Here is a 72,089-nt window from a genome sequence, read left to right on the forward strand (position 1 = left end):
GGAATCTCAAACACAGCACACCAGTTTTGCTGTCTCTGTCCAGATATTTAAGAAGTGGAGCAAGGGATTCATTCAACCAGCCTTGCTGTTCAGATTATGGGCAGGGATTCACTCGGTCATCTGACCGACTGGCATACATGCCAATTTAAAAAAGGGGAGAGGATGTTCTCCGGCTCAGACAGTGGGAATGGATTCAGTTGGTCATCTCAATTGAAGGTACATCAGCAAGTTCACACTGGGGCAAGGCCATTCACCTGTTCTGTGTGTGAGAAGGGATTCAGTCGATCTTCCCACTTGTGGACTTACAGTCATTTCACACTGGGCAGAGGCTGGTCATCTGCTGAATTTGTGGGGAAGGATTCACTCGATCATCTGACCTAATGGCTCATCAGCAAATTCACACCGGGGAGCGGCCGTTCACTTGCTCAGACTATGGGAAGGGATTCACTTTCTCATCTAAGCTGAAGATACATCAGCGAGTTCACACTGTGGAGAGGTCATTCACCTGCTCAGACTGTGGGAAGGGATTCATTCAGTCATCTGGACTATTGGTACACCTGTGAGTTCACACAGGGGAGAGGCCATTCACCTGCTCAGACTGTGGGAAGGGATTCACTCAGTCATTTGATCTCCAGGTACATCACCGTGTTCATACAGGGGAGAAACCGTTCACCTGTTCTGATTGTGGGAAGGGATTCCATGGACCACCTGACCTTGATAGACACCAGCGATTTCACACTGGGGAGAAGCCGATCACTTGCCCAGTCTGTGGGAAAGGTTTCACTTTATTATCTGACCTACGGAGACACCAATCAGTTCACACTGGGGAGAGGCCCTTCACCTGCTCAGTCTGTGGGAAGACATTCAGTCAGTCATCCGACCTACAGAGTCACAAACGAGTTCACACTGGGGAGAGGCCGTTCACCTGCTCAGTCTGTGGTAAGACATTCAGTCGGTCATCCGACCCACAAATTCACAAACGAGTTCACACTGGGGAGACGCCGTTCACCTGCTCAGACTGTGGGAAGACATTCACTCAGTCATGCCACCTACAGAGACAGCAGCGAGTTCACACCGGGGAGAAGCCATTCACCTGCTCAGACTGTGGGAAGAGATTCACTCAATCATCCCACTACAGAGTCACCAGAGTGTTCACACTGGCGAGAGGCCGTTCGCCTGTAGTAAATGTGGGAAATGTGGTAAATGTGGTAAATGTTTCACTCAGTTATCTAACCTTGTGACACACTGCCGGGTTCACACTGGGAGAAACTTTCAATAAACTGCATGCTGGATATTTGTCCATCACCATTGCTGAATGCAATTTTGAGAGTGACTGTCAGTGCTGAACTCTGCAATTATTGCTGCTGCTCACCACACCCAGTACTGCACCCTGGTCACTGGGCATGGGAGGAGTTTCTTCTGCTCCACATTCACCTTTAATGGGACTGGAGTTTAATATTCTGGATCTGAAGTTTGTCATCAGTACTTAGTGAATTTATAACACACCTAGTGTACAGTAGAGAGTTAACTCAGGCCAACTGATCCTGCCAATGATTCAGTTCCATGACGGTCCTTTTGAATCTTCCCCTGTTACCCTCTCGATCTCTCTGTGGTGATGAGTTCCAAACAGTCACCTCTCTGTGGGTGAAGACGTTTCCCTTGAATTTCCTGCAGACTGAAGAAGTCGAGCTGACTGCAGTTCTGTCTGAGATCTTCTTCACCCTTCAAATCTCTGGGCTGATGGAGAATGGCATTGGTAGTTAATTTCCTTATTCATGGCTGATTTTCACATTATGGGTCATTTTCCTGCTCCTAAAAGGTTCTTAGAAAACACCAGTGTCGTCTAAAGACTGAAAGCAGAATGGGAAACCATCAGTTGGATGTGCAACGTAGCAGAGTTAGAAACCAGAGGCAGGTCTGCACAGGGCAGAGTTTGGGGCTCTGGACAATGGTCGGGGTAAGAACATATGACGAGGAGAAGGGAATCAGCAGTGGGACGTGGCTGCAACAGAGTGGAAACATTTGGAAGCTGATTGACAGAGAAAATCTTTTGTTTGTCTGACTGATGACACAAGCAATACATGTGGTGAGGTGCTCCACTGGTTCCGGAACGTGTATGTTGGGAATAATTTTATCGACTGAAGGAGCTGTTCCTGCTTGTTTATCCTGTAATATTTTATCCAGGTGGTTATTATGGATTGCCCTATCTGAAATAATGTTTTGATTATCGTATAATTTGTAAAATTTTGACGCTAAAACTGTATCAGGCTTGAATTTATGGTGTCTTTATGAAGTGATGGAGACTCTTAAAGCAAGATTTTGTTGAATGTTATTTGCTAAGATTGAGTGAAACTGCTGCAGGATCCTGGAATGTCTTGGATTGTGTCTGGTTTCTCTTGGCATTTTCTGCACTTACTACCCTGGTTGTATTTTATGTATTGTTGATTTTTTTTTAATGTCAACCAGTTTTTCCTGTAATTCCCTCGGATTCTGGGTAGTTGTCCCTAACTCTGAGTCGGGCCCTCGATGTTTCTTTGTCAACACCTTGTCTGCTCAGATCACTGGGATGGCTTCCATCAGGGACATACTGATTACACTGGTTAGCGTTTTTCCCCAGAGTGATAATTCATTTTTCTGAGATGCCCTCTCATTTATGTTTGCTGCTCTGTACTTCATATCATAATTACATCTAATATCATAATGGCCAAAAAGAATAACAGCAGAATTAGGTCCTCTGTCTGATCGAGTCTGCTCGGCCATTCAATTATGTCTGATCTTTTTTTGTCTTCTCCTCAACCCCAGTTCCCAGCCATCTCCCCGTAATCATTGATGCCATGTCAAGGATCTAACAATCTCTGCCTTAAATATAACCAATAACGTGGCTTCTGCAGCTGCATGAGGCAACAAATTCCACCGAATTACCACCCTCTGGCTAAAGAAATTTCTCTGCATCACTGTTTTGAATGGACTCCCCTCTATCCTGATGCTGTGCCCTCTTTCTCACTGGAAGACCATAATCTGTGGATTGGTGAGAATATCTCCTCGCTGACGATCATCACTGGCACTCCTCAGGGGTGTGCGTTTAGCCCACTGCACTGTTCTCCGTATGCACATGACTGTGTGGCTAGGCATAGCTCAAACAACATCTACAAATTTTCTGACGATACAAGCATTGTTGGTAGAATCTCAGGTGGTGATGCGAGGGCGTACAGGAGTGAGATATGCCAACTGGTGGAGTGGTGTCACAGTCAAAACCTAGCACTCAACATCAGTAAGACGCAAGAGCTGATTGTGAACTTGAGGAAGGGTAAGACGAAGAAACACATACCAATCCTCACAGAGAGATCAGAAGTGGAGAGAGTTAGTATTAATCTTTCCCTCGAATGATAACCTCTACACGCGAAACTCATGCTGATTTGCTCATCATTCACTGTTATTGTTGCAAAATATTTCCCTACACTCCATCTGGAAAATTGGCTGCAATTTCTAATTGTGGAAAACACTCCCTCGTATTCCAGATATCACTCCAGAAATGATTTGCTTTCTAAATGGGCTATCCACATTGAGTGCAGCGCTACTCTCGACAGTGGCAGGAAGAGAACCATCCATCATGTGGGAATCTGATCCAAGTTCTCAGCACGGGAATGAATGAGAAAGATTCAAATGTGTTGGCAATTCAACATAACACAAACACATAACACTGGTTCGGGGAGGTTTTATTACTGTCCTGGTCAAAGCCCGACTAAAATATTTTAGCAGCCTGTGGTGCTGTAGGCCTTTGATCTTGTCTCCATCTGTTTGCATTCGGAGCTGTTGGTCCTGCTTTTTGAGACAGTGATTATAACTTTCTATACATTTGCTGATATTTTATTAACATTCCTGAAGCTGAAATGGTCTGAATTGGTAAAGTGTCACAGCTTCTGCGTTATTTTGAGGTGCACCACCGTTGTGAAGTGATGTGTTATTACAGCGTGTTTCTCGTTCGTATAAAATCCACCCCTATTAGGAGCAGAAAACCAGACGTGATACTTGTTTGTGTTTATTTTTGGGGTGAATTAGAAATTCTGATCAGAGTTGATTTGCTTCCTTTCACATTTTGTCCGACAAGGGAATCTCTGAAAACACGAAGGGTGAGAATTATTTGTGAATGATTAATTTATTCGTGCGTCTCCATCCATTTAAAATTTTGAAACAGATATTTGAAACATAACTAATTCAGCAGATGCTGGAAACCAAATATGGGTGAGGGTGAGAGTGAGTGAGTGAGAGAGAGAGAGAGAGAGAAAACACACGCTGGAGGAAGTCAGCCGGGCGGGCAGCATTTATGGAAATGGATAAACGGTTGACGTATCCGTTGAGAACTTTTTCAGGTCTGGAGATTAACGAGGGAGACGCCAGAAAAAAATGGCGTAAGGAGGGGAAAGGTGATAGAGGAAACCAGGTGAAAGATGAAGGGCTGGAGCGGAAGGAATCTGATCAGAGCGGACAGTGGAGTACAGGAAAAACAGAAGCAGTTAGGAAGTGATAGGCAGGTAAAAATAGGCATGAACCCAGCGAGGTGAACAGAAGAAGATGGGAGAGGGAGGGATATTTTTTGATCATTCATAACACCAGGTTGGAGACTACCTAGACGGAAAATATGTTGTGGCTGCCCCGTCTTGAGGCAAGCCTCAGCACGGCACAAGAGGAAGCAATGGACTGAAAATGTCGGATTGGAAATGGGAATCAGAATTAAAATGTTGGGACGCTGGGAAACACCGCTTTTCACGCTGCCGCGATGGTGCTCGAGGAAATGAGGTTCCGTTTATCACTGGTCTCACCAATGTAGAGAAGGCCGCACCAAGGGCACCAGACACAACAGATGACCACAGCAGATCCACAGGTGAAATGTTGCTTACCTGGAGGGAACGCGTTTGGGCCTGGACTAATGGTTGGAGAGGAGATGAATGTGTGGGTGTAGCACTTGGGGGGGCTTGCAGGGATAAGCGCCGTGAGGGTGTTAGGGGTGGAGGGCTGAAAGAAACGAGATTATGGAGGGAGTGATCCCTGTGGGAAGCGGCGAAATGAGTTGGGAGGTAGTGATATCTTTGTTGGTAGCATCGCTTTAAAAGTGGGATCAGCCTGTAGGCGCTCACCAGGTCTTCCACCACCTTAACAGTGATGGAGTTGCTCTTATCTACCACGCCATGACGTTCCGCACCCAAAAATCATAATTTGTAAATTCAGCCATTTCCAAAGAGATCGCAGAAAAAAAATATCTTTACCTCCCCATCACCGCCACACAACCGCTCTCCACTTCCCACAGGGATCACTTCCTTCATTATTCCGTTTTCATTCCGAACCTCACTATTCATCTCCCTCCCGGTGCTTATCCCAGCAAGAGGCCACAGCACTACAGCTGCCCATCCACGTCCTACATCAGCACCAGTCTTTGTCTCCAAACAGCCCTTCCAGGTGAGGTAACAATCTACCTATGAATCCACTGGGGTAGTCTGTGTGTCCAGTGTTCCCGAGGCAGCCTTCTCTACATTGGCGAGACCCATCATTCATCGGGGACCTTTTCGTCGAGCAGCTCAGCTCCAGCGACCAAAAACTGACCTTCCCCCAGGCAAAACCTCCGATTCCGATTCCTATTCCTGTTCCGCAGCTTTCTCTTCTTCCACGATGAGACAATCCCCAGGATGGAGCAGCAACAACTTCCAGTCTATGTTGTCTGGGTAGCCTCAATCCTGATGGCATGAATATCGATTCTCCTTCCCGTGGAAACAATGATCACCCTTCCCCTTTTTATTCTATTCCTCAATCTGGCATTTTACCTCTTCTCACCTGCCTATCACTTCCTCATCGGTTCTCTCAAGCTTCCCTTTCTCCTATGGTCCATTCTCCAGTCCAGTCAGGTTCCTTCCTCTCCATCCTTTTAGTTTCCCCGTCCACCAGGCTTGACCTATCACCGTCCAGCTTCCCTTCTCCTCCTCCGTTACCTTTTTATTCTGGCGTCTCACCACTTCGTTTCCGGTCCTGGAGAAAGGTCTCGGCCCGGCACTTTGGCTGTTTATTCACTTCCATGGATGCCGCCCGACCTGTGGAGTTCCTCTGGCAGTTGGTTTGTGTCGCTTTTAGTACTTCTGTTGTGAGTGCGAGTCAAATGTGATATTTCCATGTTTTTGAGCCATTGATGCCTCACTGCCTTTCAATAATGAAGTTGAGTTAAAAACTCAAGATTTTTTAGTCTACAAATTTATTTGTCAGTTTCATTGCTCCGATTTGTGACTATCCCATTGACGGGTTGTATGTTATTAGTATGTTTATTAGGTTGTGGTGCGTTATAACATTGAAACTTTCAATGTGTTTGAACAGCAGCATTGTTTGTTATTCAGTGTCTTCTATACTTGCTTTGTTGTTTGGTACGTTTCTGGGGCTAACATTTGTATTATGTTTGTGGTTGTAGTCTACACTATGTGGTGTATCCGAGAGGTTACCGAGTGTTTAAACCTCCTTAACGAACTGAACAAAGCTGTAGAGGCAATGGATGAGGTTGGTCAGGATCCTCAGGGAAGGGTGAGGGACATGAAGGGTTGTAACTACAATTGTGTCCGTCCATCCAGGGCGAACTTCGAGCAACACCGATGATCAATGGGCAACATTTCGACTGCCTTCCTGAAAACAGAAGTGAAGGACGCTGGTTTCATAGACCATCAGTGTCGAATCCTTTTCAAAGTATAGAGAATGTAGCATCTCCTTCAGCTGTTCACTGAGCTCAGTCTGACTGACGAGGTGAGGAGCTCAGATGTTGCAGCATGCAGCACAGTTCCTTGAAAAATGAAGGTATATGCAAACAACGTGGGACGTCCACTGCAGGAACCATCCTGTTCCAGACAGCCATCACCCCATACCATTCCCATACAGGATGAAATCTGCCGAGACGCCCAGCAGTAAAACCAAGGATTTTCTGAGGTTTTCGGGGTCGCTGTAATTTTGACTACTACTTGGAGCCCGGAGTCTGCTGTGGGCTCTGCTGACCACTAAATGGTTCGTGATGGTGAAGGCATTGAGCAGGACAACAACAAGGAATGGGGTCACAGTTGAAAAGACAGAACGAAGAACACACTTTAATGTCCAAAATAGTGACAGAAGTAATTCTCAACTCTGCATGCAAAGGCATGTTAAAGGGAAGATATACATATATATATATTGGACCATGAAGAACTTTAAGCAACTCAGTGAAGGCGCAAAGGTCAGAATCACATCCGCCGTTCTCCCGGTACAATACTTAGAGAGTAGATCCTGGAAGCAAAAGGCCTCAAATCGATCAAAGGTGAAGGCGACGGTGAACCAAAGAGAGCAATCTGTGGTGGCCTGCATTAAGAAGACGTGGGTTCTACACACGCGGATGTAAAACAGGAAGGGGAAGTCATCCGGAAAAGCCTTCGGAATTTTCATCAATATAACGTCCAGGAAAACGACCGCTAGGTCAGCCGCTGACATGGCCAGCAGATAGCGGATGACTGTTTTAGAGAGTCCGCACTTTCCCCGTGATAGTATGACAATCGTCGGCGCGTTCACTGTGAAAAGCAGAAGTACGGAAATTATATATCAAACTGAGAGCCTGTATGTGCCAATGTCTGTTTTATCGCCACAATATATCAGCCTCTATCATGATGTTTGGCAGCGCTTTCTTTGCACCTCCTTTTCCTTGTATAGAAAACCTATAACCAACCTCCCGCCGTATTTTCCCACTCCTTTTTGTTATTTCCATACTGGGAAAAAGACACAGGCGGTTGAGACTGTCTATGCCGCTTACGATCGCGCATAAGTCGATCAACTCACCTCTCACCCTCCAGAGAGCTGAGCCCAGGCTCGCTCCAGAGCTTTCCAATCCAGAACGAATCCATTTCTGGTTCGCAGCAGCAACGTATCCAACCAAAAGAGATCCACATCTCTTTTTATCCGCCACTGTGTCAACGAATGAACAATTTTAAGAATTAAACCTTTCTTTCAAATACCCATGCAGTGCCCATGAAAAGTATTCGCCTCCTTGAATGATAAACCAAAAAATGTCAAAGTGAAAACAAATCTCTAAAACGTGATCTAAATTAATTACAGATATAGAACCTGAGCGTGACTGGGGTAGAAGAAAGAATGTGTGGGAAGACGAGATTGGGGTGAAAGATGAAAGGGGGAAAGATAGAGATAGGTAGAGAGAGTGATAGAGGGGAAGAGGGAGACGGAGAGAAGGAAACGGTAGAAAGCGAGTGTGGGGAGAGGGAGATTTGGGGTTAGAAAGATTGGAGATAGAAAGAACCATGGAGTGAGGTACAAGAGAGCAATGTGGAGAGAGATTGACTGGAGGGACAGTGGATAATAATGGCAGGAGAGGGACAGTATAGAGATAGAGGCAGGGTGTTGAGAGAGATTTCGAATGACTGAAAAGATCGGAAGCTGGGGGAGACCGAGACGGATGGGGTAGGGAAAGAGACCGGGCTTGGGCAGAGAGACGTGGGACAGAAAGACTGCGCGGACGTGGTAAATCTTCGATGAGGATGTGTAGGGAAGAGTGAGTCAAAACCGTGAAAAATGTACCGTGAGGGTCTGGAGGGCTTTCCGTCACGCACAGCATTCTGGGACTGCCGTGGCACCATTGGAAAGTGCTGCCGAATCATCCAACCTGCCTCGGTGACTCCTTCCCCTGACCCGACTCCTGCCAAACCGCATCGGCGTTCTCCCTCCCTCATAACCTTCTTCGCCACCTCCCTGTCTCTCTCTAATCTCCAACCTCGCTCCTTGTGCACGACATTTTCGAATATAACGTTTCCAATGCTGTATGTTGCTTCAGTTTTGTGAAATTGCAGACCTCTGCGTTTTCCACTTGAGAATAGCATCTTCTTACCAATACTCCTTGGAACGATAACCCGGCTGCACAAGTCAGATGGGTATAAACGGATGACCCACAAATCAAGAAAACAACATTATGACATAATTCTATTGTTCTACGGTTTCGCACGCTTCCCTGCTAATGGATCTACAGGCAAGCCTTTTACTTGTACAGAGTTCCACACTGCATGATATAAAAGGTTCGCCAATTAAAGTCTGGTACCGCACTTCACTTTGAGATATCTCTGCCAAATTGCTGTAGTGCAGCAGGATCCCGACAAAACGGGATTGAAACGATGGAGTAACTATGTCTCAGAGGCACATTCAAGTTCGCCACCCGTTGGGTGTTCCGTTTTGTGCCTACAGAACCTGGCCCATCACCAGGCAGCAAGGATGGGATCAGCGCAACCAAGTAGGAGAGACAGCAGTATTACGTGAAGTATTGTGTGAAATAAGGATCCTAGTCGCACCCAAGATGTTATCCGGTCGGTAAACAAAACCAATAGATAGAAATCAGACTGCAAGAAGTGAACAGAACGAAATTTCGTTCGTGCTTCTGCTTGCGACTGACTGTCTTTCCTTTGCAGGACCAGGTCAGTAGATTTAAGAAGGATGGGAAGTAGCAACAGTGACGTTGATCAGGAATGCGGGGAGAGTCTTCGCTGTGAAGGTAAAGAAGAAAACGAGAAAGAATAACCCGAAAGTTGATCGAGTAACAAAATCCCTGGAAGTTCCATTGGTGCCGCTAATCTCCCTCCTGATAGGGTCTGGTTGAAAAGTGGATATGCTGCACTAGATATGTGATTCGTTTTACTAGTGGTTTGTGTGGTTGGACACAAGGACGGTGGTCCTATTGGAGTCTTTTTAGTTAAAGAAAGTCAAATAATTTAAACATGAAACTGGTAGTGGAGACGGAGATCCTACGTAGGATTATGATTTTATAATGCAGTAATGTGTTTTGATTTATGCACTTTGTTTGTTTGTGCGTAGTTCACCAGAGGATGTTCTTGCTTTCATAAGTGTTTGTCTGTTGCGTGTGCTGCTGTACCCTACACTCTGGGTCGACGAATCGTTGTCTCGTTTGTCGGTGAGCATGTGTGTAGTTAAACGAGAGTAAACTTGACTTGAGTTCAATAAATTCTGGAGGTATAAGCGATATCAACCTCCAGAACAACAACAACAACAACAAAAATAGACTGACTGACCAAACGATGTCCAAACAAAAGAAAGGGGATGCGTCTCAATGTCTATATCCTCACCTAGACAGCCTGAGCTCAGGCCCGAATCAGGTCTGGACAAAGTTTTAATGTTAGCAGAAGCCATACAACAAAATCAAACATCCCAAACCCGCCTGATAACGCTCAGGCAAACGAAGCAGAGGGGCAGCAGGGTGACAAATGTCAAGTCAAATAACTATCGAAGGAAAGATGAGGCCATTTCTAGGGTCGATTCCGAAACATGGAGGGGTCTCAAAACGGTACATGACTTTAATTTGCGTATTCGAACAGGAAACGAGGAGAAATAAAGAGAAGCGAATTCAGAAGTCGATTCTGTTGCATCATATCCAAATATATATATTGTAACGTTCTCCTTCGCGTGTCACGAACGCCGAATTTAACGTCGAGATAAACCAGTTAATAAGAACCAGATCGCAGTAAGATTAACCATTTACTGTTCACTCTTCACACTAACATATGGTGAAAACTGTTGATAAAACAATACAAGATTGATACAGTATTTGTTCCTTCCTTAATATCACATTTCAAGTGTAAATACTTGCAAAGGTGACTATAACTACATTACACTAAGGTGCAGTATACAGGGAGAGTTTACCTGCTCCATTGACTACTTTAAATACACTTCCATGCAAACTATCCGCGACTCTTTAACTAACGAAAGCATAAACATTATCTACCGTCGTTACTTCTAACAGGATCGGCATTAACATCTTAGTTCAACATATCGATTATCTATTAACTTACAGCGTTGCTCTCACTGTGATTTCTCATGCCTGCAAAACAACTTCTGCTCAGGTGAGCCTCGTGGTAAGCCCCCACCCTCGCGCTAATTTCAAACCGGTATTTTCCCACAAGTCGCGGCGAAACCGGATGTGACGTCATCGCATGCCGATATATTTTACATGCAATGAATATACTTTAAACACTTCTAATTCTAACTAGAAAATACTATTGAATGAATTACTAAGCGAAAATATTATAGACTAAATAACTGTCGTAAAGACAGCACACTCCCCGCTTGACCTTCGTAAGGTCACAATGAGCAGAGTACAAAACTTAGTCTCTTAATCAGTCATTGGGTAGAAGTAGAATAACTTCTGTAACTGGCCCTTGGTAAATTTTCACATCGCCTTGGTCGGTAATCTTCAATTCGATCTTCCTGACATGTCCATCCCCGCTAGGGAATGTAGCAGTGATTCTGGCCGTTGGCCAGATTCCTGTGGGGTTCTGTCCACTTTTGTCTCTGTTGCAACAAAGGTAGATATTTTTGTCTCCAGCGAGGCCAGAACTGATTTGCCAGAGCCTGGACTTGTCTCCATTGCTTTGTGTACAAATCCTTGTCTGAGAAGTCTCCTGGTGGAGGAGGTGCTCCTGCCTTCTGCGTAAGGAGCGTTGATGGCGAAAGTATAAAGGGGTTTTCTGGGTCAGAAGACACAGGTAGCAATGATTGTGCGTTTATAATGGCTGTGACCTCTGCCATTAGGGTGCACAGTACCTCGTGGGCCAATCGGGTGCGTTGCTGCATCTCAGGTTTACTTTTCTGGGTTTTCCGTAAGGACGTGAACCGTTTGACTGCCTGCTCTTTGTTATCTGGTGAGCGCTGGCGTGGTTCTCTGAAAGGCAATGGGGCAACCCCATTATTTGCTTCATCTCTGAAGACCTTGGTGTCTTTGGGTTTTAAAGAAATGGTATCTTGAGCTGATTGTGCAAGTTTGTTTCCGTGCTCGGTTTGAATGAAAACTGACTGACCTAGCGTCTCGTCGGTTACTTTACGCTTGGTAGCGTCTTGTTGTGCTTCTTTAGGGTACACCTCTGTAAGGCAGATCTCGGAACAAGAACGGCTTGACTGAGTTTGACCGCAAACTTCTGTACGGTTCGAGCTGACAATTGTTGTCCTGGAGTGAACCTCTCCCTCCCCGCCGTCCTGTTGTGGGGGTGAAGGAGCGTTGTCGGTTCTTTCATTCTTGACTTCATCACGGAGCCGTGAGGGTAAATTTCCTTCCTCGTATGGATGTGATGCGATCGTGACTCTCTGAGGTTCCTCGCAGCTGGGGAAGTTATCGAATACGTATGGAGAGGGGAGACGAGCCTGCCAGTCTATTTGATATTGTACATAGTCGCTTGTGCGTTCCAGTCTGGTCCTTTCTAAAGCAGATCTTACTTCGGTCAGATCACGCGACCCTTCAGCTTCTTCTATGTACTTTGCTTCCACCATGGCAGCTTCTTCTTCTCTTTCTAGCTGCAGCACTTGCAACTCTGTCGATATTTTTGCCATTTCCAACTGGGTTTCGGCTTCTCTGGCGGCCTCTTCTCTTTGTCTGGCAGCCTTTTCGGCTTCTCTGGCGGCCCTTTCTTTCTGGATTTCGGCTTCTCTGGCAGCCTCTTCTCTTTGTCTGGCGGCCCTTTCTTTCTGGATTTCGGCTTCTCTGGCAGCCTCTTCTCTTTGTCTGGCGGCCCTTTCTTTCTGGATTTCAGCTTCTCTGGCAGCCTCTTCTCTTTGTCTGGCGGCCCTTTCTTTCTGGATTTCAGCTTCTCTGGCAGCCTTTTCTTTCTGGATTTCGGCTTCTCTGGCAGCCTCTTCTCTTTGTCTGGCGGCCCTTTCTTTCTGGATTTCAGCTTCTCTGGCAGCCTTTTCTTTCTGGATTTCGGCTTCTCTGGCAGCCTCTTCTCTTTGTCTGGCGGCCCTTTCTTTCTGGATTTCGGTTTCTCTGGCAGCCTTTTCTTTCTGGATTTCGGTTTCTCTGGCGGCCCTTTCTTTCTGGATTTCAGCTTCTCTGGCAGCCTTTTCTTTCTGGATTTCGGCTTCTCTGGCAGCCTCTTCTCTTTGTCTGGCGGCCCTTTCTTTCTGGATTTCGGCTTCTCTGGCAGCTTCCCTTTGTCTGGCGGCCCTTTCTTTCTGGATTTCGGCATCTCTGGTGGCCAGTTTCATTTTCAAAACTGCTTCTTGTCTGGCGTAACGCAATCGCACCTTGGCGGCTTCTGCCTTTCTGGCGGCCCTTTCGGCTTCTTTGGCAGCCCTTTCGGCTTCTCTGGCAGCCTTTTCGGCTTCTTTCTGGATTTTGGCTTCTCTGGCAGCCTTTTCTTTCTGGATTTCGGCTTCTCTGATGGCCATTTCTTTCTGGATTTCGGCTTCTCTGATGGCCAGTTTCATTTTCAAAACTGCTTTTTGTCTGGCGTAACGCAGTCGCACCTTGGCGGCTTCTGCCTTGGCTCTTGTCTGGGTGGACTTACTTGATGTCGGTTTACTGACCTTGTCGCTGGGCGCCATCGACTTGATCCCGGATCGAGCTGACATTGCAGCACTTGGAACACCTGATAACGCCTGGGTGGGCTTACTTGATGTCGGTTTACTGCCCTTGTCGCTGGGCGGCGTCGACTTGAAGCTGGATTGAGCTGACATTGCAGCACTTGAAACACCTGATAATGCCGCTTTTTCACTGTAACGTTCTCCTTCGCGTGTCACGAACGCCGAATTTAACGTCGAGATAAACCAGTTAATAAGAACCAGATCGCAGTAAGATTAACCATTTACTGTTCACTCTTCACATTAACATATGGTGAAAACTGTTGATAAAACAATACAAGATTGATACAGTATTTGTTCCTTCCTTAATATCACATTTCAAGTGTAAATACTTGCAAAGGTGACTATAACGACATTACACTAAGGTGCAGTATACAGGGAGAGTTTACCTGCTCCATTGACTACTTTAAATACACTTCCATGCAAACTATCCGCGACTCTTTAACTAACGAAAGCATAAACATTATCTACCGTCGTTACTTCTAACAGGATCGGCATTAACATCTTAGTTCAACATATCGATTATCTATTAACTTACAGCGTTGCTCTCACTGTGATTTCTCATGCCTGCAAAACAACTCTGCTCAGGTGAGCCTCGTGGTAAGCCCCCACCCTCGCGCTAATTTCAAACCGGTATTTTCCCACAAGTCGCGGCGAAACCGGATGTGACGTCATCGCATACCGATATATTTTACATGCAATGAATATACTTTAAACACTTCTAATTCTAACTAGAAAATACTATTGAATGAATTACTAAGCGAAAATATTATAGACTAAATAACTGTCGTAAAGACAGCACATATATATTGGCATCACCACGGTAATTGGGCTATAGACCCCTTGTGAAGTTCGGGCTATTGGACAAATTTTTGAAATTTGTAAGCCCTTGACTGGAAATGTCCGGATGTTCTGAAATGCCGCCCGTGGAACCCACTTCGCCTGCAGGACAAAGCGCGGTTCAATTTTGCAGAGGAATAGAGGTGAAAACGATAATAATGGATGTAACGCTACCATGGGCACGTGGTTAAAGGGACAAGCTCGGCTGCCGTCGTGGGCTAGTCTGTCAGCATATTGATTTTGGAGAGGGATCCAGGTGCAGTCAAACAACAGGAGACAACATAACTGACGTCATTTCCCGTTTCCCTGACGTATGATGGAATAGACTTACAGAGCAACTCTGCGCTGCCATACACGGAATTGAAAATACACCTGGAGTAAGATGTTAACCAACGACAGCTTATCCTGACATGCAAACATCTGATGTATTTACATTGCACCTTAAGTATAATCCTTAAGTTTCACTAGAAACATTAATTATAACAAAGCGTCGAGTTAGTAGTAACTGGCGCGAGGTGCATAAATCTATTGTGCGTTCGAAAAGATATCGGTCGTGTCAACTCTTACTTCTGTCAACCCCGGGCGAGGAAAATCACCAGTGTTGTGTACCGCTAATCGGTTGCAGGACAGACAGCAGTGAGACGGAACTGGAAATGCAACAGAGTGAGTAATGTTCCGTCAGAAAGTAGTGCAACATCATTAAAAGCAATTTTAATTCGGATTTCCAGTATCATTCTTTTATTTTTCAAACATCGGCAAACCTTCCAGATAGAACTCAGTTCGTTCGGGAGAGAAACAAAACAAATAACTTTTTGCAGTTGCTCTGGAAGTTCATTAAATTTCAGCGTGCACTTATCATCAATAGAAATATATATTCCCGAATGAGACTTATTTTTTTCTGTAGGGAACCGGACGTGTGGTCAGAGAGAAACAGAGTATAGATGGCGAAGGAAAGAAACAGATTGTCACGAGGCCTTGGGATATGAACAGAGATAAAGGCGTGGGAGATATGCAGGGACAACGAGGGAGCAGGTCGGAGATGGAGATAGAGTTAAAAAAAAGAAAAATATACACGCTCTGTTTCAGCCCGATCATCTTCCCTCACGATGAAACTCACTAGTCTGCAATGAGATTAAATTTTGATGAGAAGTGGACGTGGGGGAAAGAGTAAACGAGGACAACGTGAAAGATATTGAGAGTAAAACACCATGAGCATCACTAAAAAGAATGAATCAGAAACAACGGAGAGAATGTAGAAATGGAGAGGATTTTACCTAACTGGACCAACCCGGATTAAATCGCTGTCAGATGTAATGGACGTTATTACAATAAAACGGGCGTGACCCGACTATAGACCCTTCATCGGGGTGAATTACTGCTGAGGTGACCACTACATATTACACGTTCGTTGAACGACACATTTCACCTATACTGGGTAAGCAGCGAGTGAAATATATCATCACAAAATGCATGCGTATTTCCGAGCGCTCAGTTGTTACCCGTGGTTCTGCATACCGTATCGGCAAGTGGATAAATTATGAAGAAAACATGGTGTTTGACAAAACACCTGCAGAAATCAGCAAGCCGATCTACGATTTAAGGAATTTGGTTAACAGTTTCAGTGGGTGTTTCACCGCGTTCTGCAGCTCCTCTCTGAACTTGCTCTGAGTAAATACATGTGTTGGTGCAGGAGCTGAGGATCTGCAGCATCGTCGCCGTGGATACTGCGATATAAGTCGGATCCGCGTCCCTGTAACGAGGGATATTTGCAATCAGTACGTAGATATCAAAAAAACCACCAGTGTTAACCACAGAAATATAAAACTACCGGTTATACTGAATAGTAAAACGACGGATTTCATTCGGTTCTCCATTTCCGGGTCCTTGTCATCCTTTCCGTCGCTGCCGGGGAGCACCATTCGGATTTTATTGGCGGAAAAAATCCGTCTAACTGTCAGAGCATTGAACAATAAAATCAGAATAAACGGGAGACAAGGAATGAAAATACGGTGAATCATCTGAGTGCGACCCACGAGGGCGACCCACGAATCTCGCTCTGGTCAAACAGCCATAGGAAACTCCGTTAACTAGCATCAACGGATCTAAAGTAAAGTAGAAAGGGATTAATTCTAAACAGCCCAGAACACTCACCGTGCCTATGACTATAACAACCGTTCATTCGATGCAATATTTTCTTTTCAACTTTTCACAACAAATGACCATAAAACTGTCATTGGTGAAGGCGACTGTCAGCCAGACAGAGATTCAGGTGCTTGCTCAAAGGAAGCAAGGGACGAACTTGTAAACGGGAGTTCGATGGAGGAAGGAAGACCAGAAGTATTTCATAACCTTCCACTTCAGCAGAGGGTCAGAGATAACGACCAGGAGATCGGCCGCTGCCATTCCCAGCAGGTTCCGTCTGAGACATTTGGAGAGACCGCGCTTACCTCGGGAGAAGATAGCAATCGCCAACTGGTTAACTGCAAAATAGAAGAAAAGAAACAGAGAAATTACTGACTAGTCAGGGTAACGGAGCAGCCGTGTGATAGAATTAGATTAGATTTTGTGGGGTTTTTTTTCTGGCTCACAGCGAGAATCCCCAGTACATAAGAAGCCATGTATTATCGGCGTGGAAGAGAACTTGCGCGAATTTTGTAATAGTGTTAAATCAAAATGAATTCGTAAGCCGACGAGAGGAGAGCTGCTTAAATTCTTCCTCGGGCGCAGTAAAGGATGGACATTCAATACAGCGTCACTGGCTCTGAACAGCACAGGAATGAAATTAAATCCACACCTGCAGTTCCCTCTACTCACATTTCGGAAATAAATGAGCTATTCGCTCTGTTCCATAACCAAGCCGCGCAATTCACAGACGATTTATACGGACGTAACAGAAGGACGGCTGGTTCTCACAGAAGTAGTATAGCCCGTGTCCTCCTGTGCAGACATTTCGATTCACAATTATTCCATGATATCCAATCAGGAGAGAGGAATTCAGTCAAAGGCAGCATCTCGGCTCCATTAGACCCGCTTCCAAAGCAATGGGAGTAATATTGTCAGCGCGTTCCGCCCACGGCAGAAATACGGGGACACGGCAGGTGACTGTGGAAGCACGTAGCTAGAGAAACACTTCCGAATATCAGAATTAACTCTCAGTTTCTGCCGTTTGCAGATGTGATAGCGACTTACCGGGAATTCCAACGGCTGAAATAACGGGGTAGTAAATGTCTTCTATCCGCCACATTACTGTATATCCCACTTGAGTGACGCAGTGAACGCTATTGTCCTGAATTCCACAGCTCGGCAAGACACTCTGGGCTGAATACAGCAACAAACTATGATTTATACAGGGGATCAATCTGCAGTAACGGAGTCCCACCTTTGATTCTGCTATTGAACCAACAAATTACATCACCGGTGTCTCGGGTCCAAAAGCTGTCGGCATGTAACACAAACACATTAATACTATTGGCATTAGCTCACTTAGATCCTTCTGCGTAATTTTACCAAAATGTGCAACGAGACCAGTAAGTGAGCAGTCAGCGGCTCTGCTTATAACTTTTCCACATTTGTCTTGTCAGCGGTCAGAACAGTTCCCATTTTCCAACCTGAACTTTCACTGTGGCTCTCTTCCCACATGCATTCCGGAATCGATGTTTCCAGCATTTTCGGCACTTTTCACAGTCACGCCTGCTGTTTCCTCTGCAAGTAGAACCGGTTTCCCCTCAGTGTGGACGTGACCCAGGGACACATGAGAACCTTCCCTGTTTCTTTCTGCAGACTTTCAATTAACGTCATTGTTTTTTTTAATATATTCAGCAGATCCGCTTTGGTCGGTCAGACACCAAAACTACCCCAACTCGTCCCACTATGTGCCACCAGATATGAAATATACTCGCTGTACCCACAAGCTGTGTAGTTCTTCATCAGCCCTGGACCACTTCAGTGTTTACCTCATTTTGATCAGCTTCCCACTATAATGTTTATTTCCAATAACATGAAGCTCAGAGCTGTGCACGGTTCACTCCATCGCTTAAACCATCTTCCCACATCTGTTGTGCGTGCGTGCGCGCATAAATGTCCCTATTACATTTCTTTAAATGTATATGAATAGAATTTCCTGCCCGTGCTGTGGACTTTTAAACCTTAATGACGGGCAAAGCCGCTGTTGAATCCACCTGAGGAACAGTTAGATTTTGAAATATTGTAGCTGTAGGAATACAATTGGCTGTGAAGGCTGCCACTCGCTGTTTTGTGAGTTATGAGCGCAACCACCAACACGTTTGTCTCTGAGAAATACTGGCATGATTTAACAGAATATATTCTGCCATGTACAGAATCCGCTCCGTATACTGACGTTTTTAACTCCTGCTCTGTCCTTAAGATATCCGTGTCGTTAGCATTCCCCTCCTAGTGGAAAGAAATGCAGGACCGCCAAATAAGGCCAGCTCTCTCTCTGTCCCCCCTCCCTTTCTTTGTGGAGTGTAAGGAGGGGGTGAGTTTCCCAGCAAGGGGGCTGGGTGGAGATGAGATCCTAGGCACCCAGGGTGCGGGGGACAGCATAAACTTCAAATAAAACTCGTCCGAAACGAAGACAGGATGTTACAGTGATTTATTGATTTCATCGACAAATGTAAATTAAACGATTTGTGAGCTGCTGACGTGCGGGAATAAATAAGCTGGTCCCGACTCACTCACAGTCACACACAATTAACTGACCGGCGACAACCAGGGGCAGTTTGAATAATCAGTCCCGTTTCTCACTGTCACTCTGCATCACGGATCTGATGATTATCAAATCACACTTCAGGGCCGTGTCCCAGATCACCGCAGATCCAGGGTCATTTCTGAAACCTTGCGAATTGCTTCTGGAGTGCGGAAAGATAAGGGAGGGAGTTAAAAGGGGGAGGGGGTATCGGCCAAATTGTCTCCATCTTGTGGACGGGTATATTCACACATTCAGACGTTTACAGGTACACTCTCAGTCCGGGTCTAGACTCCTGTAGAGACTCCAGTTCATTCTCCCCAGTCCCACTGAAATTATTCACTGCCAGCCTGAAACGGATGGAAAAATAAAGATGAAAAAGAAACCAGATTATATAACCGTGTCAGTAACAGAGTACTGGGGTACCAGAAAACCCGCGGATCTGATGAAATTTTTATCACATTGAACATTAACACAGACACTCACATGATCTGCTCCAGACTCGGGTGGGTCAGTATGAGCCGGCGGAGAGCGGGGACAGACTGGTCTGTGAGCGGGTTCCATCCCAGGTCCAGCTCTATCAGTGATCGGTTTGTACTGAGAGCGGAGGCGAGATCCTCAGCACCAGAATCTGTAAGTTCGACATGGTTCAGACTGGAAATGAGAGATAGAGTGAGGGTGAAGGACACAGAGAGACAGGGGCAGTACAAATTTCCAGAATTTATCAGTAACACAATTACTGATCACATTAATGTTCAGTGTCAGACACCCAGTGTCTGTAAACACAATCTCCCACAGTCTGGTACTCACTTCAGTGTCTGTATTTTACACTCCGGGTTCCCAAGAGCCGCAGACACCAGTTTCACTCCTGAATCTCCCAGGTCATTCCGCCCAAGACTAAACAGAAACAGACAAATTAATGAATGGGTCTGAAGGAATTTCTCTCACTCGGTTATTTCAGGAAACATTGAACCTTTCAGTAAATCACTGATCAGTGTTCCCATCACTGTCAATGTCCCTCACTGACCAGTTACAGGGGATTCACTGATGTCAGTAATTTAGTCTGTCGGTGTGACCCTGTAAACTCCTCATATTCTGTCTCATTGCGCGATGGTTAGGAAAGTGTTCCTGACTTGTGAGTGGATCGGAAGGGACAGGGTTGAAGGGGTAAAGTCCCAAAGTGAGGAAGACTTGTGAATAGAGAAATGTCGGTGGGAAATGACACCATCTGAGGAAAAGGATGGAAAGACGGGACATGAAGGAGGAAGGGGGATGTGAAAGAGAGATCCCACAGGACGAAGCGGGATGGAGAAGAGAGATTCCACAGCAGGAACGGAGTTGGGGAAGAGACATCTCACAGGAGGAGGGGGGATCGCATTTGTCACAATTCTTCACAATCATATTCACTATAGTTTTACCCAAATCCCTTTACATTGAAACAACACAATGGAACAATTTCACAGTTCAGAGTGAGAGAAAAATTAAGTTACCTCAATACCTGGAACTTGTGCAGCCAGGGTCCCAGCTGCTGGATTCCTTCACACAAAATGTGGCAGTATGACAGGTCGAGACGTTTTATTGTATCACAGAGTTTGACAACATGAGACAGGACCGCGCAGTCAACTGGGATCAGTGTCATTCCACTGAATGAAAGTTCTTCCACAGATCCCAGTGCGGTCTGAGTCAGTTCACGATTCTGAGACTCAAACAGGTAGTGAAATGTGTTCAGGAGCCTCCTTTTACCAGCTTCACTCGATGTGTTTTCACTCTGGCGTTTAACCTCCTCCTTCACCCAGTCCATCACCCGGCAGGCTGTTTCATGAGGAAATGGACCCAGAAACTCCTCCAGACCTCGAGCTGTCATTGGGGAGGAGAGACCAGCAACAAAACGGAGAAATACCTCAAATCGCCCATCTGTCGTATTGTGGGCTTCAGTGAGGAATTTCAGGATATCCTCGGGATGTATAGTCAGGAATTGTGCGACTGCAGCTGCAAACTCTTGGATGGTGAGGTGTGGGAATGTGTACACCACGCACTGGGCAGAATCCTCTCTCCCCAAAAGCTCCATCAGGAACCCAGACAGAAACTGGAATGGCTGCAGATTGTAGTTGTTCAAATCTCCATCTGTAAACACAGTTCTCTTATCGGACACTCCTCTGAAGGCCATCTGACCAACCCTGAGTAACACATCACGGGGGTTCTCAATCTCACGGCTGTGGTTTTTCAGGATGCTGTAAATATAGTAGGAATACAGTTGGGTGATGGTCTTGGGAATTTGCTGTGGGTCCCTGTCTCTTTGTGTGAAGAAAGGGCCGAGTGCAAGTGCGAGGATCCAGCAGTAGGAGGGGTTGTAGCTCATGGTATACAGGATCTCGTTCTCCTTCACGTGTTTGAAAACAGCTGCCGCCACCGTCTGATCATCAAAATGCTTCATGAAATATTCCTTCCATTGCTCACCAGCAAATCCCAGGATTTCTGCCCAGACCCTGATATCTGCCTTTTCCAATAACTGTAACGCAGTGGGACGTGTGGTCACCAGGACCGAACACCCTGGGAGCAGCTTGCCCTGGATTAAACTGTACACAATGTCAGACACTTCACACCAGCACTCGGGATCTGGACACTGGTGTTTAGGTTCTGTATCTCTCCATTTGTCTGCAAAATAGATTCTGTGTTTGAATTCATCCAAACCATCGAATATGAACAACAATCCCTGTGGGTTCTTCCAGACATCTCTCAGGAAATTCCCAAAGTCAGGATACTGATCCAGAATCAGTTCCCTCAGGTTTGTTCTGCAGTTAATGGAGTTTAACTCCCGGAATTTGAAACTAAAGACAAACTGGAATTGTTGGAATATTTTCCCCATGGCCCAGTCATAAACAATCTTTTGTACCATTGTTGTTTTCCCAATCCCCGCGACTCCGGCCACTGCTGCTGATCTCCCAGATTCGGATTTACTTCGGGAAAAGCTGCTCTGGAATAACTGATCAGTCTGGATTTTTTCCATCTCTCCGTGGAGATGTTTCTCTCTCCAAAGCTCGTGGTCTCTGCGTCTTGCCAGCAGCTCATGTTCAACCAGTCTCCGATCTCGAACAGCAGAAATGACGATGAGCTCAGCGTATCGATCAACCAGGTGGAAAACCTTCACCTTCTCCCTCATCAGGATCGTGTTCACTCTCAGTGTTTCAGTTTGTGCCCGCAGAGTCTCCATGTGTTTCTGTTGAACATCTTCAATGGGAACAGACAGTGTTCAAACTGTTAGATGTCTCAACTCAGAACTCATTATTTAAGCACACAAGAGTGAGCCCAAAGCTATTGCATTAGTTGAATTAATCAATGAATGTCCGTACAGTAAAGTAAATTTGCATAACAGTCCCCTGACTGAACAGAGAGGCCTGGTCTGGATAAACACATGGTCATCATATTTCCATATTAACTGTGCTGTGAAGATGAGAATTTCCCTGGTAGTTTACTGACCCCCGACTGTCCCGTACTGGACACCCTCTCACTACAGCCACAGATATCACTGTTCTTGTGGAAGAAACTTTTAATCCCCATTGTTGATGAGGTGTGTGTGGAGATAGAGAAAAGGGACGTTGGCATTCTGTCAAAGGAACAGGTCGGGGAATCACAGCTCCCCCCTCCCCTCTCAACATCACTGATTCAAAATGCAAAGAAGTATATTCGCTGATCAGTTTCTGCTCCGTGGCTGGGTGGCTGGGGGAGAAAATGTCAATGTCTTGTTCAGGAGATTGAGATAGTCAGCATTTTGGCACAAACCACAGACAATCCACCCACCCCCCCACTTCCATCATCACAGATGCTGCCCAGCTCACTGGGTTCGTCCAGAAAATGGTTCGAGACGGCAGATCTGCAGTAACGGGTCTCTTAAAGAGTCTGTGTTGTAAATGCTCAACAGATCCAAGATTGAATATACACGAGTGTAAAGGAGAAGGAAATAATTGTTATTCTGGCTCTGATGAAGCTCAAACTCAGATAGTGTATGCAATGGAAAACTCAGTATTTTTTTTCAATCGTTCTGGTGGTGGGGTGCGGTTGTTAGTTGTGGATGTGTTGACCTGTCTTACTGCTTGAGGAAAGTAACTGATTTTGAGTCTGGTGGTCCTGCTGTGGATGCTATGTAGCTTCCTCCCTCATGGGGCGGGGCAAACAGCCCATAGGCAGGATAGGTGGGATCCTTCCTAACGCTGCTGGCCCTTTTCCAGAGCCGTTCTGTATATACGTCCCTGATGAGAGGTGGGATGGGGGTGCCGGTGATACGTTTGGACAGTTTTGACTACCCGTTGTCCAGTTGGCCACAGTTATGCAGCATGTTGGCCTGCCCTCTGCAGCACAGCTGTCGAAGGACGCGAGTGTAGATGTGAGTACAGGTCAGCCAACGTCTGTGGAAACGGGAGAGACCACTGGTCTATGGCTTTAAATACACGTTTGAAAACCATGTTGTTTACAGGTCGGGAGTTAAAGAGAGCAGAGACCGAGGAATTTTGGTAGCAGCCAGCATGAAGTCTCATTACACTGTGATGTTTAAGCATTCTCCTCATTTAGATAATAGTCCACCCTATTGTTTCTCTTGCCAAAATGCAATACCATTCATTCCCCAACATTGTAATCCATTTGCGACACTCTTCCAATTCGTCGAAGTTTTGCTGCAATCGCATTGCTTCCTCAGCACTATCTGCCCCTTCGCCAATGTTCGTATCATCAACAAATGCGGTCAGTAAAGGAGCCCAGCAGAAGCAACTGATTGGGCAACCAAGGTCAAGTGACCAAGCGGTTTTGAAAGACTGATACCAATAAATAGAGGGGTAGCTCAAGTGGAGCGGCCAGTGCAAAGCTGCCAGTAGAGGTCTGGAGCTTTGGGGCTTTGACTCATGGAGCGGCCTTGTCGAGGGTAGAGCCTTGTGAGGGAACTGCGAGTCTTTGGCTTGAGAGATTTTGGCAGTTTGACTGTGCAATCAAGTCAATTACGATTTGAATATCTTAACAGAAAGCAGTTAATTAGACAATTCAAGATTTGAATAGCTCAGAATCAGCAGAAAGCAGCTGATTGAGCAATCGAGCTCAGGTGACCAAGCAGTTTGAAAAACTCAGACAAATAAATAGAGGGGTAGCTCAAGCGGAGCAGCCAGTAAAGGAGTGGAGCTTTGCGGCTTTGACTCGGGGAGCAGCCTTGTTGAGGAAAGGGCGAGTCTTTGGTGAGGAAGCTGAGGGAGGAGACTACGCCACAGTTGGTGAGGGTGAGAAGTGGTGAAGAGATGACAGGTAAATTGGTTCAGTGTGATGCTTGCCTGATGTGGGTGGTCAGGGACACTGATGGTGTTTCCGGCTGCTACAACTGTGAAAAGCGTGTCCAGGTTCAGATCCTGAAAGACCGTGTTAGGGCACTGGAGAGGCAACTGGATGACCTCAGGTTCATCCAGGAAAAACGTGAGTTTTCTGGACAGGACCTACAGTGAAATCGTTACATCTGAAGATAACAGAGGAGAGAACGGGGGCGACGATGAGGAAGAGATGGAAGCTTGAAGTACAGGAGACCCCGGGGGATGTGCCTCTTGAAATCATGTTCACCCTCTTGGAAGCTTGGGACAGAAGACACTGCCAGTCTGAGAGGTGGACGGGTCTGCGAGTCAAAAATTGGCACTGAAGCAAAGCCAAAGAGACAGACGACTGGCAGAGCTGTGGGTTTTAGATTCTTAGACCACTGGGATCAGTTTCGGGGTAAGGATGAATTGTACAAAAGGGACGGGTTGCACCTTAGCAGTCAGGGGACCAGCATTCTGGCAGGTTTGCCACTGCAACACGCGTGTGTTTAAACTAATAAGTGTGGGGAGGAGACGAACTGGAAATATAAGGATGGAGTTAAAGGGAAAGAGTGAATAAGAAAAGTTAAGAAAGACATCAGAATTTACGGGGCAGGAAGCTCAGGAGGGGATCGGAGAGTATGGCCAAGTGCAATAGGACCAATGTGACAAGAAGGGGAGTAATGGATTAAAAATATTTTATATAGATGAGCTTGAATTTCAGTTGGAAGTTGGTAAGTATGATGTTGTAGGAATAACAGAGACATGGCTGCAAGAGGACCAGGGCAGGGAAATGAATATTCAAGGATATACATCCTATCGGAAGGACAGACAGGTGGGCAGACGGGGTGGGGTGGCTCTGCTGGTGAGGAATGAAATACAGTCCCTTGCAAGGAGTGACATAGAATCAGGAGATGCAGAGTCAGTATGGGTAGAACTGAGAAATTTTAAGGGCAAAAAGACCCTAATGGGAGTTATCTACAGACCCCCAAATAGTAGTCTGGATATAGGGTGCAAGTTGAATAAAGATCTAAAATTAGCATGTTGCAAAGGTAATACTACAGTTGTAATGGGGGATTTCAACGTACAGGTAGACTGGGAAAATCAGATTGGTACTGGACCCCAAGAAAGGGAGTTGGTGGAGTGCCTCCGAGATGGATTCTCAGAGCAGCTTGTGCTGGAGCCTACCAGGGAGAAGGCAATTCTGGATCTAGTGTTGTGTAATGAACCGGATTTGATAAGGGAACTCTAGGTAAAGGAGCCATTAGGAGGTTGTGACAATAATATGTTAAGTTTTAATCTACAATTTGAGAGGGAGCGGCAGGATCAGTGATTCTCACCGTGGCTAACAAGCGAAGTCAAGGAGAGTATAGAACATAAGAGAGAAGAAGTATAACATAGCAAAGATGAGCGGGAAGCCAGAGCACTGGGAACATTTAAAGAACAATAAAAGATTACTAAAAAAAAGGCAATATGCGGAGACTATAAAGGAGGATAGTAAAAGCTTCTTTAGTATGTGAAGAGGAAAACGTTAGTTAAAACTAAAGTTGGGCCCTTGAAGGCAGAAACAGGTGAATTTACTATGAAGAGTGAGCAAATGTCAGACGAGTTGAACAGATACTGTGGATCTGTCCTCACTAGGGAAGGCACAGACAATCTCCCAAATATAATAGTGGCCAGAGGACATAGGATAATGGAGGGACTGAAGGAAATTCACATTATGCAGAAAAAGGTGTTGGGTAGTCTGATGGGACTGAAGGCTGATAAATACCCAAGGCCTTATGGTCTGCATCCCAGGGTACTAAGGAGGTGGCTCTAGAAATCGTGGACGCATTGGTAATTATTTTCCAATGTTCTATAGATTCAGGATCGGTTCCTGAGAATTGGAGGATAGCTAAAGTTATCCCGCTTTTTAACAAAGAGGGGAGAGAGAAAACAAGGAATGATAGACCAGTTAGCCAGACATCAGTGGTAGGGAAGATGCTGGAGTCAATTGTAAAAGATGAAATAACGGTACATGTGGATAGCAGTAACAGGATCCGAGTCAGCATGCATTTACGAAGGGGAAATCATGCTTGACTAGTCTTCTGAAATTTTTTGAGGATCTAACTATGAAAATGGACAAGAAAGAGCCAGTGGATGTAGTGTACCTGGACTTATAGAAAGCCTTTGATAAGGTCCCATATAGGAGATTAGTGGGTAAATTAAAACACATGGTATTGGGGGTAGGGTATTTACATGGATAGAAAATTGATTGGCAGTCAGGAAACAAAGAGCAGGGATTAATGGGTCCTTTTCAGAATGGCAGACAGTGACTCGTCGGGTACCGCAAGGGTTGGTGCTGGGACCGCAGCTATTTACAATATACATTACTGATTTAGATGAAGGGATTAAAAGAAACATTGCCTAATTTGCAGATGACACAAAGCTGGGTGGTGGTGTAAAATATGAGGAGGATAGACTCCAACGCTTCAATCACTTAGGTTAGGCTAACTGGCCTGTAATTCCACAAACAAGAGAGAATCTGCAGATGCTGGAAATCCAAGCAACACACACAAAATGTTGGAGGGACTCAGCAGGCCAGACAGCAGCTGTGGAACAGCTGACGTTTTCTTTCGAGATCCTTCGGCAGGACTGGAGACAAAAAGCTGAGGAGTAGATTCGGAAGGTGGAGGGGGAGGGGGCGGAGGGAGAGAGAAGTGACAGGTGACAGGTGAAACTTGGAGGGGAGGGGATGAAGCAAAGTGTATGAAGTTGATTCTTGATAGAGACAGGAGGCCATGGAAGCAAGAAAAAGGTGGGGAGGGTCACCAGAGGGAGGCGATGGACAGGCGAGGGGATAACATGTGAGACGTACGAGGGCATGGGGAACGGTGAAGGGGGAGAGGAAGCCTTTCTGGAATCTTAAGAAATTGATATTCATGCCATCAGGTTGGACGCTGCTCAAAAGGTGTTGTTCCTCCAACCCGAGTGTGGCATTATCCTGACGGTGCAGGATGTCATGGACTGACGTATCGGAATGGGAATGGGAAGTGGAAATAAAATGGGTGGCCACTGGGAGATCACGCTTGTTCTGGCGGACACAGTGCAGACGCTCGGCGAAACCGTTCGCCACTCTATGTCTGGTTTCATCGACAGACAACAGACCATACCGAGATCAACTACGCCTCCCTCTTTTGCTCTCTCCAACCACTATTTTCCTTTCTTCCATGCCTTCTGTCTCTTTTACTAACCAACTTCCTAGCTCTTTGCTCATCCCTCCCCCTCCAAATTTCACCTATCGCCTGGCATTTCTCTCTCCCCTCCCACCCCGCCCGCCAGCTTTCAAATCGATTCCTCAGCGTTTTATCTCCAGTCCCATCGAATGTTCTCAGCCCGAAACGTTTACTGTACTTTCTCCATAGATGTGCTGAGTTTCTCCATCATTTTCTGTGTGATAGACTATAACTTTTTTATTTTGTCTTCATCCCTTCTTTATGCTTCTTTTTGTTACCTATTGTTAGATTTTAGAAGCTTCCAAATCAACTAGCTTTCCTCTCACTTCTGCTACATTATATTGCGTATCCTATTCTATTATGCAGTCCCTAGCTGGCTCATAAGGGATCATTACAATAATCTCCCTGACATGTAGGGTATCACAGAGTACTGGGAACCTGTCAGAGCTGTGTGGAGACTCACAGTGCATCAGGACCTTGCCAAGGTTCTGTGGTGTCTAAAGGCGTGTCTGGACCCTGTCAGGGGGGTGTGGGGTGTCCTAGTGTGTCAGGGCCCTGTCAGTGGTGTTAGGGGCTTCACAATGTGTCAGTACCCTGTCAGTGGTGAGTGGTTTCTCACGGTGTGTTGGGACACTGTCTGAGGTGTGTGAGGTATGTCAGGACCCTGTCATTAGTGGGTGGGGATTAACAGTGTGTCCGGACCCTGTCAGGGGTATGAGCTGTCTGACAGTGTGTCAGGAACCAGTCAGGTGTGTGTGGGGATTCCGTGTATCAGGACGCTTTCAGAGGTGTGTGGGGGTCTCCTAGTGTACCTGGAACCTATCAGGTCTGTGTGGGGTCTCACAGCGTGACAGGATCCTGTCAGGAGTGCGTGGGTCTCTCTATAAATCAGCAACTTGCTGGGTTGTCTGGTGTCTGGCTGTGTGTCAGGACCTGCCAGGTGTTTGTGGGTTCTCACAGTATGTCAGGACCCTGTCATTAGTGGGTGGGGTTTCACAATGTGTCAGGACCCTGTCAGGGGTGTGTGTGGTCCCACAGTATGTCAGGACCCTGTCATTAGTGGGTGGGGATTCACAATGTGTCAGGACCCTGTCAGGGGTGTGTGTGGTCCCACAGTATGTCCGGAACCTGTCAGGGTTGTCTGGTGTCTGGCTGTGTGTCAGGACCTGCCAGCGATGAGTGTGGTCTCAAAGTGTGTCAGGACCCTGTTCGCGATATATGGGGTCTCACAGAGTTTCTGGACCCTGCCAGCGATCTGTGAGGTCTCATAATGTGAGACCTTACCAGTGGTGTGTGGGGTCTCATAGTGTATCAGGACCATGTCCGAGATGTGTGGGGTCTCACAGTGTGTCAGGACCATGTCCGAGATGTGTGGGGTCTCACAGTGTGTCAGGACCGTTTCTGGGGTGTGTGGGGTCTCACAGTGTGCCAGGACCGTGTCTGGGGTGTGTGGGGTCTCACAGTGTATCAGGACCATGTCAGAGGTGTGTGGGGTCTCACAGTGTGCCAGGACCGTGTCTGGGGTGTGTGGGGTCTCACTGTGTGTCAGGACCATGTCAGAGATGTGTGGGGTCTCACAGTGTGTCAGGACCGTTTCCGGGGTGTGTGGGGTCTCAAACTGTGTCAGAACCCTGTCAGAGGTTGTGTGCCGTCTCGCAGTGTGTCTGAACCCTGTCAGGGGTGTGTGGGGTCTCCATTCAAAGTGTTCGGCTGAAATTGGGAGCGTCGGAAAACATTAATTGTAGACATATTTTCTTTAGAGAATATGACAGTGGTAGAAATGGTGTTCTTCAATAGTCATGGAGAGATTCTGTTTCTTGTACAGAAATGGCTGTAGGAATTTCACTGTCGTGTTTGTTCCCTCGGCAAACAACATGAGGAATAGTGAACAAAAAGCTTGTAGCGATTTACCAAACCCATGGTGCAGAGAAACTGAGGGGTTTCATTGATATGATGTGGACTGGAACAGCATTAACAGAGGTGAGTAGTTTGTAAACATCCTGATTCATCTCACTCTGGTCCCATATTTAAATTATCATGTTTGGAATTTGTTCTTGTAATTGAGAGAGACAGTACCAGGGTTCTGGCCGAGGTTCCTTATATTTCTGTTGAGAGCTTTGAATAATCGGGTAAAACATGGGCTGATGCAATATTAATAAGTTTTGTGATGTTTGTCTTTCCTAAGCTCTCTCCTCTGTTAAATGTGCAGTTGAGTGATCTAACTCAGTCTGCAGTGATGAAGCCTCACCACCTCTTGAGCCCAGGAACTGCCCCGGGCTCCGTTTTCACAGTCATGATGGGCCTATAGATGTAGTGAGCTTTCCATCCAGACGGTCATAGTTTAACTAATTGCAATATTATTTAGAGATATTTTCAGACATTTTCACCTTCCTTGCCGCGATCCTATAACCCTTGGTTTCTCTGTCCTAATTCCCATCTCTCACCCTTCGACAGTGTCCAGCGCACAACACCGGCAGACAGGAATTTCAGCTTCTGTGGACTGAGCTGAGGAATATGTCCCCCAATCTCACCCTCTCTAACACTGTAGCAGTGTTTGCACTAGGGGGTGCAGATGTGAACACAATGTGTTCATATTCTGCTCTGTGGTTGAACAGACCAGTTGGGATGTCACCTGATTTTCTAATTAAAGTGATGCGATTGTTACTATTCCGTGACTGGAACTTCAGTGGACGCCCAACTCTAAGAAAAGATAATCTGCTGGGGGAAGTTTAGAAAACGGTTAAGAAAGAGTCTGTTCAGGAGAGGGCAGTGGCTGTCAAGAGAAGATTTTGACATTTTGTGTGAAGAAATATAAGTTTTTAATTCCATTTTCCATATCCCCCTCTCCCTTTCTCCACGTAGACTCGCAGTGGAGGAACTTGTAGGCCCTGGAGCGGTGTGAACAATTTCCTCAAACTCGCCAGCTCTCTGCCTCTTTCGTCAAAATGACCTTTGAAAACATTCGCTCTAAGAAACATGCTTCCATGTGTCTCACTGTGTTCTCTGTCACAGTGCCCATATTTACCTGGTCAGATCCCTGTGGCTCAACAACCTAACCGCCGTACGCAAATTACAACCGTTGGTGGAAACAGAGGTCAAGTTTCAACTTAATGAACTCTGCTGCAGCCCATTCTGGGCTATTGCATACCGCCCCACTACCGGAGGGATGTTGAGGCTTTAGAGAGGGAGCAGAAGAGGTTTACCGGGATGCTGCCTGGTTCAGAGGGCTTGTGCTATGATGAGAGGCTGGATGAAATTAGATTGTTTGTTCTGGATCGTCGGAGACCGAGGGGAGCTCTGACACAGGTTGAGAATATTATGAGAGGCAGAGATAGAGTGGACAGCGATCACCAGTTTGTCGCGGTTGAAATGTCTTTTACCAGAGGGAATGTATTGAAGGTGAGATGCTGTAGAATGAAGTAGGATGTGAGGGAGAGCTTTTTTATTCATCAGAGAGCCGTGGCTGCATGGACCGCACTGCCCGGTAAGGTGATAGAGACAAATTATTAGAAGCTTTTAAGAGACGTTTGGGTAGACACATGGATGTAAGGAAGATGGAGGAGTATGGACATGGTGCAGGAAGGAGAGATTAGAGTTCGGCTATGTAGATTTACCTCTCAGCTGGTTCGGCACAATATTATATGACTAATGACCTATTCCTGTTTTACACTCTTCAATGTTCAATGCACGTTCACTTACCTTTTAGCTCACTGAGAACCTTGATTAAACCTTGAGCAGGATTTGATCGATGGGAGGGATCACAACCTGTTTGAATTTAAACACATTGAGGGAGATGTGTAAAATTTTAAAGTGTGCTCTATTCAATCCAAATTTGAATTCATCTCTGATATTTTCTCACCATATATCTGTATTTCGTTCAGTATTTTGTCCAACATTGGAACATCATTCCACATTTTCATAAAGGTTTCCCACATCACCCTGCGGGCGTGGGAGCCTTTCTCCATCACCAGGCTCAGGAGGAGTTTAGAACTGTCCGCCCGCTCTCCCTTATCAGCGAGATCAGAGATTTTCTGTGAAGAGTAACGGTGAACATATTGGGGACTGACAGATTCACACAGAGAATGAGAAGTAAATGATGTGCTGTGTAACGGGATCAGACTGAGCAGTCACCCGGACGGGTGCCGATCCTGTCTGGACATGGAGTGTACACTCTGAGTGCAGAGCACAGGGAGGGACATTCACTGTGCACCTGGTCCACCAGTCAATGAGATCCTGGCTGGTCTATGACCGCTTCATTGACGTGGCTCCAATTCCATAAATAATCCCTCACCGGATTTGACGGTGTAAAACAGAAATCATAAAATAACGATCACAGAGGAAGAAATAAAACTGGAGGATTTTATTTTATATAACAGACTGAACAGCCTCAGAGAAGTTGCAGAATTTATGATGTGATTCATCTCCTCAGTCCGCCAGTGTCTAAAATGACAGCGGATTACTGGCTGACATCTGACACCTTTCGCTTCCCTTTTCCAGTAGAGGTTTTCTCAGTGATTACACGTTACAACATGGCAATGTTCCCCGATTCACACTGCATGGAGTCACAGATTGTAACAGAATTATCTCCACCCAGAACTGAACACACCCAGGCTCCTGTGGCATTCACTGATGATGTCCCGGTTCTCACTGACATCCTGCCGTCACTCTGTACATTTTTCACAGATTGAAACTTCCTGTCATATTTGCCATTGATGCTGTTACTTGCTCAACTCTCTCTGAAGATCGAGCAGCTCCCCACCAGTCCGCGGGTTCTTTTCACCTCTTTCCATCTCTGGTACAGATTCACATGTTCCGGATCGCATGTGGAGTATTTATTTCCCAGTTATTCTTTTATCTTATTTAATATCCGTTGAGTCAGAGATCCTACGGCCATCAGTCCAGTGATGTGGGAAAATTCAAACCCATTCCCCCTCCCACTCACCCGATGTTCCTCTCTGCTGAACTGTTTCTCAGCCTTTAACGCCAGGCTCACTCCGGGAACCCGTCCTTCCATCGCCTGCTCCAGCCTGTCCCGGTAGAAGTCCGTCAACTGCAGCAGCTGGAAATCGTCCCAGCTTGCCAGGAGCTCGCTGATCACTGAGCCCGGACCTGTGAAGGAAAATGAGGAGCATTAAAGAAATTACTGACCTCATACTGGAGAGTAACTTCACTTTGGAACCTAAAGATCACCAAACACAATGCGAAGTAAATGTATATGGGGATGGAGGAGAATAAGCAATCAACGTTTTGGGCCAAGGCCCTTCATCGGACTGGAAATGAGGGAACAGAAATTCTAGATATTGCCACATTACTTTCCATTCATTGTGGTCCTCATCCGAAATGTCAAATCTTTGTTCCTCTCCATGGATGCTGCCTGACCTGCTGAGTTCTGCCAATATTTCGTGTGTCTTTTTATTGCCCAAAACTTTCAGCATCTGCAGAATGTCATTTCTTATAGAGTAACTCGCTATTTCAATGTGCATCACGATCTGTTAGAGGAGCAGCAGCAGACGGTAATTGTACACCTTCTACGTTTGACTGTATTTCCCCCAGAAATGTTAACACTCTCTCTTATCTCTCTGATCAGTTTTCACAAACACTTTGTGAATTCCCAATATTGAACTAAATACAGCCGCAGAATCAGCAGAGTATTTATAAATTAAAATAATTCGCCAACATACCCGTGTCCTTTCCCGATGTTGAAGGCACTGGAAGTCCTCCCCTGCCCGCGCATTGACCCATTGTGAGGACAAGTGTGATCAGCTTTTGTTTCTCTGTAACAAAACAAATAACAGGAGGGTCAAACATTAATTGGGGTTTACAGTAGAACACTGTTTTGTTTTTAAACTGAGGCAAACACTTCCAAACATCTTGGGCCTGTCCACTGAAGCCTTGACAGGGCCTGATCCAGCTGAGCCCATCGATTTCCGCTCTCTCCATCTATTGTACAACGTGCCGGGACTTCCGGGGTACCTACGTGCTATATTGCACACAATTCCCTTTTCGGAGCCAATCTTGTGTCCTCGACCGGGAGTGATGTGTCAATGCAATGGCAAGGCAGGTTGAGCAGACAGCACCCACTGCTTTGGTCCTCCTACCACTGGTGGTGCTATGGTGAGTAATGGACAGCTGTTACAGCAGTGTGGGTTGAAACATTTCTGCCGATTAATGAGACATCCATTCCTCTCGTCACTGAATTATACAGATTTCTCAGTCACACCTGATTCTCACCATCTCCTTTCAGTTTAACATCCCCTGGCATTGACAACAGTGGCAATACCATGGTTTAAGTGTATATAGAATCACTCTGACATCCTGAACAATGCAATCTCACACATAGCATCATGACATCTTGTTCTGAACCACTATGCTATCTCCGGCAGAACTTTAAGACCATTATTATCATCTAAACTCGGTCAAGATTCCTTTGGACATATCACCTGTCTATTATCAGATAGGTATATGGTACCTTGTTAAGCACAATGTAGACCCGCCATGCATCCGAAACAGCAAGTTGGGAAAAGTCATTGTAACCTGTTGCAATATGAAGCAGACTCCTGAATTTAGTATCAAACTTTCTAACCATGCCATGTACATTCATCTACAAACCAATGTCATGAATATCTAATTAACGAGGCCTCGACACTGACATGCACTTCCCACTCGTCACGGACATCCATTCGTTAAATCCATCTTCAGTCATCACCCTCTGCTTTCTGTCATTGAACCCGGTGTGAATCCAGCTCACCAGCTCCCCGAGAATCCCACGTGACCTATCCTTCCAGGTGAGCTGCCATGCCGGATCTTGTTATAGACTTTTCCAAAGTTCAGATGAATATGTTACAATCCAGCAACAATGAATATATGATTGAAACAGGGTTTTTATAACAAATAAAACATTTCTTAAACACTGCTAAAAAAAACAAAAAGTAAACAAACGACTAACAACCGGAAGTCAGCTACGATGCGGCAGCTCGAACAGTTCTTAAAGCGAGAATCCGAAAAACAGTTCTTAAAACGGTAAAGCAAAGACAGTTCTCATAAGTAGTAATACGAAAATCCAAAATTTTACCCAGTCGCTTAGGAGACACTTCTTGAAACCATTTAAATTTTCTTTCACGTCGTCTTACTGCTGTTCCCAGACAAAGTATGATTTGTTCGAAGGATTCATGATGAAGAAAATGAAACGGCTTAAAGGCACTGACCTTTCTTTGGCGAAACTTTACCCAACCCTCTATTCTACCGACAGAACAGGAGTTATGATGGACATAGCTGACAAATTCCTTCCGAATGAGAATCAAACAAGGTCGAACCTGCTTGGCCGTCGAAATCAACTTTCCTCGATCATTAACTTACCGAACTTCAAATCTTCACTCTCCAATGACTGGACTGGCAGTATTATGGCAAAACTGACGGCAATAACCTTTGACTTAAGGCAGAAAGTGAAACTCCACTTTTAAATGAATCTGCGTCATAACATCCGAATACACAGAAGTGTGGAGTCACTACCATATTCAACCACGAACTGCCCACGTCACAGGATGGGGTTCTCCTTTAATACCCGGTTGGGGGGGGGGAAACTATCACATGACCTCTCACTGGGGGGAAAATGAAATCACTCCCCCATCACAAGACCATTACCTCATCTCCAGCATAGTTTCAATTACATCATGTTCACGTGACTGGTATAAGATACCCACGGGTACATAACATCACTGCTCTATTTTATCTCTCTTCAGTTAGCTTTTCAAAAGTTTCCAGAATACTTGTCAGATATGATGTCCCACTGAGTGGTGCAGATGACAATTTCCCCACAATCAATGTCCAGCCGACCGGGGCTTCAGCTTCACGGCAGACTGAGGAAATTCCAATCCAGATGTAGAATTGCCGACCTGGACTGAAGCTTCCATACTGCCAGTTCCATACCCGCAGAGTCACTAACCCAATATTATGACCCATACAAAGACGTTTTGGTGCCGGCGATTTGCCGTGGTGTTCCTGCCATTTCCGATTCACAAACTGATGTTGAACTGGAACCTAAAGACCCTTTGCCGGGGCCGGGGCTCGGGCTGGTTCACCGGTCTGTAGACTGTGAGAAGATGCAGATACACTTCAGCTTGTTTCCAACAACTAAACTGAGCAGGTTTGATCACAATGGCATTGCTGTGTGGGATCTTGCCCAGCACACCTGTCTGCCATGCTTCCGCTGAGTGTAGCAGGAAGAAAATGTGAAATTATAAAGTAGAAAAATATGGGAACTCCGTACATCAGGTTTCATCCGTGAAAGGCGAAATGGTGGAAGATCCAACATCTGAACTACAACTGTCCAAGATGCTGTCGATCGGCTTTTCCAGTATTTTCGTCTTCTTACTTTAAATTTCCTGCAACTGTAGCTTTATCCCTCCTCTTTATATTATGCACAGATGGTAACTGATTGTAAAATACCAGCAACACGCTAAAATGTTTGTTGGTTATCAGTTCATTCTGACCCTGGTGTAATACACTCCATACAATCAATGCCGGACAAATGGCCGCTTTCAGTGTGTTGGGAATATGTAAAGCAATTATCGACCCCAGGCTTCGATCCATCCCGAGCTTGGATCCGATAACTGGCCAGTTGTTGGAAGTAAAGTTCCCCAGGTACATCTCAATGGATGGGTTCAATCTCGGCATCAGCACCTCACCCCCTCCTGGGACCAGAACACCAGGGGTTGAGCGCGGTTCCTCTCAGGCGTTTCAGTGTGAAGGACCTACAACCCGGACGGACCCCTGCGGTTTGTGTCCAGGAAGTGGAACGAGGCCGCCAGTTCGAGGAAGTTAACGGGACTCACTGCCCGACATCTCCCCCCCACCCCCACACCGGGATCGGCCTCAGTACTCACCTATGGGAAATTGTCGGTCGCGTTCACCCTGAGTGACCGGCCTCAATACTGACCGATGAGAACTTGATCAAATTGTTCCCCAGACGAGATCTGTCCTCCGGCTCCCAGCCGATGATCCGCTTCAACAGAGAATAGAAAAAAAAAACACCGCCCATCCGGGGACTGTGAGAGCGGGGGCGGAGCTTCGACGGCGGAACCCTCACGTGCTGCAGATTGGCGTATGAAATGGGAGTGAGAAACAGGATCATGTGACGGGAGGAGGGTCTCCCATCTGAACCGGTTTTACACGCTGCCCGACCTACCTGCCGCATTTTACACCTTATTTCGTATTTACACCAACTACAATTTTCAATTTTTCCCTCTGCATCTTCCATGTCCCGATCACTCCACCACCCGGTTCTTAGAGTTACGGGATCAATTCCCATCCCGGTCCGAAACAGAATTCCCACTCCAACAGGAATTATGCAGGTTTCATTGAAAACACTTCTATGTTTATAAACACTAATTTCTATTTACATTCCTCCGGAGCCTCACTGGACAGGAACACTGAAACATCAAGTGAGAAACAGGAGGAGGTGGCCATTCTGTCCCTTAAACCATCAACAAGATGACGGCAGCTCTTCAATCTCAGCCACATGTTTGTGTCCTATCCTCATTTCTTCGATCCCTTCGCTCTGCACACATCTGCCGGCCTCTCTCTGTTCCCGTATGTCTGATTATCAGCCACACACAGACGACTTGTTGCCGGCTATTTGACGTTGTGTTCCTGCCATTTTCGATTCACAGACTGAGGTGGGACGGGAACCTAACCTAAGGGTCTTCTGCCTGCGCTGTTGCTCAGGATGGTTCACCGGTCTGTAGATTGTGAGAGGATGCGGATACACTTCAGCTTGTCTCCAGCAGCTAAACTGTGGACATTTGATCACTATCTTCTTGCTGTGTGGGATCTTGCACAGCACAGTTGGCTGTGATGTTTCCCTCAGGGTTGCAGAAACTCAATGTAAAGTTATAAAATGAAAAATGCTGGGAACACAGTACATCAGGCCACATCTGTGAAAGGGGAAATGGTGAAGACACAGTTTCAGATCTGGGGCTATCCAAGATGCTGCAGATCTGCTGTAAGTTTCCAGAAATCTCTCTTTTCTACTTTAAATTACCTGTAAGAACAGGTTTTGTTTATCCTTACTGGACAGATATTAACTGATTGGAGTTTCGCGGATGTTGTTCACTTATTCAAGAAAGTGAATTGAGAGAGCCCAGGAAATTATACACCAACGATATTTATTTCACTGGTTGGGAAATTGATGGGGAAGATCCTGTGAGATCCTGATTTATGAACATTTGTGGAAGCGTAATATGATTAGGAATAGTCAAAGTAAGATCATGACTTACGAGCCCTATTGAAGTGTTTAAGGATGTGACTAACCATATTGATGAAAGTAGAGCAGTTTATGTAGTGTATATGGATTTTAGCAAGGCATTTGATAAGGTACCCCATGCAAGGGTTATTGAGAAAGTAAGGAGGCATGGGATCCAAGGAGACCTTGCGTTGTGTATCCAGAATTGGCTTATCCACAGAAGGCAAACAGTGGTTGCAGATGGGTCGTATTCTGCATACAAGTCAACGATTAGTGCTTTTGTTCTGGGACCCCTTCACTTAGCAATTTTTAGAAATGGCCTGGATGAGGAAGTGGAGGGATAGGTTAGTAAATTTGCTAATGACACCTAGGTTGGAGGTATTGTGGATAGTGTAGAGGATCTGTCAGAGGTTACAGCGGGACATCGATAGGATGCAAAGCTGGGCTGAAAAGTGGCAGATGCAGTTCAGCCAAGATAAGTGTTAGGTAGTTCATTTTGCTGGGTCAAATATGATGGTAGAATATAGTATTAATGGTCAGACTCTTGGCAGTGTGGAGCATCACTGTGATCCTGGGCTCCGAGTCCATAAGCCACTCAAAGCTGCTGCGTAGGTTGGCTGAGTGCTACGGAAGGCTTACAGTGCATTAGCCTTCATTAACCGTGGGACTGAGTTTAAGAGCTGAGTGGTAATGGTACAGCTATATAGGACCCGGGTAAGACCCATCATGGAGTATTGTGCTCCGTTCCGGTCACCTCGCTAACCGAACGATGTGCACACTATAGAAAGGGGGCAGAGGGGATATATAAGAATGTTGCCTGGATTGGAGAGCAAGCCTTCTGAGAATAGGTTGAGTGAACTTGTCCATTTCTCCTCGGAGAGATGGAGGATGAGACGTGACCTGATAGAGGTGTATAAGATGATGAGAGGCAATGATCGTGCGAGTAGGCAGGGGCGTTTTCTCACGGCTGAAATGACCAACACGAGAGGGCACAGCTTTAAGGTGCTCGGAAGTAGGTACCAAGGCAATGTCAGGGGTACGTTTTTTTTTCTTTTACGCAGGCAGTGGTGTGTACGTGGAATGGGCTGCCGGCGACGGTGGTGGAGGCGGACAGAGTAGGGTCCTTTCAGAGGCTCTTGGATCTTAGAAAAATAGCGGACTATGGCTAACCCTGGGAAATTTTTGAAGTAAGTACATGTTTCGGACAGCAGGGTTAGCCAAGGGCTTGCAGGTTTTCTATATTTCTATGTTCACTCCACACTGCTAATGCTTACAGAATCCTTTCCTCCCACTATCATTCCGTTGAAGTTGCTCCAGGGGTTACTGACTCTACACAAAGAGGAAGTGAACACAGAACGATGAAATTGTGCAACACTTCTTGCAGTTCTCGTGGTTTGTTACCGTGGAAACGGAGGAAGTGGCTCAACAACAGTAACTGAAAAAGGAAATACCAAAGTCAGCAGCACACGCTCTAAGTTACATTGTGACAAAGGTTAAAACTGTAGCCATTTTGAAATGATGAATCTAAAATTGTAAAGGCTGCTTTCAGCCATGCCTCGTGCTGTATTGAATTAATCGTATAATTGTTCTGGCTAACAAAACATGATTCCTACTCTACCGATCAATAACATATTGCCATTTTTATACCAAATGACAGCTTCAACCACCATCAGTTGCAAACAAACTCCACAGGCCGACCACTCTTTTGCTGACGAAGTTTCTCTGATCTCTGTTTTAAAGGGAAACTTCTTCATTTTGAGGCTGTCCTCGCAGATAACAGACTCTCCGGCTGATGGAAACATCCTCCCCATGTCCACTGACTCCAGGCTGTTCAGCATTCTGTGGGTTTAAATAAGATCCCATCCACCTCTATACTTCTGAACTCCTTAGAGTTCAGGCCCAGAGTCATCAGATGCTTCCCGTACATAAACCCTCTCATTCCTGAGATTACTCTTGTGAATTGTGTGGACACCAGTGTACTGAAAACATTTCCAGCAATAACAAAGGAACTCCAGAAGCAAAAATCTGAGCTTAGAAAATAAATAGTAGCTCAACATCTTATAAACATGTGCTGCTTGATCCCGGGTCCATTGCACTTGAATCTAAAGCTGGTGTATACCATGACTCTGTGATAACCCAGGCAAAGAATTTTGTGCCGAACCTCTACTTCCTTTAAAAATTATCCAGTGTTAAACACAGCCTTCTATTTATCTAAGATCCATGTCCCTATCCAAGTGTCCCTTTAAAGACCCTATCATATCCGCCTCCACCACCATCTCCAGGCCCTTTCCATGCTCTCACCACTCTCTGCGTAAAAAAAATAACTTACCCTTGATATCTCCTCTGTGCCCACTTCCCAGCACCTTGAACCTGTGCACTCTCATGTTAGCCGTTTCAGCCCTGGGAAAAATCCATAACAATACTGGACGAATTAGGAGGAAGGGCAGTATCTATGCAGAGAATTACACATTCGACATTTCGCGTCAAGAAATTCCTCTCCATAGATGGCGTCCGACGATTTGGGTTTTTCCAGCAAATAGTTCTGCAGACTCTTTTGTGTTTACTATTCCCATTGTCTGATTAGAAAATCACACATATTCTGCATTACAGCTACGTCTCTATCAACAATGAAGATTATTCGGGTTTCCCACTGAACATCTGTGCTGCCTCTTGTTCTTTGACATGCTGTAATAATGAACACCGAACCCGGTCATCTTACAACCATTTCTCTGTAACCAGTATCACGCCGGTCTCAAAGACGACGCTTTCAGAATAGTAAAATAAACTATTCAGGCTTCCATAAGGATACCTATTTGCTTGATAGGACCTCATTAAAATGATCAGAATCTCGCGTTTGCCACAGCTTTTCTTTTAAACATACCATGAAAAATTCGCCTCTCGTCCACCAAGCCTTCTGGCCTAAGTAGTGAAATGATGGCTTTCCATCCACTATGCCGGCTGCCGCTTTATGTAACTGGCCACCCCAACTATTCACGATGTATCGAAACCATGAACAGAATCAAAGTCTTTGCTGCAACAGGACTTTCAGGAGATCAGTCAGAAACACCCACAATATACACAGTCTCAAAGAGAAAACAAAATACCTACATCCGAAACGGCAATTTTGGTAAAAGGGAACTCTTGTTGCCTGAACAGCTCTTCGCACACTTGCTTTGCAATTGTAATACTGGGTTAGATAATTGTTCCTAATCTCAACCATCGTTGCAGTCTCTCTGGTGTTTATTCTTCTCGTAGCATGATTTCCCTGCTGAAGTTGATTTAAAATCGCGCCCACTTTGCATCACTTCTACCTTAGTGTCAGCTGCAGTCAGCTGATCACCTTTGAGCTAGATCAAGTGCAGTCCTGTATTTTGTACGTTATTGTTTTTAGTATTTATTTTTTGTCGTCGTGGATTGTCCCAAGTAGTCGTGCAAATAACAGCTCACCAGATGCTACTGTCCTGCTGAAGACATAACTGTATGGCATGGATTAAAATCAATGGATATTTATCAAATAGTCTTTCTCTAGAAGGGGGCACGAAACAGGGTTGTGCATGGTTACCACTACTCTTCGCACTGTGTCTGGAACCATTAGCTCAATACATCAGACAAAATGAAGATATCAGAGGAATTAATATTAAAGGTACAGAGCATAATTTGGCTTGTTACACTGATGACATTTTGATCTATCTAGGGCAACCAACATACTCTTTACCTAAATTGATGCAATCCTTTGAACAATATGGTAAAATATCAGGGTGCAAGATCAACATAGATAAAACCCAATTAATTTCATATAACTATAGCCCACCAAGGGAAATAGAAAGTTGATACTCCGGGCATGGCAAACAGAATCTTTCAAATATTTGGGCATCATTGTGCCAAAAGATTTGGTAAAATTATGAGAATGTGATTATCAGCCTTTATATAAAACAAATTAAGGAAGATATGGCAAGATGGACTCTGATTTCTTTTTCTTTTTCTGGGTGCTAGGTTTAAGGATGGGGCAGCTAAAGGAATAACAGTTCCTTGCAACATAATGAAAGAAGGAACACTCTTCAGTTTTGAAATGCTTAAAGAGAAATGTAAGATGAGAGAAAATGTAATTACATGCATGAAATCAGTTTTTTTTTCAAGACATGGTGTCCTTGATGAAGTTTTCACAGACAGTGGTCCACAATTCAGTAGTGAATGCATGAAACATCTTGCATGTGAGTGGGGCTTTGTTCATACAACATTTAGTCCATTTTCCCCCTCAATCTAATGGATTAGTTGAGATAAACAAGATTAGAAAAACAGGATTTTTAACGGTATTTACATATGCGACAATATGTTAATAGGACGCGAAAAAATGTACCCAGGCAAGTACATGCTTGATAGAGCTATTTAGAAAAGCATGTAATTCAGATAACGGCAGTAGAATAATTTCAAGCATGTATAAGGGGTTGTCAAATCTTAAAACAGGTTCGGCTTCATACATTGAAACAGAATGGGAGAATGAAGGAGAGATAATTATATCTGAGCAAGAATAGACAATAGTATGGAGGTATCAATGGAAGAGTTCACAGAAATGGAGGCAGTTCGTATGGAAATAACTTGATAAGATATGTTATTACACCCTCTTAGAAATCCCATTATGACAGTAAACCTCCTGTTCGCTGGAGAAATCAAAATGCAAATCATTATCATATTTTTGGGACTGTCCTGTTATCAAAGACTATTGGAGGGGGATACACAATGCCCTACAAGACATCTTTAAATGTGAAATACCCTTAGGGAGTAAGACCATAAATTTTGTGTATCTACCTCAAGAATGGTATACAATTGATGAATATTTAATGAATATACTCTTGGTGGCTGTTAAAAAGACACTTACTAGGAAATGGTTATCACAGGAGAACCCACATTTAGATTCATGGATGGAAATTACAATGGGCATTTTCAAAATGGAGAAGATAACAGCATATTTTAATCATTTGATTCATACTGGGTAAAATGGGTTAACTACACGATGCCTCACAGGCCTGATTTTATTCTCACATATCAATGAATATGTTGTTAGAAAAAATCCCTCTCTATTTGCACATAGTTTATTTTTCAATTTGCTTGTTTTATTTTCTTTCGACTGTTTTCTATAAGTGTTTACCTCAGATAAATACTATGTGGAGTTTTGTGACATACGTGATTGTATGATATATTTGTACAATGTCTGAAATACATCTTATGGAAATGTCAGTTCAATGATGACATTCAATAAAAAATAAATTTAAAAAAAGAAAAATGAGCAAAGTTGGAATAAGGTGATGAAATCGGTATGTTCCACACATTTATTGGGCAACTAATGCAGACTGTGCAAGCCCGCTGTGATGCTCACATAACGTGGGGTTGTGTTCAGGATAAAACGTGAGCTCGCACTGAGCAAACATTTGCTTTAAGAGATATGGACCGAGATATCATACAATTAATATTAAATAAAATGAATATCAAGGCATCAATAGAACTAGGCGACTGGCATTTCAATGCGGAATGCCTGGAACAGTTTAAAAACTTCCTGATTGTCTACTTTGCTAGACGGTGTGGTGCCGAGAGAACACAGAATTAGAAACGGCGCCTTGTTTGTTCACTGACTGTAACTAACTTGAGTCATTGTGCAACCTTTGTGCCTGTTGTTTTATTTTTATCGAGGCGTAGATTAATATATAAAAGGGCAGCAAGCTCAGAGCGCAGGCGAGTGGTCCTTAGTGCAAGGAGTGCGGTACCTTTTGTACAATATCCGAAAAATGGCTCTACCAACAATCCGGGATGGAAGGATTGCATTTTACCCTATTCTCGCTGTCTTCGGTGTTCCGGGTAAGACGACACATTGAAATTACTCTCTGTCTGAAATGCTTGGGACACTCTTCGATTAACAGTCGTTTCACTGGGTGTCTTGTCCCGGTGAAACCAACCCAGCGCGGAGACACGGCAGACTACTGCTGCAGAGATGATCCTCTCCGGTGGATCCTCTCACGTTCACTGCCGCCCACTCCTCTCTCCAAAGGTCACCCCTGCCGATGCTGCTCAAATTCAGAGAAATCAATCCTCCCCGCTGGCAGGTGTAAATCGGCAACCACGCATTGTTACAGATTGAAATAAATAAATCTTGTGATATAACTTATTTTTGAAGAAGAGTACGAATTGCGGGATCATTGTGGATCGTACATCTAGTGGCTGGAGTACGGAGATCAAAGCAGCAATGTCCCTGTTTTCAGCTTTTGATGCTGCTTTTGTCTCACTTGACAAGTGCGCTTTGAACACGTCCCAGACAAGCAGCGACTTTTCCTTCCCGAAACCTTCGGAACGTCGACGCCACACCTCTTTAACCCACGTCAAGCAACCGGCAGCGATTTTGAACGTAAACAACAACACCTCACGGGAATTTTCTGAGCAATCTTTGTTTTTCGTCTCAACACAAGATCGTGCCTATTCATAAATCGGCTGCACCAACTTCGCGTAGCTTTGAAATTTTCGCTGACCTCACGGTGTTTTTCGTCCCATTTCAACGTTTGAACTCGAATCATTTCTCCGGTAACAATGTATCCGGACTATCGCTGGTGATTCACCCACTCTAAGACATTTTCTTCCAGTTCTGGCCACTGGCGTGTTTTCCTGCAGTTTGCACATTTCTTCTTTGGCATTTCCCTCAGCGTGTCCTCTGCCTTTCTCCACTCTCTCACTCTCTCTCGTTTACACTAAACCTCTTAGCAGCTGCAGAATTATTCGTTCCTTTAGCAAAATCAACAACCTTCAGCTTGAAGCCAGCATCACATTGCACTCGTTTTAATCTTTTGTACATGGCGGTCGCAAACTCAATACTGATTGCACGTACTGATCCCGCCACCCCGTGTTATGTTTTAACGAGATTACGATGGGTGCTAAATGGTTTTGCGGGGGTTACATTTCAGAGGCTTCTTCACCATTGGAGACCTAATCCAAAACTTTCCTCCCTGATTTATTTATTAAGAATTTGCTTATAATGCTCTTCACTGTGTAAGCCTGTTTCCTTAGCAGGTACTGGTTCACAAAATTTTCAGGTTCCGGATCCTGCAAAGCTGAGTACAGGCATGTGAGATCTTGTGATTGTTTCTGATTAAATCAAAAACCTTTATAAAAGGGGTCAGCTTATACAAAGGTAACATGAAAAAGTCCCTTTTTTAACCTTGAAAATGGGGGTCGGCTTATACTCTGGAATATACGGCATGTAATGTCTAAAGGACCAGTGTTTGAGTAAATGAGACTCACCAAACTTGCTCCTGACTGAATCAATGGAAACCCTGTGTCAGAAGGGTTTCTCTCCAGTCGGTGCTCTCAGTCCTCGGGCTGGTTCACTTGCTGCTGTTCCCTCATCTTCAGTCGTGGTTTGCTTCCAGTTGTGGGCTTTTCTTCCAATAAATCTCTCACCGCAGGTCTAACATTAACACGAAAGATAATGAAGCACGTTAACAATACAAAGGACAACAAAATATTTCTGCTCACTGAAATCTAAATATTCAAGACAAATATAACAATCTCAGTGAACAAATCTGTAATTGTCCCTGACACGTCACAAAACCTGATATGGGATAGGAAGGAGTAATCGTTCAGTCATGGTAAGATGTAAGATGCAGGAGCAGAATTAGGTGATTCGATCCATTGAGTCTGCCCCACCACTCAACCGTGGCTGAGATTTATTCCAGCACCATATTCCTGCCTTCCTCCTGTAACCCTGAACCTACTTAGCAATAATCAATATATTAATCTCTGTCATAAATATACCCAAATGGCAGCCTCAACCAACCTCTGTGGCAACAAATTCTACAGTTCAGTCATCTTTTGGCTGAAGAAATTTTTCTCATCACAGTTTTGAAGGGAAGCATCTTTATTCTGAGACCGTGCTGTCAAATCACAGACTCTCCGTCTAATGGAAACATCCTCTCCATGTCCACTGTATCCAGGCTTTTCAGCATTCGGTAGGTTTACTTAACCACCCCCTCCCCTTTCGCCCCCGTCTGAACTCCATTGAGCACAGCCCCATCCAACAAATGCTCCTCATACATAAAGCCAATCATACCTGAGATTATTCACGTGAATCTCATTAGCAACAACTGCACTGAACACACTCCCAAGTATAACAGACAATCAGGAAATTTGAACCATTCCAGAGTGAATGGAATAAAAAGAAACTGGATTCACCAGAATCGCACAAAAGGTAAGGAACTGCTGTGGGGAGAGTAACGAATTTAACGATTCAGATTCACAATCATTTGTCGGAATGGATTCAAATTTTATCATTTTTAGTGCAGATCTCCAGCAACCTGAGTTTCTGTTTGATTTCCACTGTCTGACAGACAGGTGACAGCGAGGAGGAATTCCCAAACACAGTTCGAACACTGAACCCCCCCCAGGTCTATTTCTACTGGTTCTAACACAGAACAGCCCATTTACTCACAGCCTGTCCTTGTGAGGGATGGAATACAAACTCATTCTCTCCTCAGATTAGCAGCATTGCTTCCAAAGGAACTCCAGAAACAAACATTTGATCCCAGACCAGAAATACTCGTTCAACACCTCATAAACCGGGGCAGCTTGATCCCCGGGGCCATGTTACTTGGATCTAAACAGGGGTGCAGAGCACCTCCGGAGCTCACCGGAGCACCACTCCAGCACCTCTGTTAGAAAATAAGTCAAAATAAACAAGCGTGGGATTTAACAGCAGCTGCATATTAAATTGAGGGAATTTTACGGAAGTGGGGGTTGGGGATAGGGGTTGGTGAATGGGGGTGGTGGGAAATGCCAGGAATAACATTAAGATATTTGATCGTTTTTGGTGAAATCCTGGAGCTGTGACTGTGGTGGTCCGTGGATTACTTGCTAATACAAAAGTAATTTTTTTCTTACTAACAACCCTATGGCTTCTAAGCAAACAACTTTCTTTACTCCACTTGCTTGAGAATGATATTTTATGATTATTAGTGAATGCAAATGTGCAATACTTTATCGTATTATTAAATTAAGTGTTATATGTTTTATTGTACCAGTTATATACTGAAATGCAGTGATTGGCTATAATCTTGTTAATGTCTTAGCTATCACCGTATTTCTGTGCAGCTCTGGAATTCATATATATTTCTTTCATATTTGTATAGTGTTTGACATTATAAAAAGCCCTATATATATACACACACACATACACCCAATTTGTGTACGTGCTCATCACATGAATGGGGTAAGGAAGTTGAACTGCACGTACATGTACCGAGAGCTGTATAACTTTAGGCCTTCTAACTTGGGCCACGAACTTATCAATCACCGCTCGTACAGCTCCGGCAGCTAAAAGATTGGCATTGCACCCCTGCTCCAGCCGTCTCGCAGAGCTCGGGCCCGGCCCTTTCTCAATGCAACCGGCCCCCAATTTGAAGAAATCCGCCGAGATCAGACCCCACTTACCCCCGCTCCAGTCGGAGAACCCCCAACAACAGCTGCAGTCAGCTCTGCGCATGCGTTTAACAGGAGGTTTTCCGCAGCACCACCGGTGGCCGGAGGTCTGCACATCGTCGCCAGTGGCCGGAGGTCCGTACAGTGACACCAACGGCCGGAGGTCTGCACATCGCCACTAGTGGCCAGCGGTCCCTGCAGCGCCTCCTGTGATCGGAGGCGTAAGGGACAACGGAGAGGCAAAGCACAAACGCGGCAAAGTCTGCAGATAATACACACAAAATGCTGCTGGGACACAGCAGGCCAGACGGCATCTATGAGGAGAAGCACTGTCGACATTTCGGGCCGAAACGTCGACAGTGCTTCTCCTTATAGATGCTGCCTGGCCTGCTGTGTCCCACCAGCATTCTGTGTGTGTTGTTTGAATTTCCAGCATCTGCAGATTTTCTCCTGGTTGCTCTTTAAGGTCGGCAGATGCAGGAAATCCAGAGGAACACAAACTAAATGGTGGCGGAAGTCAGCAGGCCCGGGAGCATCTATCGGAAAGAGTCAACAGTCGTGAGAAGTCAGAGAGGAAGAGAGGGAGTGGGAGGGAGGGAGATTTGTTCACCGGGAGCAGAAATCGATATTCGTGCCATCAGGTTGGGGCGAGGGCTACCCAGACGGAATATAAGGTGCAGATCCTGGACCTTGAGGGTGGCCTTAACTTGACACAAGAGGAAGGGATGGGTTGACACGTCGGATCGGGAATGGGAATCAGAATAAAAATGTTTGGACACCGGGAAGTCCCGCTGGGAGCGGATAGTTCAAAGGTCAGTTTATTATCAAAGCAGGTATCCATAAACAACTCTTGCGTTTTTTTTTTCACCAGAGAACCACAAAACAACGAAAGAGCATGAAAGTCGTTCAGAGAGAAAAATCAAACTCCCACCCCACCCCCCGCATCAAAAAGAACGGCATCCCGATCATCAACCCCCAAAACCCACCCGTTCCGCACAAAAGGGAACAATAACGTCGATCCGCCCCCCCCAAAAATAACCCTACCCCGCACAACTGCGGAGGAGCTGGTGTCACCAGTGTAGAGGCGGCCGCATCGGGAGCAGCGGACACAACGGGCGTCCCCGGAAGATTCACAGGTGAAGTGTCGCCTCACCTGGAAGGATGTTTGGTCAACGGAGAGAGTTCGGCCGTCCGGCCCTTTCACTGTGACACCCCGAACTCTACATCAAATCCGTCCAAACAAATCTGAATGATTCCCTGACTCTGAGAGGAAGGGGTATCTATGGTCCACAGTGTCAGGGTGTTGAGTTTACCGGGGGACAAAGACTGCAGGGACGAGAGGATTTCTGTTGACTAATACACTGTGTGTGGACCCCGCTGGCAATTCTGGTGTTGTGACCCGAATCGAGACAAACACCACGCTGCCCACTCCACCAACAACACGGCACAGCCGGACACATATCAGGGGGCTTTACATCTCACAACACTGGATTCAGTGACGAACCCCGTGATAAATGTTGTTGTCCCACTGGAATCATCAGAAACGTCCATTCAGGTGTTTTTAAATGCCAGAGCTCCGCCATGGGTGACGTCACACAGCTCCGCCCCCCCCCCCCCACGGAGTCTGACGACACATTTGGGCTGCCCACACCGGGACCTGCCCTCGCGTGCGCGGTGACTACATCACCCACGCGCTGGAGAGCTCGAGCTTTGTCGGTTTAACCGCTGAGCTACCAATCACGTGACCACCCCCTCCCCCACTGCTGAAATACAAATCTTCAGGAGCTGCGCTGTTCCCATTGGTGCGCAGGAATGTCAATCACTGGTTACAGCCAGTATTAGAAGCGGACCAGCGGAGTGGGCGTTTCCCGCTCAAGTGTCGATCTCCCGTCAGGGCGGAACAATCTCAAAGTAAATGTCCGCTTTCTGATTTATTTCCATTTCCCTCCGAGGGAAGTCGGGGCGTTTGTGAAGCGTCTCCTGCGGCCGGAGTCTGATGTATCGCTGAGAGGTAGGAGCAGACCGCTCGGCCCGTCGGTTTGATGCCGGTCCCCCGGGAAGGGAGGGAGAGGGGGATTTTATTGAAAGGATGAAGATGGTGAGAGAGGGCGGACAGGATGTTTGTCCCGGTGGGGACAGGAGGGGCTCATCTGTGGAAATGTCTGAGCCCACGGTGGTGGCGAGCAGATGGATTCACCACATTGGGGGGCAAACACCGGCAGACTGTTGCCCTGCGAGCGGGGCCATTGGTCCGGACAAAGTGACAATTATTTGTGTTTTGTTGAGACTGTACCTGGAATATGGTGTAAAATCCCGCTCCCCAGACTAACACGGGTTATACAGACCAAAGAACAAACTGCCGGAGGAACTCAGCGGGTCGGGCAGCATCTGTGGAGGGAAATGGACCGTCAACATTTCGGGCCGAGACCCTCCCTCTGGACTGAGAGTGGACGGGAAATAGTCAGAGAAAAGAGGTGAGGGGTGGGGATGGGGCAAGAGCTGAGGAGTGAGAGGTGGATCCAGGTGAGGGGGAGGAGGGAAGGTGGAGATAGTGACAGGGGTGGTAGGTGAGTGTTTGGGGTAACACCGAGCTGCAGAAGACGGAAATTAATTCAATAGAAGGTTAACAAAGTGTTTACAGAGTATTTGTTATAGAGAATGCAATGAAGTGGAAGCTGCCATCTTGTTGATGGTTAGAGGGGCTGAATGGCCACAGAACGAAAAGATCGGAGAGAGGGAATAGGGGTGCGAGGTAATCTCAATACACAGAGGCAGTGAGTACCTGAGGCGAGATGTTCAGTGTTTGCATCGTTGGTTATCTACCTCGGGTTCAGTGTCCTCACCGTGTTTGGGAATTCCCACTCACTGTCGTCTGTCTGTGAGCAGCTGGAAATTAAATAAGCACTCAGGATGCTGGAGACCTGAAATCACATCAGAAATTGTTTGAAGCCATTCCGGCACAGTGTGCTGGAGCTGAAACATTAACTTTTGAGTCTGTGGTGGCCAGTGCTATCATGTTTGCTGTTGAGTGCTGGGGCAACAGACTGAGGGTAGCAGACACCAACAGAATCAACAAATTCATTCGTGAGGCCAGTGATGTTGTGGGGGTGGAACTGGACTCTCTGACGGTGGTGTCTGAACAGAGGATGCTGTCCAAGTTGCATGCCATCTTGGACAATGTCTCCCATCCACTCCATAATGTACTGGTTAGGCACAGGAGTACATTCAGCCAGAGACTCATTCCACCGAGATGTAACACTGAGCATCATAGGAAGTCATTCCTACCTGTGGCCATCAAACTTCACAACTCCTCCCTCGGAGTGTCAGACACCCTGAGTCAATAGGCTGGTCCTGGACTTATTTCCACTTGGCATGATTAACTGATTATTATTTAATTATTCATGGTTTTCTATTGCTATATTTCTTCACTATTCTTGGTCGGCGCGGCTGTAACGAAACCCAGTTTCCCTCGGGATCAATAAAGTATGTCTGTCTGTCTGCCTGTCTTTGTTCCTCTCCACAGATATTCTTCATCCATTGAGTGTTTCTTGTTTTTGCAGATTTTTAGGACATTTCGTTGGAATGATTTAAGTCTCCTGGGAAATTGGCTTGTGCAGGACACACAATGTAATTCATTCTCTTGCAGCACAGAAACCGGGCTTTCGGCCCATCTAGTCTGTGCAATTCTCTGCCTGGACCCATCCACGTGCACCCAGACTCTAGATGTCAATACTTCCCCCATCCATGTACCCAGACAAACTTCACTTCAATGCTGCAATTGAACCCGCATCCACATACGCATCTCCTTCCGAGTGAAGTAAAAATCACCATGAACAGGGTTGTCGTAACAGATCTGTTCAGAACAGTCCTGGGTACCGGCTTCCAGAGAGAATACGCTTCTCACTCTACCAGCACCCTCTGCCTCTGTGGTCAGGTCATCTCAGTATCCACAAAGCCAAGTTCCCCTGGATCTCTGCTTCCTGCCACCCTGACGCGGCCTAATCTGGGGAACATTTTCAAAATTCTCACTAAAATCCATTTGGCGCTTCTGCATGAATTTCAATAGACAGCAGATAGTAGGTGACGGAGTAGGCCATTCGGCCCTTCTAGCCAGTACCGCCATTCACTGTGATCATGGTTGATCATACACAATCAGTACCCCGTTCCTACTCTGTCCCCATATCCCTTGACCCCGCTATCTATGAGCGAATATAATATATAATTTCAATAAATACTCCCGAGTACCTTAAGTTCAGTGAACAGTGAACAGATAAGCGCAGAATATATGAAATAGACCGAAAAAATGAAGTTCCATTGGGGCAAAGAAATTGAAATTCCGTGAAATTGAAACTCTAGTTGTGTGTGTGTGTGTGTGTGTGTGTCTGTGAGTGTGTGTGTGAGTGTGTGTCTGTGAGTGTGTGTCTGTGTGTGTGTCTGTGTGTGTGTGTGTCCGTCTGTGAGTGTGTGTCTGTGTGTGTGTGTCTGGGTGTGTGTGAGTGTGTGTGTGAGAGTGTGTGTGTGTGAGTGTGTGTGTGTGTGAGAGAGCGTGTGTGTCTGTGAGTGTGTGTCTGTGAGTGAGTGTCTGTGTGTGTGTCTCTGTGTGTGTGTGTGTCCGTCTGTGAGTGTGTGCCTGTGTGTGTGTGTGTCTGGGTGTGTGTGAGTGTGTGTGAGAGAGTGAGTGTGTGTGAGTGAGTGTCTGTGTGAGTGAGTGTCTGTGTGTGTGTCTCTGTGTGTGTGTCTGTCTGTGAGTGTGTGTCTGGGTGTGTGTGTCTGGGTGTGTGTGTGTGTGAGTGTGTGTGTGAGAAAGTGTGAGAAAGTGTGTGTGTGTGTTGAGTGTCTGTGAGTGTGTGTCTGTGAGTGTGTGTCTGTGAGTGTGTGTCTGTGAGTGTGTGTCTGTGAGTGTGTCTGTGAGTGTGTGTCTGTGAGTGTGTGTCTGTGTGTGTGTGTCTGTGTGTGTGTGTTGAGTGTCTGTGAGTGTGTGCGTGTGAGTGTGTGTGTGTCTGTGAGTGTGTGTCTGTGAGTGTGGGTCTGTGAGTGTGTGTCTGTGTGTGTGTGTGTCTGGGTGTGTGTGTGAGAGTGTGTGTGTGTGAGAGAATGTGTGTGAGTGTGTGTGTGTTTGTGTGTGTGTGTGTGTGTCTGTGAGTGTGTTTGTGTGTCTGTGTGTGTGTGTGTGTGTGTGTGTGTGTGTGTGTGTGAGAGTATGTGTGTGTGTGTGTGTGTGTGTGTGTCTGTGTGTGTGTCTGTGTGTGTGTGTGTCCGTCTGTGAGTGTGTGTCTGTGTGTGTGTGTCTGGGTGTGTGTGAGTGTGTGTGTGAGAGTGTGTGTGTGTGAGTGTGTGTGTGTGTGTGTGAGAGAGCGTGTGTGTCTGTGAGTGTGTGTCTGTGAGTGAGTGTCTGTGTGTGTGTCTCTGTGTGTGTGTGTCCGTCTGTGAGTGTGTGCCTGTGTGTGTGTGTGTCTGGGTGTGTGTGAGTGTGTGTGAGAGAGTGAGTGTGTGTGAGTGAGTGTCTGTGTGAGTGAGTGTCTGTGTGTGTGTCTCTGTGTGTGTGTCTGTCTGTGAGTGTGTGTCTGGGTGTGTGTGTCTGGGTGTGTGTGTGTGTGAGTGTGTGTGTGAGAAAGTGTGTGTGTGTGTGTGTGTTGAGTGTCTGTGAGTGTGTGCGAGTGTGTGTGTGTGTGTCTGTGAGTGTGTGTCTGTGAGTGAGTGTCTGTGTGTGTGTGTGTGTGTGTGTTGAGTGTCTGTGAGTGTGTGCGTGTGAGTGTGTGTGTGTGTGTCTGTGAGTGTGTGTCTGTGAGTGTGTGTCTGTGAGTGAGTGTCTGTGTGTGTGTCTGTGAGTGTGTGTGTGTGTGTCTGGGTGTGTGTGTGAGAGTGTGTGTGTGAGAGAATGTGTGTGAGTGTGTGTGTGTGTGTGTGTGTGTCTGTGAGTGTGTTTGTGTGTCTGTGTGTGTGTGTGTGTGTGTGTGTGTGTATTTTGTGTGGGAGAAATGAGCAGAAACTTAGATGGAAGATAGAAAAATAGATAGATAGACAGAAGCACAGATAGACAGAGATGTTTCCCCATCACAGGAAAATTCATTGCTGTAACATGAGAGAATTAAAGAGATCGGCGTGGGCAGAAACACCAGCATGGACTTTGTAGACCTCACTACACACATCGATGCTGTGAAACTCCATGGACAAGGTGGAGCGAACTGCCCGCTTGCATGAGCAGAATATGTTGGTTGCAGAGGGGCAGTGTGTGGTAGGCAGTGCAAGAGGAACTCTATCGCTATTAGGGCAGCCAGAAGATCAGGTGAGCGTGGCTGGCCTGTATCCATTTTAAATGGACGCTACAAACAAACATATCACTGCCTCCCATACCCATCACTCCGCAGGGAATGCTCCCTCCGTGATTCCTCTTTTCATCTGTCCCTCACTGCTGATCTTCCACCCGACACTTTTCCCTGCAAGTGGACAAAGTACTCCACCTGTCCACTCAGCTCTCGTCAGGGCCCCAGTCATTCCTCCCAGGTGAGGCACCACTTCAGCTGCCAAACTGCTGTGGAAGTCTGTTGTGTTTCCTGCTCCCGATGCGGGCTTCTGTACATTGGGGAGACCCGTGATGAACTGGGGTTGATTTCATTGAGCACCACCACTCCATTGGTGACAAGCTCAGCTTTCCGGCGTCCAAACATTTTAATTCTGATTTTCATTACCATTTTGGCTCGGTTGCTTCCTCTCCGGTCACGGTGCAAGAGTAACAACTTACTTTCCCTCGAGTTTGTCTCCAAACGGATGTCATGACTGTCGGTAAAAAATAATCCCTCACCCCTCCGTTTTCCTTCTATTCACCTCTCTGGCCCCATGCCTATGTTCACCCGCCTATCACTTCACATGGCGTCTTGACCTGCTTCCGTTCTCCCTGTGCTCCACTGTCCCCTCTTACCAGATTGCTTCCTCTTCAGCCCCTGACCTTTCATACTCACCTGGCTTCACCTGTCACTTTCCCCTCCCCACGATATTTTAGCCTGGAGTCTTCCTCCTAACTTTCCGGAACTGAAGGAAGGTCTCGGCCTGAATCGTAGACTGTTGATTCATGTCAGAAATGCCGCCCGACCTGCTGAGTTCCTCCAGCATTTTGTGTGTGGTGCTTTGGATTTCCAGCATCTGCAGAAATCCATGTGTTTAAGATATTGAAATGTACATACTTTGTGGAAATTTGAAATGGATGGAGATGAGTAAATCTATAAGACCATCAGATACAGGAACAGAGATAGGTCATTCAACCCATTGATTTTGATCCACCAGTAAATCATGGGCTGATCCGATTCTTCCTCTCATCCCCACTCCCTTGGTTTCACACCAAACCCTTTCATGCCCTCTGACTGAAGTAATTTCTCCTCACCTCAGTTTAAACAGACGTCCTTCAATTCTGAAGGTTTCTGTGAACTCCAGGGAATCCAGCCCAAGAGCTGCTGGACGTTCCTCATACGGATTACCTTTAATTCCTGGAATCATTCTCATGAATCTTCTCTGAAACCTCTCCGACATCAGTATATCCTTTCTAAAATAAGCCCAAACTGCACACAATACTCAAAGTGTGGTCCCCCGACAGCCTCACCATCATGTCTCTGCTCTTGTATTCTGTACCTCTAAAAATGAATGCCAACATTGCATTTGCCTTCTTCACCACCGACTCAACCTGGAAGTTAACATTTCGGGTATCCTGCACAAGGACTCCCAAGACTACTTGCAACTCTGTATTTTGAATTCTCTCCCCATCTAAATAATAGTCTGCCCGTTTATTTCTTCCACCGAAGTGCATTATCATACACTTTCCAACTTGGTATTTCATTTGCCACCTCTTTGCCCATTCCCATAAACTATCTAAGTCTCTCTGTCGGGTCTCTGTTTCCTTAACACTACCCGCTCCTGCACCTATCTTTGCTTCATCGGCAAACATAGCCACAAATCCATTAATACCATTGTCCTTATCATTGACATACATCGTAAAAAGCAGCGGTCCGGACACCGACCCCTGTGGAACTCAGAACCGGCAGCCAGCCAGAATAGAACCCCTTTATTCCCACTCTGCTTTCTGCTGACCAGCCAATGCTCCACCCATGCTAGTAACTTCCCTGTAATTCCATGGCCTATTATCCTGCTAAGCAGCCTCATGTGCAGCACCTTGTCAAGGGCCTTCTGAAGATCCAAGTACACTATATCTACTGCATCTCCTTTGTGTACGCTGCTGATAATTTCCTCAAAGATTCACAGTGGGTTTCTCAGGCAGGATTTTCCTTTCAGGAATCCATGCTGGCTTTGGCATCTCTTGTCATGTGTCTCAGGTACTCCGTAATCTCATCCCTAACAATCGATTCCAACAACTTCCCAAACCACTGATGTCAGGCTAACACGTCTATAGTTTCCTTTCTGCTGCCGCCCACCCTTCTTAAATAGCGGGGTAACATTTCCAATTTTCCAGTCACCTGGTACAATGCCACAAATCTAACAATTCTTGAAAGATCATCGTTCATGCCTCTGCAATCTCTCCGGCTACTCCCTTCAGAATACAAAGATGCATTCCATAAGGTCCATGAGATTTATCCAACCTCAGACCATTGAGCTTCCTGAGCACCTTCTCAGTCATAATTTTCACTGCACAAACTTCACTTCCGTGACACTCTTGAATGTCCGATATACTGCAGACGTCTTCCACTCATTCAGTTCCACTGCCCTCTCTGCATCTCTCATTACAATATCCCCAGCATTAATCCGCATTGGTTCTATACCTACACTTGTCTCTAATTTATCCTTTATATTCTTAACTATAAGCTTCTATTATCTTCTTTGATATTAGTTGCCAGCTTCCTCCCATAAATCCTCTTTTCCTTTTCATCTGTGCCCGCGAGGATATTGGACCCCTTTGGGTTCAGGTGTAACCTGTCCTTTTCGTACTGGTTGTACCTTCCCCGGAAGAGGCCCCAGTGATCCAGGAATTTGAAGCCCTGCCCCCTAGACAAGTCTCTCAGCCACACATTAATACGCCTGACAATGATATTCTTTCATCGCTAGCAGGGGAACAGGCACCAATTCTGAGATTACCCCAGAGGTCCACAGGGGTCTGGTTAGCAACGTTTCTTTTTATGTTCTAAGTCAATGGATCGGATAACAGTATTGATGGCCCTGTGGTCAAATTTACGGATGAAGTCGGATATTAAAAGGAAAGGATAGAGTGCTCGTGGAGGGCTAAAGTATCAGGTTATCACAATGCCATACATACAACTTGAATATACAAACCATAGGCTTGATCCGTGGCTTGAGATTCTAAATTGGAGAATGGTGCTTTATTCACAAAATCCTCATCGCCCACAGTGACTGTGCACTGATCCCAGCATTGGATCCCGTCACTGCAGCCCCACTGTGCAGTATGTACTGATTGCAAAACTACGAAATTGCATGTGTATAGCCTCCCCTTCCCCAACTCCACTCTTTCTGCGTCACCGGCAGTCTGGGACATCTCACATCTCGCTGCCTCCGCCAGGACATTAAACTGTGAACAACTGTGGTCAGGGACTGATCTCTGGGGAACTCCAAACGCTTCCGCCTTCCAGTCTGAAAATGAACCACTCATCCAGATGCACACTACCGGCAGTTTATCGATCTCCAACGAAAAAGCCTCATCACCTACTCCTGAGGATCAATAGCATTGCTGAATCTGAGTTTACCACCGACAGATGCCATGAGGGACACGATAATCAGAAAGCCTCTGGACGCGTCCGTGTAAATAAAATGTGGCCTTAGTGGGTGTGTGGCGCATGCCCAGAATGCGAAGGAGATAGACAACCTGAGCAAAGTCACTGACTGATGAAGGGAAGGAATGATCCATTTTGATACAGAGAGGGAAGCAGAGAGTTTGATGTTGTGCCTGATGCCGGAACTGTAGCCAGTTAGAAGATGAAATCTTGTTCCTCCAAATTGTTTTGAGCTGCAACAGTGCTTTTTTCTGAAGGCACCATGGAGATTAAAATTACCTGAGTTGAAATTTTCTCCTTCACCCACTGACGTGGTCTGTAAACTTTTAACAGTGTAGATATGTCTAAAGATCTCTGTGTGGGAACCACAAACACAACCGAACGATATCTCCGCTGTATCTGTCAGTTCACCAGCGTTTGAATGCCACTGATCCTTGAATGTAGAGGCCGAGATGCTGGAGAAGACAGCGCCCCATTCGCTGCCAGCAGAGACCGAACACGTGTCCATGCCTGCGATCTGATTGGATACAATGCCTTGACGTTGACAGCAGTGTGACGTCATACCCTGGCTCTCATTTTGGAAGGATTCAGTCGGCCATCCCAGATGCACCAAAAGCTTCGCACTTGGAAGCGGCCGTTCACCTGCTCCATATGTGTGAAGAGACTCATTCAGTTAACTCACCTTGTGATGCTCCGGTGACTTTGCAATAAATAGAGGCCACATTTCTGTCTGGAGTGAGCAAAGAGTTTTACTCAATCATCCCAGCTGCTGCAGCACCAGCAACTTAACGTCAGGGTAGAAGTTCAAATCAGCTCCGTGTTAAAAGTTTAACCACCAATGTGACTGAAGGCCGCTGCAGGTTCATAAGGGACTGCTACTGTCAGATTCTGCAGTTCTTGTGGCTGCTCATCGCATCCAGGACTGAACCCTGGTCACTGGGCATTGGAGGAGTCTGTTCTGTTGATGTTAACCTTAAACTAGACTGATGTTTATTACTGTGGATCCGTGAAAGATAAATCAGTTCTGTATCAAATCCCCTGTCTCTACCACACTCACAAATCACTAATTTCAAAGGACTGTGACAGACAGCTGGGTTGTTGCAATGCGCCTCTAAAGCCTGACAGCAGACTAGCGAGTGAATCTTCGGTGAAGCAAAGTCAGAATCCAAAGAGTTGCCAGCACCAATCAGGGCTCTCGGTCTCCGGAAAGAGATGGGGTCTGGAGGTTACAAGGAGGAGGAGGAAATGGAACCAGATCAGCATGAAAGATGAGTAACATTTGGAAACTGGTCCATCTTCTTGGAAGAGTTGCTCCATCGTGGAGACTCCCGAATCGGAACCATTATACATATCAATTTATATGTGTCGATGCTGATAATTGCATGAAGCAGTGTACTGTCAGAATCGTAAGCGGAATAAGTTGCTCTTACTGGCGAAATGTTGGACCGACCAGAAAACAGCTAGCACCTTTTTCACATATTGTATACCCCTATTCTACGGGAGAGAGCATGCGTGTTGCCCACCTTACCGGTTTGAAATTCCCAAGTGTTTCCTGAAATAGCACCACTGAGAGAATGCTATCAGTTATGGACACCTCCAAGGATTCGGAATTTTTAGACCAGGAAGAGTGGCCAATTACTTCTTCAGAGCTGCAATGGCTACGATGTGATCTGATTTCCAATCCCATGACACATTACTTTTCATTGGCTCCATTAAGGCAGCGTTGTTAGTGAAAAATAAATCAATGTGATCCTTTCAGTATCCTAGAAAACCATAAAAAGACCGCAGCCCTTTCACATCTCAGGGAATTGCTTGTTGCATAACCTCTTGTAATCTACGCTTTTCATTTTCTCATGTCAAGGTCATTTCCAAATAACTAGTTTCCTCTTTCATCACATGCACTTTTTGAGTGTTTACCTTTCGTCCCAACGCAAGTAATTATCACAACAGTTCTATCAATAGCTAATAATGCTTCTGCTTGCTTTCAATCTTCAGGAGTTGATAATCTACCTATTGTACCAAACAATGGGGTTTGAAAACTGTTTTAAACCTTCCCCAAAGCACTCGTGAAATATAGATGGGGAATTATCGGTCTGCAGTAGGAAAGTCCCTGTATATTGCTGTCCCTGAAAGGTAAACTCCAATGTGCTCGACACTCGTTCCAGCGGGATAGACTAAAATCCATTATTTATGTTTAAAACTGTGAACTATTGCTCTCTTTCATTCTGTTTGACTACTGTTTCTGTGTTAGTTGCTACAGTTGTACTCGCTAACAATGCTATTTAATTCACTTTTCGATAGCCTGTTGTCCATGTCCGGATACCATCTGGATTCCATTCTGGCTAAATGATTGAGTTGTTAATAGAGGGTAACGATATTAATACCCCTTATAGTACAAGACTCTATTGTCTTACCTACAACTTCCTTTGTTTTTTTTGTGTGAAAACCATATTATTATTGTGCTTTCTGGTCTGTACCTTGTATGGACACACTACTAGCCATCTTTCCGCAGACATGCTTGTGCCTTGCAAATGTACTTGAGTATTTTGTAATTATTTGATGGATCTTCTGAACATTACTCATTTCATGCGGTTTTATTCAGTTTTCACCCATTAATAATATTTTTCCTGATATTCTTCTTGTGGGTCCTCCGTATGGTAGACGTTATTCATGCAAGTTGGCAAGTGCCATATCGTATAATTAATTAAATCAAAACAAAGCCCAATTTTAGTCATGTAATCACTCCCCAGTAGTTCCCTGGGTAATTGAACTAGTACTATTGAATCTTCGCATGTTATGTTTCCGATTTAAACTTCAAATGGTGCACTCAGATGTCCCACTTGTGAATGTCCTGTGAATTCGCCAAGGATCATTTTACCTCGAATATCCCAGTTTGTTTTATTTATGATGGCGAGTCAGGATCCTTCATTGTCCCATAAAAAGGGAACAGGGTGGCCACCAAATGGACCACTCCCCACAGGTCTTCCGGTTTCGTCCCACCTATTGTCACACACCCATGTTGATGAGCCTGAGATGGTCATTGAGGCTCAGTGTGAAACGCCCTGCTGGTCGCGTTTCCACCTTGTTATTTTGTGGGCTCAACACAAAGGACTCTGCAGATGCTGTGGTAAAAACAATACGAACAACAGGCTGGAGGAACTCAGCAGGTCCAGCAACATCCGTGGAAACGAACAGTCAACGTTTCGGGCTGAGTCTGAAGAACTGAAGAAGGAGGGGGCAAGGGCACTAAAAGAAGGTGGGGGAGGGTGGGAAGGAGAGGCTGGTAGGTGCCAGGTGAAAAACCAATCAGATGAAAGATCAAGAAGTGGAGGAGTGGAAGCAGGGAGGGGATAGGCAGGAAAGGTGAAGAAGGAATGTAAGAGGTAAGGGGTAGTAGAAGAAGGCAGAATTCTGAGAGAGGTGATTGGCAGCTGGAAGAGGAGGCAGAGTGAAAGTGGGATGGGGGATGTGAGAAGGAGGGAATTACCGGAAGTTGGAGAATTCGATGTTCATACCAAGGGGCTGGAGACAACCCAGACGGTATATGAAGTGTTGCTCCTCCACCCTGCGTCTGCAGCCAAACCTGGGACAAGATGACTCCGCAGAAAGCAAAATGATTCCAACGTGTTGGCATCCGCATATGCACTCAGCTTTCCCTAGATACAGAACGATATAATGGCGGGGCAATTGAGGAATTACATAATGCAACATTAACGGTTATTGGTATTAATTTGGGGCAAGGGACCCTGCAGCCAAAATCACCAGGGCTTTGGAGAGGTGAACCAATTATGCAAGGATGTATGGAACAGCATTGCATTGAAAAAAATTATGATCCCAGGGCTCAAATAAATGGTTGAAAGCATCCAAGACTGCAGTTAAAATGTGAACCTACAGATACAGAGATATGGTTACTGAGGAAAACGTGCAGATCATGGGAAAAGGAGACACAGCTACCAAATAAACTCTCTGTTGGTGAAGTCGTGCATAGTTAAAGACAGACGACTGCTTGAAGAAGTATGTTTCGGGGCCTCCTCTTATTGTGGACACTCCCCCAACACTGTTCTGGAGGTATCCCCTCTAATCAAGAAAATGCAGGTACTTCGGAATTGCAGGATTTCCTGAATTTTTCGTTCTTGGTCAGTAGCCGTTAACTACCCAGCAGCAGACCTTTTTGCCCCTCCCCAACGTTTTCCGATTCGGTTATCCCGCTGAACGAATAGATTTACCATCGAATCCCGTTAGGGGCGCCAATTCCATGATCTACCCGTTAGTAAAACAAATGCTCAGAGAGGCACAGAACGAATTTGTGTTTGCCATAAAATACCCTTCATTACCTAAGCTAAAAACCCCGTGTGCATCCAGACTAGAATGTTCCTCTCACTCCATGGAAAGTAAATGAAGTGAAGAGGTATTACCCGGGCAAGGAGTCTACGCGTTCCTTCTGGTCCTGATCACCACGTGTCAGTACGATCCGCCTCTTATGCAAAGGTTGTTCTCTGGTTATTGAAGATTCACCGCTGTTAAGTATTTGGAAATTCTGATCCATATAGGATTCCCCAGTAGCTGAACTGGTGTATCACCATCCCATTGTTTCAATGTCACCAGATCTACCTGGGACTGCACTTACTGCTTCTAGTCCAGGGGGACAACCAACGGAGTCTCCGGTTTCTTCTCCCAGAATTGTGCCTTTGGTAAATTCAAATGTGACCGTTTAAAACACTAAGTAAATCAAACACTGTCTAACGAGATTACAGGTCAATTCCATCGGAGGTTTACTAGTTTACATAATGTTTATCCCAGATTAAGAATCGGTTCATAAGGGGGAAATAAAAATAATTAGTTTGGCTGCTACCACTGATTCATCGGAATCCACTAATTTGTAGCCTGTAGTTCCTTTTGTCGACTTCCACTGTTCCGATGTTTTCAAATCTACCAATTTGTGCACTGTGGTTCTTTCTGGACAACAAAATTGCAAGGCTCGGCGAAGTATTAATTAATTTGAAAGTTCTCGCCCGGAAACATCGAAGTTTATTAATTTACTTTGATGCTAGCCTGTTGAGCACTTCCAAACTTTACTGTATGTTGCCGTTAATTTAATACGAGTGGTATGCGTTCAGTATCTTCGTAAGCCAGCATATATTTATAGAACGTAAAATCAACATGCTCTTTTAATATATTACTATGGCAAAATGTGTAATCGAGACTCGTCTCAGAGTGAAACACAGCAGCCCAGTGACAGAAGAGCATTGGTCTCTGTTAACAAAGTCTGTGGGGTCAAGGAATGAAGAAGCTCAACAAGATAAATTATGAAACAGAGAGGTGAATCTGAGAGTGCTTGTCAACAATTCTCACACACATCGCAAATCGTTGTTTTTCGTCTTCAAGACTTTGCAATTTTGTGTCATGCTGTGCATACCACATCACAATTGGGATTGTATCTGAATAACACCATATTTATTTTTACCCGAACTGCTGGAAGACACGTCAGCCTTCTGTAGTATTGAATACTCAGTGTATCGGAGCGAGTATAAATTAATAACCGTAGAGATCCATCAGCTCAGAGTTTCTTCAGCAACATCGCAGGTAGTTAAAAAGACGGAGTCAACTTCAGACACCATGCTTGAAATTTTTTACAGTGTGCGAAATATATATTACATAATAATTGCCGTTATTGGTATTCCTGGTAAGAACAGAGGCGATTTGCGGCGCTGTATCTGCGGTCTTTATGCTTGTTCGTTTACGGATAACATTTAGATGCCGTTGTATCAGTAAGTGCCGTGCAGGCATTGTGACAAAACTCTGTGCTTAAGAAATTGTATTGTAGTTTCATCCGTGGTTTCAGTTGCTAATAAATTGTCAGGTGAGACAGACGTGGAGTTGAACATCCCGGAAATGGATTAATTTTGTGGACTAATGACAGGCAGTTTTGATTTATCAACGCAAACCCGCTGTCGAATTAAACTCCAATAACCCCGTTCGCTCGATCCCCACACTGGCTACTTGGTGCTATTCTGTATCAATAGCGCAATTCCAATTTAAACATGTTGCATTGTTTTAAGAAATGGTTGCAAGTTTGAAGGGAACGCAGAAAGCAAATCACCGATATGAGTCCGAGAAAAGTGTTAGTAACAACCTGTGAGTTAGATTCCGAACCATCGGGAGTTACGAAAATTCAAGTAAGCGTTTCCACGCTTACTTAATGATAATGCTAATGATTCGTTTCCACGCATCATTATCTCCGAAGTGATAAGGTAGTCAAGAATCAACCAGCGGTGTCTATTAGAGGTCAGACGGGGTAAGGTACTTGCGAAACTTCACTCTGGAATAATAAGGTCGAAATATTCGGAATGATGCTACATTAATTTGAAGCAACTTCAAAAGATGTTTCAAACTTTCTTTAATAACTTTCCTTTGGAAATTGGATGGGTTAAGCACCAGTGTCCAAAATAACTGAAACGTTCAGAGGTCTGCGCTGAATTTTTATACGTAAAAATGAGAAAGTCGGATCGAATTCCTTACCACAGCTTGACGGAATCCCGAGTAGGTACAGTTGCAGAAATTAAAAGAAGTTTATCAAGCAGCGCAGATATAGGCAGGTGACTACCGGGGAGCGGAGGAGGAGACGAGGACATGCGACAAGGGGAGATATTTTTCATTTGGATTATGAACTTTGTAAATGGACAGATGGCGTAGGAGCGGGGCTTCATGCTATGTCAAGAGTGTCAGAACTTCGTTGGCAATCACCGCCGCTGATCAAGATATCCATGCTTTGAAATCAGACGAAAGCCTAATGGAAGGAGATTTATTTTGATTTCTCCAAAGCGACCTCGGTGATCAGCAGACACTGCCTCTTCCCAATCGCTGCTCCTCTTCCAGTGCCGAGTACCATGCCCCTTCACTCAGCATGTACATGTAATACAACAGCGACACCCGCTTTACATATTTTAAAGCTCCAGAACTGAATTGTCCGCAGAGTTTTATTGTTCTTAATTCTCAGATTATCTCTGCACCAAGAACCACGGAGCGCAGAGATACTAATTAATTCATTCTTTTTACTGTTCCCCTAGTGAATTTATTGGCGATTGTGATCCTATCCCGGGGAAAGTGCGGCCTCTCCACCTGCACTACTCTCTACCTGGTGGCCATGGCAACTACGGATCTATTGACCATTACTTGTGGGGTCGTATTTTGGCGGATTAGTTATTATTACTTCCCAGGGACGTTCCTGGACATCACCTCCGTGTGCAGTGTGATCTCTGCGCTGGGTCTGGCAGCCACGGATTGTTCTGTCTGGTTCACCGTCACTTTTACGTTTGACCGGTTTGTCACCATCTGTTCTCAGAAGTGGAAAGCAAAGTATCGGACGAGGAAAACTGTTGCTGTTGTTCTGTCAATAACCGGTGTTCTGCTCTGTTTTAAAAATGTCCCCATCTTTTTTTTTATGTATCATCCTTTGAGAGTGATTGACAACATACCCTGGGATTGTCTCACAAAAGCCGGTTACTATAGGGATCCCGGGTGGGAGGGATATGAGTGGCTTACTAGCGCTCTAACGCCGTTGCTCCCGTTCGTGTTAATATTACTGCTCAATGCTTTGACAGTCAGACAAATTTTAGAAACTAGTCGCGTACGTAAGGGGCTAAAGGGACAGAGCAAGGCGAAAAACAGCAGTGACCCAGAGACAGAGAGCAGGAGGAGGTCTGTGATCCTGCTTGTCACCATCTCTGGGAGCTTCATCATCCTGTGGTCGCTAGAACTTACTGGAAATACTGCGCGGACTGACAGAGCGGTCGGAATTAACAGTGAGCTCGCCGGAGATCAGATCTGACCTGGTCCATCTCCGAGACAGTTGGCAGGACCGCAAAAATATTCAGCTGATAGCATCCAACATCTACACGTCTCTCAACAGGCTATGTGCAGCGAACACCCACGTGTTCAGAGACCTTAACTTTAACGGTGAGTGTACTTGTTTCAAATGAGTTGGTATCAGTTTTGTGAAATGTATACCAGCACAGGGAATGTCTCAATGGTTTTCATTTGTCTTCTGTGGAAAGTCAATTTCTAAAGGTGGCTGTTATGCCATTGCGAGGATGGAGTCTATCTTCCTCATTTCCCTGTGTACGGAGATGTTGACTTTAATTGTACGTGTACCTGTGTCACTAAGTTGGTATCAACACTAACACGAAAAAATCTGCAGATCCAGGAAATGTAGGAAACACACACAAACTGCTGGAGAAATTCAGCAGGCCAGACAGCATTTCTGGAAAATGTGTCTCAGCACGAAACGCCATCTGTTTATTCTTTTCAATGGAAGTTGTTCGGCCCGCTAGGTCCCTCCAGCGTTATTTGTGTGTTGTGTTATGTTGGTATCAAGCTAGTCGGAAGTTCAGATGCACAGAGAGTGCGTCGACAACGTTCAATCAACGTCTGCATGAAGTCTATTTTAAAGGTGTTTTGCATGACTTAGTGAGGGAAGAGTTTCTTCCTGTTTGTCATGACGGTTTTTTTTCATGAAGTAGAACAGAAACATAATGAACGCAACATTGCAGAAGCTGCCGAAAGACATTCTATGAAGGTTCTGGGAGAAGGCCCGATACTTCATTCAGACTGTCGAATGACATGCCACTAAAACACAGGATATAAAATCGGGCTATTCGTTCCATCGCGCTCTTCTGCCGTTATTTTGTTTCTCAACCCTTATTTCCTTCCTTACCCAAGGAACTGTTAACCCCCTCATCAATAAAGAACCTCTTAACTATCTTCTTACCTACACCCAATGACTTGCCCTCCGGCCAATCTCTGTCATCGAATTCGAGTAATCGGGAAATGAATGCCGCTATTGAATTTATCTCTTTTGCTACCGAATTGATCTGCATGCTAGCATTCGGTATATCCATTGCACGGACTCATGTTCATTTGAATCTCTTATTTTAGAAACTTTTCTGTGCAGTAATCCTTCCTTCCAAAGCCCTTCCCACACCTCTATACGCGATATCCACATGCCACTTCCCGACCACTGTCAAACTGACCGCCTGCCACCGACGCTGCTTGTGTCTGCAAGTAAATTCTGCTCATGCGAATCCCATCGGTTCCCTCCCCGCTATAAAGCTCATGTAGCAGTAGTTCCCTGACTTCCCGATGTAACGACGAAACGTTAGCTATCTGCCTGAATCATCTCAATCCCGCAATGTTTAGCTAACAGTCCTGTTCTTCTTCCAACCGGATATCTGTAATGGCTCTAAGTGTGTCTGCCTTAACTGTATCTACCCTGCTGTGAAATAAACAGGCTTCTGGCCCGCGGGACCACCGTGCTCATAAACGCGTGGCCCCACATCGAATTCATTTTGTCATTCCTCGTCCGCGTCTCTACTTTCCTCTCAATGCTCTTTGCTGAATTGTAGCATTGGTCTCACTGCACACCACACACTCCCTACCCCGCATGCCACAGACACACAATGGAATTGAGTGAAGCAAGGGTCCCAATAATAGACTCAGGCAGCAAGACTGGAGGCCTGGGATTGATGGAAACTTGTCATACTGAATTTGGAATTATCTTGCCCAGAGAGTAAGGGACTAACGCTAAATGTGATCTGTTCTGTAACCATGCTTTTTTTGATGATTGTAAACGACCTGAAAGAGGAACTGAATATGTGCGTCGGTAAATTGCAGCTTTGGACGCCACGTGACGTAACAGTGACAGCGGCACTATTCCAGCTCGGGACGCTGGAGTTCAGTTACGGTTTCATCTGTAGAGAGTTCGTTCATCCTCCTCCTGACAACTGCGGGTTTCTCCCAAGTCCGACAACGGGGGATTAATCGTTTATTACAAATTGTAATCTCATTGGGCTAAGGTTAAATTGAGGAAGGGCGCCGCCGCTCCTTGTCACTGCTGCAACTCTAACTAAAGTAAATTACACGAAAGGGGTGATTTGTGTGGATAGTGTAGAGTCTGTTCATAGATTACAATCGGATATCGACACGGTGCAGAGAAAGTATGAATAGCGGCAGATGGATTTTCCACCCGGAAAAGAGTGAGGTGATCCACAATAAAAAATCTAACTACATTACAGAGTATAAATGGAACATTTCATCGCAATGTGGAGGAACAAGGGTCTCGGGCTGTGCCAACCCGAGATCCCTCAAAATTACCAAGCAATCAACTGAATGTTTAAGACGGTTTATATGCTGAGAAGTACGAACACCGGGGTTTTGACCTCGGATTACCTCCGACGTCACAATATTGCCAAAGTAAGAGATAGTGAGTTACCACAGTTAAATATGTGGCTAACTATCCGGTGCAATAGAGAGGGTATCAGGCACACAGATCACGGTGCTCTCTACCTGGATAGATGGAGGATGAGTGAAAACTGTACTGAAGTGGAGATAATTCTCTCACTCAGGGAAGTTTGCGGGAGTTGCGTTGGGATAAGCATAATCTGTGGCATGCCGGGAGAAGGGAGTGTGTGGTGTGCAGGGAGACATTTCAGGAAATATCATTGAGCGGAAAATAGAGACGTGGACGAGACTTGCCAAAATGAAGTCGAAGTGGGGCCGTGCGTTTAAGACCACGGCGATCCCGCGGGCCAGAACTGTGTTTATTTCACAGCAGGGTGGATAACAGTTAAGGCAGATACATTTAGAGCCATTACAGACATCCGGTACAAAGCAGGGCAGAACTGGTAGCTAAACATTGCGGGATTGAGATGATTCGGACAGTTCACAGTTTGGTATAGCAGTTTGGGCAGCTGCCCTGCTGATCAGGCAGTGCGACACAGGGGCAGGTCATCCCACAGGCTCAACCAGTATGCCTAGGTGGGTAGAGCTCAATAATAAGAAAGATGAAGTCGCTATTATGGGATTATACTAGTAGCCCTCCAATATCCTGTAAGAGCGAGGAACCGATATGTCAGCAGTTTATGGGCTGATTTAAGAATAATTTAGTACGTGAATAACCTTCGGTGAATGAATAGGAATCCCCGTCTACTGAGGCCTGGATGGGGCTTTATGAGTTCGATGTTTTCAGGAAGTTTTCCTGAAACAGCATGTAAATGAACCACAACGGAGGGAGAGATACGATCTGGTATTGGGAAAAAAAAAAGATTAGCGACTTGATTGGACTTTCGTTGGGAATTCTGGAGGTATTCAAATGTTTATTGATAAGGAATAGACTAGACATGTAGCCGAATAAATGCAAATTTGGAGTAGACTAATTACAGAAGAAATAGTTTGGAATCGCAGAGAGTACTCTGGGTGCAGGTGTTATGTCAGACATGTGAGAGTCACTTACCGTCAAGCCGCTCAGACTTCAGTACTTGCTCGTTGCTTTGAAGAATTTGGAGAATGATGGGTTATTCAGGAACTTAGGATGATATGGTATTCAGGTCAACAATTAAGCAGAGCCATATGCAAGCTTTGGAAGCTGAAACTGTGTAGGTTTTTGTAGGAACATTTAGGAACCCAGAAACAAGTCCCACAGTGAATCAGGAGACTGAGCAGTCAGCAGGAGATGTCACAGAGAGTCGTGGGTACGTGGAATGCACTGCCGGCAGCGGTGGTGAAAGCGGATACAATCCGGGTTTTTAAGAACTTATTCAGTAGTTCATCGAGTTTAGGAAACTAGATGGTTGTGCGCTAGGGAAATTCTACGCAGGCTCTAGATCAGGTTACATGGTTGGCACTACATTGTAGGCGGAAAATATCTATGTTCTATGATCACCGTGAAGAGGATTAACTTGAGTCCCAAAGCAACGTATGTATACTGTGTACTGTATACTGTGAAAACAGCAGTTGACTGGGAGAGCACAGGACAAAGCAAGAACAAAAATGGAGTCTATGCCTGCTGACAGGGTTAACATGTGATGTAAAAAATTTATTCATTTGCACTCGTTGATGTTCACTAAGGAGAATGACATGGAGGAAAGCGAGATCAGGGATGCGATGTGGTGATATTTTCAGACGGACAGATACTGTGGAGGAGATGGTGCTGTGCATTAAGCTGTGCAACTCCTGTGGGGGATTCAGTCCACTAGGGACACAGGTCACATACAGGAAAACATGCTGTATAAATGTTCAGCATGGTCTGCACACAGACAGTGCGCAGAAGGGATTTTCTCCTGAGCTGCACTGTTCACAGTTTATTGCTCAATGAATTGCAGCCCAGTGGGCAAAGTAACAATGGGGCCTGTGACAATGGTTTTCGACTGGGACACAGTGGCCGTAGGGTTGGGTGAACAAACAATCAGAGTGCTCAAAGAGGAACTGTGCACGCTCTTCAGGAAAATAAACCTGTCATGCTGTCCGAAGAAAGTGGGGAACTGGACGGTAGGAATGTTGTAGCAGGAGCTAGAATGGATTTGATAGGCTGGATGATCTACCCCGCCCGCAGTGATCTCGTGGCTACCAATGATATCAACACTTAGTCCGATCTCCTGGAGAATTGTAAACTATCTGTGCCTGCAAGATCAGTTTATTAAATAAGGGCACACCTCTGTAAATTTTCTTACACTGTATTCGAAGCATACCCAGCGGCCAGAGGATGCACTGGTCAGTAAGGGCACGGACCAGTACAAGACTCCAATACAAGAGGAGAATTTTTTCAAAACATAACACTGAATACCAATATCTGGACAATCCCTGTTTTGCCCTGCAACTGGGATTAAAAAAAATAAACACCAACAGTATTGTGTTCTAATGGCACAAGCCTTTGCATCATCATGCACGATGTGGTAAGAACCCAGACATCTAAAAGAGTTGGCACCAGACTAAAGACAGACATCTCTGCAATAGTCGGCAAAATTCTGTAAGGCCATTGATCTTTACAACAGTTTGCCCCGCACTGCAAGGTACACATGTTTACAGCAAATGACAACGTTCTGTAAGGATAGAGATCTTTACGGCAGCGGCATCGAAATATAAGAGTAGAGAGCTTACTACAACCAGCACCATGCCCCTAGGGCAAGAGACCACGGCAAGAGCTGGCACTGGACTGTAAGTTGAGAGATCTTTGCAACGGTTGGCAGCATGTTCTGAGGAGACGGACCTTTACAACATCTAGACACAAAATGACCTGCACAGCCGCGGATAAGGTGGATGTGCAGAGGATATTTCTAGTGGTGGGTGTGTCCATAACTAAACGGGACAACCTCAGAATTGAGGGGCTAACTTTTACAAAGGACGTAAGGAGGACACTTTTATTGAGACAGTAGTAAATGTGTGGAATACTCCGTCACAGATAGGTGCGTAGCCCAAGTCCGTAGGTACATTTAAAGCAAAAAGCCGGCGGGTTTCTGACTCGTCAGGGCATCAAATTTCATGGAGAGAAGGTAGGAGTTTGGAATCAACCATGATGGAATGGATGAGAGGACTCGATGGGCTAAATCGATATGGCCTGTTCCTATTTTTCAAAAGCTTCAAGATTTCAAAGGAAAATGTAATGATAGAGAACTTCATATACTATGCATACTGAAATCCTTTCTCTTCGCAAACATTCACGAAAAATGGAAGCCCCCAAAGAATAAAAGGCATTCAAATGTTAGAATCCCGAAGTCTCCACGCGTAATCGGCAGCAAACAACGACCCCTCTCCCCCACACCAGCACAAAATACATCGCACCGGCGACCGAGCACTCAAGCGTGAGCAAAGCAACAGCAAAAACACAGACTTGCAGTACACCAAAGATGCTCGTTCACCCGGTATTCAACATATCAGTTTCTCTCTCTCCCCCGAAGGGAGAAGGGTGTCTCCGTTCCGCAGTGAGAGGAGGGATAGAACAAACAGCTCGATGGTTTACGAGATAAAAGTCGGTTGCTTTAAATTGCATATTTAAAACCAATTTGCATCCGAATTGAACTTTGCCCACCGAGAATTTCCCTTACATCTATCTTTCTTCATTTTTTTTTTTGATCTGGTGCTCTGGTTCGTAGCCCACGGGAAAATTAGTTTAAACCCTCCCTCAATAAGCATTATCTAACCTTCCGGCCAGGATATTAGTTCCCCTCCCGTTCAGATGCAACCCGTCCCTCTTGCACGAATCACTCATTCCCCGAAGAGAAAGTGGTCCAATGACCCAAGGACTTGAAACCCTGCAGCCGGCACAATCATCTCCTCAGCCACTCACTCATACCATCCCTACTTGCGCTAGATCTTGCTAGTGGAAGTAATCCGGAGATAAGTTCCTTGGTGGTCCTTCTCTTCAGTCACTTTCCTAACTCTATATACTCACTGCGTGAAGCTCTTCCTCATTTTGCCTGTATACCACTCATGCCAACTGTTCAGCCTTCATCTTGAAAATACCCTTGAGCTACTCCAATGCACTTATAGACAATAGACAATAGGTGCAGAAGTAGACCATTCGGCTCTTCGAGCCTGCACCGCAATTTTGAGATCATGGCTGATCATCTACTATAAAGACCCGGTTCCTGCCTTGTCCCCATATCCCTTGATTCCCTTATCCATAAGATACCTATCCAGCTCCTTCTTGAAAGCATGCAGAGAATTGGCCTCCACTGCCTTCCGAGGCAGTGCATTCCAGATCCCCACAAGTCTCTGGGAGAAGAAGTTTTTCATTAATTCTGTCCTAAATGACCTGCCCCTTATTCTCAAACCATGCCCTCTGGTACTGGACTCTCCCAGTATCTGTTTCATATTTCCTACCTCTACCTTGTCCAATCCCTTAATAATCTTATATGTTGCAATCAGATCCCCTCTCAATCTTCTTAATTCCAGCGTGTACAAGCCCAGTCTCTCTAACCTTACTGCGTAAGACTGTCCTGATAACCCAGGAATTAGCCTGTTGAATCTACGTTGCACTTCCTCTATACCAGGATATCCTTCCTTAACCCTGAAAAGCAAAACTGTACACAATACTCCAGGTGTGGTCTCACCAGGGCCCTGTACAAATGCAACAGGATTTCCTTGCTCTTGTTCTCAATTCCCTTTTTAATAAAGGCCAACTTTCCATCAGCCTTCTGCACAGCCTGCTGCATTTTCTCATTCACCTTCAGTGACTGATGAACAAGGACTCCTGGATCTTTTTGTATTTCTCCATTACCTAACTTTACACCGTTCAGATAATAATCTGCCTTCCTGTTCTGACACCCAAAGTGGATAATCTCACACTTATTCACACTTGTGCCCTAATGGTCCCTGATAGGTGACAGAAGAAGGAAAGTGGCG

General features: G+C 45.5%; 1 protein-coding gene and 1 long non-coding RNA gene across 2 annotated transcripts; both read right to left on the minus strand.

Annotated features, from left to right (window-relative positions):
* Positions 1-18,860: 18,860 nt before the first annotated feature.
* On the minus strand, positions 18,861-36,687 carry LOC132389894 (NACHT, LRR and PYD domains-containing protein 3-like). Its single transcript, XM_059962453.1, has 11 exons — positions 36,679-36,687; positions 36,430-36,495; positions 34,851-34,923; positions 33,176-33,268; positions 32,437-32,603; positions 31,354-31,525; positions 31,194-31,259; positions 20,449-22,186; positions 19,769-19,855; positions 19,445-19,612; positions 18,861-19,308 (listed from the first exon to the last, which is right to left on the minus strand). Exons 1-11 carry the CDS (start codon positions 36,685-36,687, stop codon positions 19,221-19,223), a joined length of 2,727 nt encoding a protein of 908 aa, XP_059818436.1. The 3' UTR covers positions 18,861-19,220.
* Positions 36,688-38,341: 1,654 nt separating this feature from the next.
* On the minus strand, positions 38,342-48,745 carry LOC132389893 (uncharacterized). The gene is made up of 3 exons (XR_009510719.1): positions 48,341-48,745; positions 45,016-45,181; positions 38,342-39,169 (listed from the first exon to the last, which is right to left on the minus strand). It is a non-coding gene; the product is annotated as an uncharacterized LOC132389893 (long non-coding RNA).
* Between the last annotated feature and the right edge of the window lie 23,344 nt (positions 48,746-72,089).

The sequence above is a fragment of the Hypanus sabinus genome, unplaced genomic scaffold (assembly GCF_030144855.1).
Source record: "Hypanus sabinus isolate sHypSab1 unplaced genomic scaffold, sHypSab1.hap1 scaffold_697, whole genome shotgun sequence".
In the NCBI taxonomy this organism is placed as follows: domain Eukaryota; kingdom Metazoa; phylum Chordata; class Chondrichthyes; order Myliobatiformes; family Dasyatidae; genus Hypanus; species Hypanus sabinus.

Bases quoted from the DNA above. Each gene is read 5' to 3' on its own strand.
- LOC132389894 (XM_059962453.1), bottom strand. The intron at 34,924-36,429 runs GTCAGTATTGAG...TTCTGCCTTAAG, and splicing joins ATTTGATCAAGTTCTCATCG to TCAAAGGTTATTGCCGTCAG. The intron at 19,309-19,444 runs GTGAGTGTCTGT...CATCCGTTTCAG, and splicing joins CCGAGTCTGGAGCAGATCAT to GCTGGCAGTGAATAATTTCA.